Source organism: Bos javanicus, chromosome 21, assembly GCF_032452875.1.
Source record: "Bos javanicus breed banteng chromosome 21, ARS-OSU_banteng_1.0, whole genome shotgun sequence".
In the NCBI taxonomy this organism is placed as follows: Eukaryota; Metazoa; Chordata; class Mammalia; order Artiodactyla; family Bovidae; genus Bos; species Bos javanicus.
The window spans coordinates 10,666,494-10,738,582 of record NC_083888.1 but is presented as its reverse complement, the minus strand read 5'-3'; the positions used below and the strand labels follow the sequence as shown (position 1 = coordinate 10,738,582).

Genomic DNA, 72,089 nt, shown 5'->3' with positions numbered 1-72,089 from the left:
TACAATTATCTCAATAGATGCAGAGAAAGCCTTTGACAAAATTCAACATCCATTTATGATAAAAACTCTCCAGAAAGCAGGAATAGAAGGAACATACCTCAACATAATAAAAGCTATATATGACAAACCCACAGCAAACATTATCCTCAATGGTAAAAAAATTGAAAGCATTTCCCCTAAAGTCAGGAACAAGACAAGGGTGCCCACTTTCACCACTACTATTCAACATAATTTTGGAAGTTTTGGCCACAGCAATCAGAGCAGAAAAAGAAATAAAAGGAATCCAAATTGGAAAAGAAGAAGTAAAACTCTCACTGTTTGCAGATGACATGATCCTTCACATAGAAAACCTTAAAGACTCCACCAGAAAATTATTAGAACTAATCAATGAATATAGTAAAGTTGCAGGATATAAAATCAACACACAGAAATCCCTTGCATTCCTATACACTAATAATGAGAAAATAGAAAGAGAAATTAAGGAAACAATTCCATTCACCTTTGCAACAAAAAGAATAAAATACTTAGGAATATATCTACCTAAAGAAACTAAAGACCTATATATAGAAAACTATAAAACACTGGTGAAAACACTGGTGAAATCAAAGAGGACACTAATAGATGGAGAAATATACCATGTTCAGGGATCAGAAGAATCAATATAGTGAAAATGAGTATACTACCCAAAGCAATTTATAGATTCAATGCAATCCCTATCAAGCTACCAGTGGTATTCTTCACAGAACTAGAACAAATATTTCACAATTTTTATGGAAATACAAAAAACCTCGAATAGCCAAAGCTATCTTGAGAAAGAAGAATGGAACTGGAGGAATCAACCTACCTGACTTCAGGCTCTACTACAAAGCCACAGTCATCAAGACAGTATGGTACTGGCACAAAGACAGAAATACAGATTAATGGAACAAAATAGACAGCCCAGAGATAAATCCACGCACCTATGGACACCTTATCTTTGACGAAGGAGGCAAGAATATACAATGGATTAAAGACAATCTCTTTAACAAGTGGTGCTGGGAAAACTGGTCAACCACTTGTAAAGGAATGAAACTAGAACACTTTCTAACACCATACACAAAAATAAACTCAAAATGGATTAAAGATCTAAATGTAAGACCAGAAACTATAAAATTCCTAGAGGAGAACATAGGCAAAACATTCTCCGACATACATCACAGCAGGATCCTCTATGACCCACCTCCCAGAATATTGGAAATAAAAGCAAAAATAAACAAATGGGATCTAATTAAACTTAAAAGCTTCTGCACAACAAAGGAAACTATAAGCAAGGTGAAAAGACAGCCTTCAGAATGGGAGAAAATAATAGCAAATGAAGCAACTGACAAACAACTAATCTCAAAAATATACAAGCAACTCCTACAGCTCAACTCCAGAAAAATAAATGACCCAATCAAAAAATGGGCCAAAGAACTAAATAGACATTTCTCCAAAGAAGACATACAGATGGCTAACAAACACATGAAAAGATGCTCAACATCACTCATTATCAGAGAAATGCAAATCAAAACCACTATGAGGTACCATTTCACACCAGTCAGAATGGCTGCGATCCAAAAGTCTACAAGCAATAAATGCTGGAGAGCATATGGAGAAAAGGGAACCCTCTTACGCTATTGGTGGGAATGCAAACTAGTACAGCCACTATGAAGAACAGTGTGGAGATTCCTTAAAAGACTGGAAATAGAACTGCCTTATGACCCAGCAATCCCACTGCTGGGCATACACACTGAGGAAACCAGAATTGAAAGAGACACGTGTACCCCATTGTTCATCGCAGCACTGTTTATAATAGTCAGGACATGGAAGCAACGTAGATAGATGTCCATCAGCAGACGAATGGATAAGACAGCTGTGGTACATATACACAATGGAGTATTACTCAGCCATTAAAAAGAATACATTTGAATCAGTTCTATTGAGGTGGATGAAACTGGAGCCTTTTATACAGAGTGAAGTAAGCCAGAAAGAAAAACACCAATACAGTATACTAACGCATATATATGGAATTTAGAAAGATGGTAACAATAACCCTGTGTACAAGACAGCAAAAGAGACACTGATGTATAGAACAGTCTTTTTGACTCTGTGGGAGAGGGAAAGGGTGGGATGATTTGGGAGAATGGCATTGAAACATGTATAATATCATATATGAAACGAGTCGCCCATCCAGGTTCGATGCATGATACTGGATGCTCGGGGTTGGTGCACCGGGACGACCCAGAGGGATAGTATGGGGAGGGAGGAGGGAGTAGGGTTCAGGATGGGGAACACATGTATACCTGTGGCGGATGTATGTTTATATATGGCAAAACCAATACAATATTGTAAAGTTAAAAAAAAAAAAAAGATTAGTGAACTAGAAGGTAGTTTAGAAGAAAATATCCAGACTGGATAACACAGAGAAACATGGGTAGTACAAAAGCAAAAAGTAATGTAAGAAAGCTATGGAGTATAATAAAAAATCTAACACATTTATACTTGAAAGCCAGAATTTGAGGAGAAAGAGAAAATGGGACAAAAACATAAATGAAGAGACTAGCTTAAGAGCTTTTCAAATATGTTTAATACATCAATCCTCAAACAAAATAAATGCAAATAATGTGCTATTTGTGTTTATCAGATCAAAATTTCTGAAAATCAAGAACAAATAAATCACCTTAAAAGAATCTAGACAAAGGATGAAAGTAAAAGTGAAGTCGCTCAGTCATGTCCAACTCTTTTCAACCCCATAGACACCAGGCTCCTCCCTCCATGGGATTCTCCAGGCAAGAATACTGGAGTGGGTGGCCATTTCCTTCTCCAGGGTATCCTCCCAACCCAGGGATCGAACCCTGGTCTCCCGCAATGCAGGCAAACGCTTTAACCTCTGAGCCACCAGGGAAGCCCAGACAAAGGATATACATCTTTAAAAAATGAAAATAAACTTGAGAATAAGCTTCTGAACAGAAGTAGATGTCCAGAAAATAGTGGACTATGATCCTTAGAGTGCTGCAACAAAATTTCTAGCACCAACACAGAATATTATACTCAGTGAACATGTACTTCAAGATTGAAAACAAAATACAGAAAATCTCAGATGAAAACAAAAAATTTAATGCCAGCAGTTCTGCATTAAGAAACTTAAGAGTGCTCTTCAGACAGAAGACAGATGACTGCAGATGGAAACATTGAGATACAGAAAGCAAAGGAATGAAAAAAGGATAATATGTAGGTAAATAGATACAATTATGCATAAATAGGAGAAGGCAATGGCAGCCCACTCCAATACTCTTGCCTGGAAAATCCCATGGACAGAGGAGCATGGTAAGGTACAGTCCATGGGGTGGCTAGGAGTCGGACACGACTGAGCGACTTCACTTTCACTTTTCACTTTCATGCATTGGAGAAGGAAATGGCAACCCACTCCAGTGTTCTTGCCTGGAGAATCCCAGGGACGGGGGAGCCTGGTGGGCTGCCATCTATGGGGTCATACAGAATCGGACACGACTGAAGCAACTTAGCATAACATGCATAAATAATTAAAGTTATATATTTTTGGATTTTAAATATAGATTTAACTAAAATACATGTCACCTATAACACAAATAACATGTACAAGCTGAAAAATCCTAAGGTTCTTGAGTGGTCCAAATGTTGTTAAAAATACTGCTTTTAATAAGAATGTGTGTTGGTAGGTCTAGGTAGTAATAAAATGATATAAAGGAAATAAACTAAGAGATGGAACAGGGAATTCTTTGCAGTTGGAGGGGGAACAGGAAACACAAAGAAGGGCCAAAAATAAAAATAGAGAAAAAAGAGAGTGAAACTAGACTGCTGCTGCTGCTGCTAAGTCACTTCAGGCGTGTCTGACTCTGTGTGACCCCATAGATGGCAGCCCACCAGGTTCCCCTGTCCCTGGGATTCTCCAGGCAAGAACACTGGAGTGGGTTGCCATTTCCTTCTCCAATGCATGAAAGTGAAAAGTGAAAGTGAAGTCGCTCAGTTGTGTCTGACTCCTAGCCACCCCATGGACTGTACCTTACCATGCTCCTCTGTCCATGGGATTTTCCAGGCAGGAGTACTGGAGTGGGGTGCCACTGCCTTCTTCAGAAACCAGACTAATTGAAAGCAAATAATAAAATGAGAAATGAAAGTATAGCATATAAACAGCTAAGTAATTGTAAGTACAATAAATGTCCTAATTAAAAGATAATTTTCTCAAACTGTATAAAGTTCTATATACTGTTTATCAAAATACCTTAAACAGAAGAAAACATAAGAAACCAAAAAACAGTGCAAATAATGGTAGAGATCTTTAAATCATGAAATACATGTATAGATAAATAAAACTATTTCATAATATTAAAAGGGCAATTCTATCAAAAAGATTAAAATATTTAAAAACAAGAATGTAACAAACAGCATGACTGTAAGTACATAAATCTAAGATTGACAGCACTAAAAGAAATAGTAGATTTTAACATATCTCTCTCAATATCTAATAGAGCAATATAGCAAAATTCAGTTAAAATATAGGACATCTGAACATGATTGGCCATTTTGTATACAGATAACACTGTATACAACGAGAGTATTACTTTGAACATTCTTTTCAAGTTTATGCTGCCAAGTTTAGCTAAAATTACCCATATTATTAACAAATCTAAAAAATTTTGAAGTTTTTTGAAATAACATAGAAAAAATGCATCTCTGACAATGTTATAAACTAGAAATTGATTTTGTAAAATGATACTCTAATGTCATTTATTTGTAAACAAAGCATTGCACTTCTTAATAATATCTGAGGCAAAATATCACAATATAATTTAAAAATATTTTGAACAGAATAGCAGTGAGTATATGACATTATTTAATTTGTGGGATGATGCTAATATCATGCTGAGTAGAAAAAATTCAGCCTTGTATATAGACTTGCGAAAGGAAGAAAGGCTGAAAATTTTAAATATCTTTATACTCACATCATGAAAAGTTAAAATATTGAACCTAAAGACTGTAGAACACAAGGAATAATAATGAATATTAATTGAAGACATAAAAAAATAAACTTACAATAGAATCAAATCAGCCAATTGTTATATATCTGAAAACAATATTTAAGCTGTTAAAATTCTTACAAGATTGATCAAGAATAAAAGAGAAAAGACGCAAGAATCAAGATGAGAAATAAAAATGGGAAATGCAATACAACCATGTACAAAAAGGCATGTTTCAGAAGGTCATCGAGACATTTCTCATAAAAGTCCCAAACTCTGAAACTGTCCACAAGTCCATCAATGGGAAAAATAAAAAAGCTATGGAATATTTCTACAATGGAATACTACATAGTAATGAGACTGAAATACTACTACACAATTTGTTATGTGGATAAATTCAATCTTGTCCAGTTTATCTTCATCATCTAGATAGCCCCTGGGTGTTTAGATTGTGGTGTGTGTGTGTGTGAATATATATTTATAGATGGTATGTGTATATTTATATTTGTATATATCCTAGATTTTTGTGTTTTTTCAAGACAATTAGCTTAAACTACCCCCTTAAATCCAGACACATACTCAAAATCTTTTATTATTATTTATTTATTCTTGGCTGCATTGGGTCTCCCTTGCTGCCTGTGGGCCTTCTCTAGTTGCGGAGTTGCAGAGAGTGGCGGGGCGGGGAGGCGGGGTCGCGGGTGGGGAAGGGGGCCGCTCCCTAGTGGTGAAGCCTGAGCTTCTCCTGTAGAGAACGGGCTCTAGGCACACACGGGCTTCAGTAGTTGTGGTGACAGGCTTAGTTGCTCAAGGCACGTGCAATCTTCCAGGACCAGGGATTGAACCTGTGTCCCCTGCGTTGGCAGGCAGACTTTTAATCCCTGGACCACCAAGGAAGTCTGATATTCAGAATCTTTTTAATCAATACCATGTGTACATATATTTTTATAAAGAATTTTAAAATAAAATTTTATTTTAATCTAAAATAAAAATTCCCTTTACTTGTGGAACTCTAAATATATGGCTTATGACAAATAATGTTGTCATAACATAATGGGTAAAAAAAAATCAGAAATCAAAGAATACCTACTGTATGACTCAATTATATACATTTTATACAAAGGGAAAACTAATATACAGCTCTAAAGTTTTATTATCTTTGTGATTGGGACAGGGAGAACACTTCTGTGAAGATGGGGAAATTCTATTTCTCAATCTTGGTGACAGTTAACTTGTGAAAATCTTGTACAAATTTATTGATGTGATCACTTATGAGTTGAGGACTTTCCTGAATTTATGGTATTCTTAAATAAAAATTCTTTTAAAAAAATGTCCAGAGTATCATATTTCCTTTAGCACTGTGAAATTATACATTTAGTTATAAAAATAAGAAAAAGTATGTAAAACTTATTTGACAAAATTCCACTTCTGATTCACATTCAAACTATCATTCACATTATTTCTAAAGAGCATTATAAATAAGTATGATTTTAAAATCAATAAAAAATAACATCACGAAGACTATTATAGAGAGCAATACTCTCTAAATATGAAGAAATGTCATATTTGCCACTTTATTATTTTTAAAGAAATATAATATAGAGTCCCCTGGAGAAGGAAATGGCCACCCACTCCAGTATTCTTGCCTGGAGAATCCCATGGACAGAGGAGCCTGGCAGGCCATGGTCTATAGGGTCACAGAGTTGGACACAACTGAAGTGACATGAGAAACACTGGGCTGGAAGAAGCACAAGCTGGAATCAAGATTGCCAGGAGAAATATCAATAACCTCAGATATGCAGATGACACCACTCTTATGGCAGAAAGTGAAGACGAACTAGAGAGCCTCTTGATGAAAGTGAAAGTGGAGAGTGAAAAAGTTGGCTTAAAGCTCACATTCAGAAAACTAAGATCATGGCATCTGGTCACATCACTTTATGGGAAATAGATGGGGAAACAGTGGAAACAGTGTCAGACTTTATTTTTCTGGGCTCCAAAATCACTGCAGATGGTGACTGCAGCCATGAAATTAAAAGACGCTTACTCCTTGGAAGGAAAGTTATGACCAACCTAGATAGCATATTCAAAAGCAGAGACATTATTTTGCCAACATAGGGTCCGTCTAGTCAAGGCTATGGTTTTTCCAGTGGTCATGTATGGATGTGAGAGTTGGACTGTGAAGAAGGCTGAGCACCTAAGAATTGATGCTTTTGAACTGTGGTGTTGGAGAAGACTCTTGAGAGTCCCTTGGACTGCAAGGAGATCCAACCAGTCCATTCTTAAGGAGATCAGTCCTGGGTGTTCTTTGGAAGGACTGATGCTAAAGCTGAAACTCCAATACTTTGGCCACCTCATGCGAAGAGTTGACTTATTGGAAAAGACTCTGATGCTAGGAGGGATTGGGGGCAGGAGGAGAAGGGGACAACAGAGGATGAGATGGCTGGATGGCATCACCGACTCGATGGACGTGAGTTTGAGTGCACTCCGGGAGTTGGTGATGGACAGGCAAGCCTGGCGTGCTGCAATTCATGGGGTCGCAAAAGTCAGACACGACTGAGCGACTGAACTGAACTGAACTGAAGCGACTAAGCATGCATGCATGCAATATAGAGTCATGACAAATATTTATATTATCCAAAAGTTTAGATAGATGTAATAAATGTATATGTGTATATTTGTATACATACACATTATATGTTTGTATACTTGTATATGTGTATCTGTGATAGATGTGTGTATGCATATGTATATATGAACAGATATATATGTGTATGTATGTGTGTATGTGTGTATGTACGCACATAAAATACTCACAAATGGTTATACATATGGTACAGAAACATGTCTTACTTTTTTCGAAAACTTATAAGATTCACTAAAATCTCTTAAACATTCTTTATGTCCTCTGAGTTCCCCTTCATTTTCCCTTGTACTGATTTTCTTACTTATCTGTGGCAATGGTACTTTTAACTTCTTAAGGACCTGGCATACTGCTGCTGCTGCTGCTGCTGCTAAGTCGCTTCAGTCGTGTCTGACTCTGCGACCCCATAGACAGCAGCCCACCAGGCTCCTCCGTCCATGGGATTTTCCAGGCAAGAGTACTGGCATACTACTACCAGTGATCAAATTAGTATAATAGTACTGTATGACAACTGTACAGTGGTATAATACTATTGTTACACTATTCAACTGCTTACTTTTTCCTCCTCAGTACTTGTTTTGCATCCATATTTCTGCATGTTATCGCTTCTGTTTCTGTCTCCCTGCCACATGGCACTTCACAGTGTACACCCACTGATTCTAGCCACTCAGACTCCCAATGACAAGCCTTTTGATATGGCTCAGTGGTAAAGAATCTGCCTGCAATACAGGAGACCTGGGTTAAAGCCCTGGGTTGGAAAGATCCCCTGAAGGAGGGCATGGCAACCCACTCCAGTATTCTTGCCTGGAGAATCCATGGACAGAAGAACCTGGCGGGCTACAGTCTGTGGGGTTGCAAAGAGCTGGACACAACTAAGTGACTAATACTTTATACTTTCCAATTTCTCACACCACAAATAATGCTGGGGAGAAAAAACAACAAAAAAAAAGTTCGTGCATGCCCACATATGGACCTGAACGAGAATTTTCTTAGTATATATTCATAAAAGCAGAAGTGCTGATTTATCTGGAATGCACATATTTATTTTTTCTAAATACCACCAAGTAGCTCTCCAGAGCGGCTACGTGTATCTGTATTCTCACCAGCAGAGCAGAGAGCCACCACACCCTCACATTACCTGCTACCACTGAGCTTCCTAGACTTTTGGTGGTTTATAGATAAATTGATGTTTAATTGTTGTTTTAATTTGAATTTCATTAACTTATAAATAGTTATATATCCACTTAAGTACACTGCCTATTTAGATCTTTGCCTATTTTTTTCTTGGGGTTGAAGCAGCTTTCCTGTTGATTTAAAAGAGTTTCCTTGTACCATATTTCCAAGATTTTCTTGAGAATTTTTGACATTGCAAATATCTCCGTCCATACTCTCTTATCTCTCCCTTAACTTTATGCATATTACTGTTTCTTAATATTAATTTCAGATTCTAAGTATAACCAAATCCATCGTTTCTTACATATTTGTCATTTGATTAGTGTTTCCATGCTAAGTCACAAAGATTATCCCATTTTCTTTCATTAATTTTAATTTTACCTTTCACATGTTTTTCACATGGTTTTGCCTTTTCTTATTAACCTATGTGGTATAAAAATATAATAATTTTCAGTTGGTCATTCTTTATTCTTCTCTATGGCTACATAATATCACATTATATGACTACAGTGTATTTAAGCAGTATGCAGATGATTTTTTTAGGCTTTTCTAGTATACTCACTTATATAAACAATATCTTTCTGGAGTTGCTAGGTCAATATGTTTATATGTTTTTGGTGTTTTTTGTTCTGATTATTGTCAAACTGCCCTCTAAACTACTGTTCTATCTGTGTGTTCAATAATAGTACCCTTCATATTTCATGCATATACATTTATAGATAATTCATATGAGAATTCTCATATCTAATCCTAACCCTAACCCTAATTGGAAATTTCTACAATTGGAAATCAATCAAGATAGCAGAGTGAATGGACCTGAAGCTCATTTCCCCCATAAACACTTCAAAAATACACCTACATGTGGAACAATTCTCACTGAAAACTAACTGGAAACTGGCAGGATTCCTGTACATCCAAGTTCAGTTCAGTTCAGTCGCTCAGTCATGTGCAACTCTTTGTGACTCCTTGGACTGCCGCATGCCAGGCTTCCCTGTTCATCACCAACTCCTGGAGCTTGTTCAAACTCATGTCCATTGAGTTAGTGATGCCATGCAAACATCTCATCCTCTGTCATCCCCTTCTCCTCCTGCCTTCAACCTTTCCCAGCATCAGTGTCTGTTCCAATGAGTCAGCTCTTCACATCAGGTGGCCAAAGTATTAGAACTTCAGCTTCAGCATCAGCCCTTCCAATAAGTATTCAGGACTGATTTCCTTTAGGATTTATGGTTTTGATCTCCTTGCAGTCCAAGGGACTCTCAAGAGTCTTCTCCAACACCACAGTTCAAAAGCATCAGTTCTTCAGTGCTCAGCTTTCTTTATAGTCTCTCACATCCATACATGACTACTGGAAAAACCATAGCTTTGATTAGATGGACCTTTGTTGGCAAAGTAATGTCTCAGCTTTTTAATATGCTGTCTAGGTTGGTCAAAGCTTTTATTCCAAGGAGCAAGGGTCTTTTAATTTCATGGCTCCAGTCACCATCTGCAGTAATTTTGGAGCCCAAAAATAAAGTCTCTGTTTCCATTGTTTCCCCATCTATTTGCCATGAAGTGATGGGGCCAAATACCATGATCTTAGTTTTCTGATTGTTGAGTTTTAAGCCAACTTTTTCACTCTCCTCTTTCACTTATATCAAGAGGCTCTTTAGTTCCTCTTCACTTTCTGTCATAAGGATGATGTCATCTGTGTATCTGAGATTATTAATATTTCTCCCAGCAATCTTGATTCCAGCTTGTGCTTCATCCAGACAGGCCTTTGGCATGATATACTCTGCATATAAGTTAAATAAGCAGGACAACTATATACAACCTTGCCTTACTCCTTTCCCTATTTGGAACCAGTCGTTATTCCATGTCCAGTTCCAACTGTTGTTTCTTTACCTGCATACAGATTTCTCAGGAGGCAGGTAAGGTGGTCTTGTATCTCATCTCTTCAGGAATTTTCCACGGTTTGCTATACATCCAAAGCTGTAAGAAAGATAAACATTAAATCTGGTAGGAAGAGAAGAAAGCAAGCAGGTCAGGATCTGTGCCCCTGGGAGAGGACCCAGAGGAAAAGGGAGATGACACGGGTAGACACCTGCCCTGGGGAGTGAGCAGTGAGAGCCACAGGCTGGGTGCCCAGTCCTGGGGTCCTACACCAAGGAGACAAGCTCCCCTGGAGGGTTGGAGGATGACTGGGACTAACAGGAGAGCTGTGGCAAGCCTGGACTCCACTCATGAGGAGCTTGTACTGACTTGCCCTCAAGGAAGAATCAAGCCCAGGACACAGAGGTCACCCAGTCCTGGGGTTGAGCCTGATTGGTAGGTGCTTGTCAGTGTTGGCACTTCACTCAAGCACTGCAGCCCAGATTTCTGACAGCAGTTACAGCTCCTCCTGATACATGCCAAAGGGCCACTCGAGCCCACCCACCCTGTAGTGTGGTCCACAGCATGGGGTGCGTGTGGAGCCTGGGGACAGGGAGAGGGCTGGGAGGGACAAAGGGGACTTGCACCTGAGGCTGCGTTTGAGTGGAGCGAGGGAAACAAATACCGGCACCTGCATAGGCAGTATGGAGGGGACGGGTCAGACCTTTGTCTCTGGTCAGCATAAGCCGAGAACTCACATGGACCCCAATTGCTTCAGCACTCACACCTGGCTCTACCCTTAGCCCCTCCACCACCAGCCCTCCCCTCTACCACACTGACAACTGCCAGCATCAAATCCAGCTTTCTCACCGGAGACACTGGGAATACACAGTATAGGCAAGCATCCACTTAAGGACACACTTTCAAGACCATAATAGGTAAGTGTTTCACCTAAATTCATGGAAGAAGAGAAAGTTAAGCAAAATGAAAGAGCAAGAGAAAACTCCTGGAAAAAATTAGGAAATTATCAGATAAGGAATTCAAAGTGTTGATTGTAAAAATGTTAACTGAATTAGGGGAAAGAATAGAACTACACATTGATAATTTTAACAAGGAATTAGGAAATATACAAAGACTCAATCAGAAATGAACAAGTCAATAGCCAGCATAAAAAGACATCAGAAAGATTAACAAGATTGTAAATGGAATTATTTTATTTTATTGAACTAATTTCTGAAAAAAAAAAAAAGGTACATCAGAAGAAATGAATAACAGACTAAGTGATACAGAAGAATGAAAAAATGATCCAGATGATAGAATAAAATGGAAATTGCTCAATCAGAATAGCAAAAAGCAAAGCAAATTTTAAAAAATGAAAACAGTCTAAGAGATTTCTGGGTGGGATAGCATTAAATGCACCAACATTGACATAGTAGGAGCCCTAGAAAGAGGAGAGAGAGAGAATGGGATCGAAATGTATTTGAAGAAACCATGGTTGAAAACTTTCCAAACCTGAAAAAGGAAATAGATAGAAAATACAGAGGATTCCAAACAGAATGAATCCAAACAAACCCACGCCAAGACATATCATAATTAAAACAGCAAAAGTTAAAGAGAATACTAAAGTTGGCAAGAGAAAAACAGAGTCATATATAAAGGAATCACCATGTCTGTCAGCTGATTTCTCTGCAGAAACTTTGCAGACCAGAAGGGAGTGTCATGATATATTCAAAGTGCTTAAAGGGGAAAACCTGAAACCTAAGATACTCTGCCTAGAAAGATTACTATTAAGAATAGAAAGATAAAGGACTTCTCAAATAAGCAAAAACTAAAAAAAAAATCATACTCTAGCTTCTCTAAAAGAAATGCTAAAGGATCTTCTTTAAATGGAAAAGAAATAAGAATCTAATAGGAAAGGGAAAACCTCACTAGGAAAGCCAAATATATAGTAAGCACTGGGGATTTACCATTTAAATAAGACAGTATGAAAATTAACAGACAATTATAAAAGCAACAGTAACTACAAATAACAGCTAAGGAATAAACATGTAAAATATGATTTCAAAACCACAGAATGGAGGGGAGAGAACAGGAGTACAAAGTATAGATCTTTTAGAATTTGTTTGAATTTAGATGACAATCTGTTTGAAAGTTCAGTTCAATCGCTCAGTCGTGTCCAGCTGTTTGCGACTCCATGGACAGCAGCACGCCAGGCTTCCCTGTCCATCAACTCCCGGAGCATATTCAAACTCATGTCCATCAAGTTGGTGATGCCATCCAACCATTTCATCCTCTGTCTTCCCCTTCTCCTCTTGTCTTCAGTCTTTCCCAGCATCAGGGTCTTTTCAAATGAGCCAGTTCTTCTCATCAGGTGGCCAAAGTATTGGAGCTTCAGCTTCAACATAGTCCTTCTAATGAATATTCAGGGTTGATTTCCTTTAGGATTGACTGTTTTGATCTCCTTGCAGTCCAAGAGACTCTCAAGAGTCTTCTCCAACACCACAGTTCAAAAGCATCAATTCTTTGGCACTCAGCTTTCTTTATAGTCCAACTCTCACATCTATACACGACTACTGGAAAAACCATAGCTTTGACTAGATGGACCTTTGTCATCAAAGTAATGTCTTTGCTTTTATTTTTAATTAATTTATTTATTTAATTGGAGGATAATTACTTTACAATATTATGGTGGTTTTGGCCATACATCAACATGTCTCTGCTTTTTAATATGCCATCTAGGTTGGTCATAGCTTTTCTTCCAAGGAGCAAGCGTCTTTTAATTGAAACAAGTAGATGTAGTTACAGGTCAGTGTCAACTCCATGTAACCACAAACCAAAAACCTACAATAGATACCCAAAAAGAAAGGAACTAAAAGGAAGAAATACAGACGTACTACTAAAGAACATATTTGCAAATGATAGGGCCTACAAAGGGTTAATATCCAAAACCCTTTGGACATTTGGATATATTAATGGCTCATACAACTCAGTATTGAAACAAACAAACAGCCCAATCAGAAAATGGACAGTAGACCTAAACAGAAATTTTCCAAAGAAGATATGCAAATGACTAACAGGAACTTGAAAACATGCTCAACATCACTAATTATTAGAGAAATGTAAATCAAAACCAAAGTGAGTTATCACCTCACACCTGTCAGAGTGGCCATCATCAAAAAATCTACAAATAATAAATGCTAGAGGGATGGACCTGAGAAGGCAATGGCACCCCACTCCAGGACTCTTGCCTGGAAAATCCCGTGGATGGAGGAGCCTGGTGAGCTGCAGTCCATGGGGTCGCTAAGAGTCAGACACGACTGAGCGACTTCACTTTCACTTTTCACTTTCATGCATTGGAGAAGGAAATGGCAACCCACTCCAGTGTTCTTGCCTGGAGAATCCCAGGGACAGGGGAGCCTGGTGGGCTGCCGTCTATGGGGTCGCACAGAGTCGGACATGACTGAAGCAACTTAGCAGAGGGATGGACAGAAAAGGGAACACTGCTACACTGTTGGTGGGAATGTAAATTAATGCAGCGACTGTGGAGAGTAATATGGAGGTTTCCCAAAAGTTAAAACTAGAACTTACATATGATCCAGCAATTGTACTCCTGAATATATATATATATGAAAACACTAATTTAAAAAGATGCATGCACCCCAATGTTCATAGCAACACTATTCACAATAGCCAAGATATGGAAATAACCCAAGTGCCCATCAACAGACGATTGACTTAAGAAGATGTGATATATATATATAATGGAATGTTACTCAACTATAAAAAAGAATGAAATAATGCCATTTATAGCGTGAATGCCTATCAACAGATGATTGACTTAAGAAGTCAATTGACTTAAAAAGTCAAATAATGCCATTTATAGCGTGAATGCACCTATATTCTCAGTGAAGTAAGACAGAGAAAGGCAAATACTGTAGGATATCACTTATATGTAGAATCTAAAAAAATAAAACATGTATAAAGATATAAACAGACTCTCAGGTATGGGGGGGAGGGAAACCTAGAGGTTATAACGAGAAAAAAGAAGGGGGAGATGGAAGATGGGGTATGAGATTAAGAGATGCAAACTACTTAAATAAAATAGATATGCATAAAGTAGATATGCAACAAAAATATGTTGTCTAGCTCAGGGAATTACAGACCTTATCTTGCAATAACTTTTAATGGAATATAATCTATAAAAATATTGAATTGCTATGCTGTGTACTTGAAACTAATGTAATATTATAAATCAATTTTACTTCAATTTAAAAAGTTATCTGGCATTCTATTGTGGTATTAACATTAAAGATTTTAAACTAAAAATATTGTATTCCACTACCCATATTATTGCTTGATTTTATCTTTATTTGAGAGCCTTAATTTTTTTCTTTACATTCTTTGTTGTGTCATATCTTGTTGTTTTACAGTAGCTCAGTTGCTAAGTCATGTCCTAATCTTTGCGACCCCATGGACTGCAGCACGTCAGGCTTCCCTGTCCTTTACTATCTCCCAGAGTTTGCTCAAACTCATGTCCATTAAGTCAGTGATGCCATCCAACCATCTCATTTTCTGTCACCCCTTCTCTTCTTGCCCTCAATGTTTCCAGAGTCAGGGTCTTTTCCAATGAGTTGGCTTTTCACATCAGATGGCCAAAGTATTGGAGCTTCAGCATCAGTCCTTCCAGTGAATGTTTGGGGTTGATTTCCTTTAAGATGGACTGGTTTGGTCTCCTTGCTGTCCAAGGGACTCTCAAGAGTTTTATCCAACACCACAGTTCGAAAGCATCAGTTCTTCGGCACTCAGCCTTCTTATGTGTTTTTATATTTTCCCTGAAAAAGAAAAGACTATGGTAGGATGATAGCAGACACATTAAAAGAAAAAAGATCTCTAGGAAACATAATAATTCCTGATTTTATTTCTCCCTGTAAGCAGGTACAAATAAAAACAGACTTCTGAAAACTTGCAGCCTAATATATTCTACTTATACTTAATAGACCACACTAAAATCAGAAATATCACTTGCAAAGTGATTATCTACCTTAACCACATTCACAATTATTTTTGTAAGTATTTTCACCAAAGATCTCTTGTCTTATCAAACAAAATTATATTAATTATTACCAAATATTTTGAAGGTACTTGACAGTAATTTTGGCCAGAAACCACATTTGCTAAAATGAGAAAATGTTTAGCATTTGGTCTATTTTGAAAGACACATTTTAAATTATTTGTGGGGAAAAATACACTCAGCATATAAGTATATTGCTAACTCGTTTTTAAGCAAAATTAAATTTTTATTTCAAGTCAAGAAAAATCTCCTATATGAATGAAATATTTAGTGGCTGAGCTAAAATGCGACAGTATTGGTACATTTTTCTTGTAACAGCATGTTAGCTAGCATATAGGTGACAGGCCTTTTTAGTCATTGTTAGTGGGACTGTAAAATGATATAAACTGGTTGGAATAAAGTTTGACAACACATTCAGTACATTAAATATAAGATGTAAGTTAAAATACTAAAGTGAAAGTGAAGTCGCTCAGTCGTGTCCGGCTCTTTGCAATCCCATGGACTGGAGCCTATCAGGCTCCTCCATCCATGGGATTTTCCAGGCAAGAGTGCTGGAGTGGGTTGCCATTTCCTTATCCAGGGGATCTTCCCGACCCAGGAATCGAACACGGATCTCCTGCATTGCAGGCAGACACTTTACCATCTGAGCCACCAGGGAAGCCATGAGAGTGTTAAATAGAATGTTCTGTGGTGTTATTGAAGAAAATATTTAAAGTCAGAAAAATCCCTAAAATTTATTAAGGAAAAATAAGTTTTTTAATAAACACTTTACACATTTTACTCTTTCCTTTACTTTCCAGTGATTAAAAAGTTATATATTCTGTCTCAGTTCAGTTCAGTTCAGTCGCTCAGTCGTGTCAGACTCTTTGTGACCCCATGAATCGTAGCACGCCAGGCCTCCCTGTCCATCACCAACTCCCGGAGTTCACCCAGACTCACGTCCATTGAGTCAGTGTTGCATATCTAAAGTATGTTGACTCAACTTTCTTACTCCCAATTTCCTATATATTTCACAATAATTTCAAATTTGAAATTTAGATTATTACTGACAAACTGCTTTTACTTTATTAATCTCCCTTTTCAAGAATAATTTTGACATGTGTATTATATTCCTTGACTATATTTTATGGTCAATATTTGAAAAAAAAAAGCCTTAGGGTTTATGAATTTAATTTTTCATCACTCTTTTTATTTACATCATATTCTTTCAGTTCTTTCATCTGTTATTTTGATTCATTTCTCATTTGGTTAGAATATGTCCTCAATTTTTTCACAAAAGTTTAAATGATCTGTTTTCTGGGATTCTTTGAGTCTGAGAACATTTTTTCTATCTCATTTGTGAATGAATCATAGCTTCTCCTTATTTAGAAACCTTGAATTACAATTTTTCATTCTCAAAGCATATGCAGATGTGGTTCCCTTGTGTGAAGCATTTATGAAAAGAAGAAATGTAGACAAATTTGTTTCTCCTCCTTTTCTCTGTTACCTGTGGTCTCTGTGCTATAGTTCATAACATTATTTTCAAATGCTGATTTTTTATTACAAGAAGACTGGATGTAATTCTCTTTCGTTTGATATATTTTGTAGGCATTTGGTGAGTCTTAATCCAAACTCACTTTTGCTTCATGTCAGGAAAATTTTCTTCTATTGTTTCCTATTATTATTTTTCCATTTGCTCTATTATTTTTCTGTCTGTAATTCCCTGCCATGTTTTCTTGTACTCACATACTGAAATGACCTATTTGTATACCATTTTGGCTCTTTTTTCTTCCCCCTTTAACTGGAAAAAAAAATCAGAGAATATAGGGGTATAGTAGTGTTTATAGTCAGTGATTTCTTAGTGGTAGGATTAAAGGTAATGTAAAATTTTTAAACATTTTAAATTTCATGTGTCCAAGTTTTAAAGACATCTACAAATAATATATGTATTACTTCTGCAATAATAAAAAATGTTTTCAAAAATAAAGAAATAACTTGAAGAGGAAACATAAAAATTACAGGGAAAGAATTTCATTGCAATGCTTAGTGACCAACTCTGGCCATACTATTATAGATTCTTGTGTTTTAAAATCTGAGGGGGATTTAAGATTCAATAAATGATTTAGTGATGCTAATAATTATCACTATAATATCAGACAACAGGGGCTTCCCTGGTGGCTCAGTTGATAAAGTATCCACCTACAATGCGGGAGACACAGATTTAATCCCTGAGTTGGGAAGATGCCCTGGAGAAGGGCATGGCAACCCACTCCCATATCTGCCTGGAGAACCCCATGGACTGAGGAACCTGTTGGGCTACTGTCCATAGAGTCACAGAGTCGGACGTGACTGAAGTGACTGAGCACGCACACATGCATCAGATAACAAACATACGGGTAAAATTAGAGAAGAAGAGAGATTACATTGCTTGAAAAGGTAACATTAAGATGAACTTAAAATTATTTTTCCAGAGTGTGACAGGCTTTCATACTGTAGTCACATATTTTCAACCCATGATCTGAACTCCAGTGGAAAGTTTAAGATACTGTAGCTTTTCCCCAACAACAAGGAGATGATTTTAGGAAACTTCCACAGTGGAAAACTTGGCAATTAAGGAATTTATGATTCAGTGTGAGAAATAAAACTAGAATAAATTCCTGAAATCCCTCAAAAATCTATTTAGTTACAATAAAATAATAATGAATGGTGCAGAAATAATTCCAGTTGATATCTAAGCCTTACATTTATAAGGATATACATTGAGCTTTTAATTTTTATTTATTCTTCCAAACAGTCCAGAAATATTTTTGAATCTCCTCTAATGCTCCAAGTATTTTAAAGTGTTTTTGATCTGTTTTGCACTAATAGACAAATTAGTTATGCAGTGTTTGTAGTGATGGATTGCTTTGTATTTATGTTCTTGCCTATGTCTGGGTCTTCAAAGAATGATGCCTTCTGGATTCTAATATTTGGAATTTTGTGACCCCCCCACCTACCCCACTCTGAGTCCTGTCTTCATCAACATTTACTGGGTTAGTTTCACCCTTTACCTTCTTACAGATGATTCCAGAATGTGGCTGTAAGTGCTTCCTTGGCATTCCTTCTGTTTTTCTTACCTCTTTTTCTCTGATCTCTCAGTCTTTTTTCTTACATGCATGGAGCATCTAAGCCAGGAAATTTGATACTACCCACAATTCTACACATATTCTCAGTTCAGGCCACTTTTCCTGCCACAAAAAAGTGGCTGACCAGGTAAATTACTCAAAGCTCTGCTCACTGGGAAGAGCTTATCTTACTAATGGTTTTCAAGCCACCTTTGCCTATGACTATGACGCAGCCCATCATCCTTTAATGGCTTGCCCCTTGTAAGATGATCCCTGATAATTGTCTTTGAGATCTGGTTCCCCCATCAGCTTGTCTTACAGAAGATCCCATGAAGTCATTGATGAGAGTTGAGATGGGGCCACTGGGCCCTCCTGCAGCATATTTTGTACCTAGGAAAACCATCCCTATTTCATGCAATTAATCCCCACATTTCTCAGTGAGTCAAAGCACCATCTGATTCTACTTGGGCTCTATCTTACATGTTCCTTTTCCATGTAATGTTAGATTCCTGTGCTGCCTGCCTGATCAATATATAACTAAAAGAAACCAGTTCATGATGAAAGTTCTAGATCCATGGTCACTTGTTCTTAAACTTTCTGTCTCTTTCAGCACATAGAAGGATGCTGATGTTTAATTCTTCATTGAAAATGTCATTCCCTTGTTTCAGAATCCTGGGGTCTTGCACTGTGACCCTCCCTCTGAAATTTGTCATGCACTCCTCTCAGCAGCGCTTGTCACCACTGACATGTGACTGTGTGACCCAAGTAGTGGGATGCAAACCCTGTAGCCTGCTCCCAAGATAGATCCTTTTCCTACTCCAGGTTCCACTCAAAGATCATAGGATTTAGGTCAAAGTAAAGTTCCTAGTTGTGTGGGCTTTATTAAATTGATTATACGCATTAGGTACAACCCTCAATGACTGCCCATTTATTTTGTCCCTAGGAAAAATGGGCCCTATTTCATCCAATTAATAATCTCTTCAGTTCTCTGTGAGGCAAGGCCCCTTGGGTACCACCCTGCTCTCACTCATTGCACAGCTGTCCCAGAGTACTGGTGGTTAGTGCCACCACCTGGTATCTATTGCTTTGGGACTCCGGCATCCCCACTGCTCTCAATGAACAAGCTCTGTGTCAGCCTGCAGAGGAGAGTTAATGATGCAGGTGCCTTTCTCACTGGCACATTTACAGCAGCCTTGTGAATACTGAGTCCTCTGGGCCCTGACTTAGAACATAATCTTCCATCCTCTCCAGCACGGGCTGCTTTACTGAACTTTTTAGTTCCTTCCTTAACCACCTGCCATAGTCATTCAGCTTTTCAACTTCACTCAGTGGGGCCATCTTGCTTTCCAGGCTTCCAGAGCCAGCCTCCCAACAAGTTTGCATCATCCCCTGGTGTCAAGTCCTACATCCTGACAGACCGACCCATTCTCTTCACATTTGGCTGTATTCTAATCACCTTGATCAAGCACCCTCCAAATCCAGTCTGTAGGTGCCCCCCTGGTTTTTGCCTGTATATACTGATTTTCTTATTACCCCTTTGGCACAAAGCTCTCACCAGGCTCAGGACATCTTCAGTAAGCTATGACTTAACCTCAGTTTTTGGTTTGGCAGGCAGCAGAGGAGGTAGTGGACCCAGTGGACTTAGTGGTGAGAACTCCTGGCCTCTTCCCATACAGGGAGAATACTAACTCTCAGTAGGGAGAGAGAAGCCATCTCTCCAGGCTCTGAGAGCTTGGAGCGAGGGGGTCAAATATCTAGGGTGCATGAGATTGACTAGGGGTTAATGCACATGAAAAATTAAAAGGAAAAAGGCAAAATTTGACAGGAGAGCCTCTGACTGCAATAAAAATCTGACTGAGAACATCCACACCAACAAGGAACTCCAGTGCAAAAAGACTACCTTATTGAAGGACCCTGGTACTTTGTGCCACACTTAGGCATTGGCTGGGGCTGCCTGGGAGGAGAGTGGTCTCAGCTGGAAAGCTGAAGTGGTCCCTGGAGTTGTAATAACTGCAGGTTGTCAGCTGATTGTGTTCCTTGCCTCTTAATGGCAAGGTCTTCTATGAAAGAAAGATCTCCAAGGCAGAGTCCATGGCTGCCGCAGCCAGCAAGGTCCTCCCACAATGAGAACTTAGGGAGGAGGCATCAGTTTTGTAGGTTTCATCTCTCATTTTCTCCAGGGCACAAGCTCATGGAGAGACACAGAGACCAAAATAGCCCAAAACCACACATTGTTCTTTCTCAGGGATCCATCATCCAATTCTTTTGCAAGTTAAAAATATGCTCACAAGATTCAATTGCAAAATAAATACAAAAACTAAAATTATTTTCTTTAATATTATCCATTCACCATCTGTTGTTTTTTACTTTAGGCATAGCTTGTTTTATTATGTTGCTTTACTGTAATTTGCAGATATTGCATCTTTTGCAAATTGAAGTTGATAGCAATGCTGCACTGAGCAAGTCTTTTAGCGCCATTTTTCCATCAGCATTTGCCCACTTCATGTCTCTATGTCACATTTTGGTAATTGTCTCAGTATTTCAAACTTTTGCATTATTATTACATTTTTCTGTTGATTTGTGGTCAGTGAACTTTGGTGTTACTACTATGACTCAGTGAAGGCTCAGATGATGGCTAACATTCTTTAGCAGTAAACTGTCAGGGGCCTCCCTGGTGGCTCAGACAGTAAAGAATCTAACTGCAATGTAGGACACCCGGCTTTGATCCCTGGGTTGGGAAGATCCCCTGAAGAAGGGAATGGCAACTCACTCCAGTATTCTTGCCTGGAGAATCCCACGGACAGAGGAGCCTGGTGGGCTACAGTCCATGGGGTCACAAAGAGTTGAACACAACTGAGTGACTAACATTTTCACTTTTCAGAGTTCCATGTGCTATAACAGTAGGTTCTAAAACACTAGGTTATTGGAACACACACACACACACACACACACACTGGGATTTCCCTGGTAGTTCCGTGGCAAAAACTCCATGCTCCCAATACACGGGGCCCCGGTTTGATTGCTGGCCAAAGAGCTAGATCCACATGCTGCAACTAAGAGTTATCATCCTGCAACTAAAGAACTCATTTGCCACCATTAAGACAGTGTAGTCAAATAAATATATACATGGTTAAAAGTAATAATAATTTTTTTTTTAATTTAAAAACATGCAAGATGTGCCTTGCTAGGTGCCAGGCCTGTGCTTCCCCTACTCCAGGCCATGACTTATTAGTGGAATGAGAAATCAGTTCAGTGGGTTGTGACCCACTTTATTTTTTTTTAATAGAATGAGATAGGCTAGAACAGAAAATACCATTCTGTCTTTTACACAGTAAGGGTAAGTATCTTGTGAGAATTTTGTTTCTATTAGCTATTGTGTATGTGTGTGTGTGTGTGTGTGTGTGTGTGTGTGTGTGTGCACGCGTGCACTGGGTCACACTATTCTAGGCCCACTGAGTGCTGGCAACAGAAAGTTCATCTAAAATCAGCCACAGGAACTGATTCTTGCTCCTTCTTCAAATTAATTTCCACATGATTTCTAAGCCTAGGGAAGACTGACTGATACAGCACCATACTACATTCTACTGTCTATCCCCATCAGAGAGGAAAAGGAGCTCTATGTAAAGGCACAAAGAGGTTTATGACAAGTAGGCATAACCATGAGATTTTAAAACACTCTTAAATAACAGGCAATTTACCCCCAAGCATCATAGTTAAGAGCCATTCGACTATGAAGATCAGAGAAAGTCAGGGAGGAACTTGGCAACTATTAGAATGACATCACGTGTCCACCAAACTTCCACGTTAACTACAAGCACTTCTACCGTGAGCACATTATCAGTTCCTCTGTGCTACAGTTTTTAAACATGCAGTCTTTGAAAAAGCTCCTTTGGAATTCTGTGCTTTTATATAGTTAAAGCTGTTTAAGTTTCAAAATAAGTTTTAATTTCCCTGCCAAGAGATAGCAAAATAGGACTTCTTGCTAATGACATACTAAAAGAGTATGCTGATTATAAAAAGTGGATTTATTTTCCTTAAGACAGTGACATTTTCAGGAGGACTATGGTTATTTATAAAACGGAAACCATATCAGGGAATGGAAAAAGTTTGCAATTATGACTTAGCTGGCACAATCTTCCTTGGAACCTTGGCTCTTCCTGTACCCTTGACCTGTGAGTGAGATTGACTTTTCTAGCTCACATGGTTACCCAGCAGGATAAGAAAAGCTGACACTTATTTTTCTGTAATGTTTTCTCCTCAACTATGTTGAGGTTTTCTAGTTGTGAAAAGTGTCAAGGGACTTCGCTGGTGGCTCAGTGGTAAAGAATCTGCCTGTCAATGCAGGAGACATAAGTTCAATCCCTGGTCCAGGAAGATCCCTCACGCTGTGGAGCAACTAAGCCCATGCACCACAACTACTGAGCCAGTGTTCTAGAGACTGGAACCGCAGCTACTACTGAGCTGACACGTGCCCTAGAGACTGCTCTGCAACAAGAGGAGCTGCCGCAACAAGAAGCCCAGGCACTGCAACTAGAGAGCAACCCCTGCTCATCACAGCTAGAGAAAAGCCACGTGTCAACAAAGACCGTGAACGGCCATAAATAAACAAATATTTTTTAAGTGATCAAATCACAACTTAAGCTTTTAACCCAAATCTACCACATCGATTTCAGTTCAGTTCAGTCGCTCAGTCATGTCTGACTCTTTGCGACCCCATGAATCACAGCACGCCAGGCCTCCCTGTCCATCACCAACTCCCGGAGTTCACCCAAATTCATGTCCATGGAGTCGGTGATGCCATCCAGCCATCTCATCCTCTGTTGTTCCCTTCTCCTCCTGCCCCCAGTCCCTCCCAGCATCAGAGTCTTTTCAAATGAGTCAACTCTTCGCATGAGGTGGACAAAGTACTGGAGTTTCAGCTTCAGCATCAGTCCTTCCAATGAACACCCAGGACTGATCTCCTTCAGAATGGACTGGTTGGATCTCCTTGCAGTCCAAGGGACTCTCAACAGTCTTCTCCAACACCACAGTTCAAAAGCATCAATTCTTCAGCGCTCAGCTTTCTTCACAGTTCAACTCTCACATCCATACATGACCTCAGGAAAAACCATAGTCTTGAATAGATGGACCTTTGTTGGCAAAGTAATGTCTCTGCTTTTCAATATGCTATCTAGGATGGTCATAACTTTCCTTCCAAGGAGTAAGCGTCTTTTAATTTCATGGCTGCAGTCACCATCTGCAGTGATTTTGGAGCCCAGAAAAATAAAGTCAGCCACTGTTTCCCCATCTATTTGCCATGAAGTGATGGGACCAGATGCCATGATGTTAGTTTTCTGAATGTTGAGCTTTAAGCCAACTTTTTCACTCCTCTTTCACTTTGATCAAGAGGCTTTTTAGTTCCTCTTCACTTTCTGCCATAAGAGTGGTGTCATCTGCATATCTGAGGTTATTAATGGTAACCACTCCATGGTAGACTGTAGCCTACCAGGCTCCTCCGTCCATGGGATTTTCCAGGCAAGAGTACTGGAGTGGGTTGCCATTTCCTTCTCCAGAGGATCTTCCTGACCCAGGGATCGAACCCAGGTCTCCCACATTGTAGGCAGACACTTTACCATCTGAGCCACCAGGGAAGTCCTAATTTATCAAATTGCATCTGGACACAGCACCTTATATTTGTTCTTTTATTATTGATGTCACTCGTTTGTTTGCTTTTGCTGTTTTTAATCCCAAAGTTGCAGCTGCCTCAGAGAAAAATAACTTCATTCCACGTGGTTATCCTATCCAATCCAAAAAAAATAAATTTAAAAATATCTCTGAATTAGGTATTATATCAACTAACTTGAAACATGTATGCCTGTTTTATTTAAAGCACTAGCAAATTGAAATATTATAAAGGAGCATAATGATCTATATTAACAGGAAATAAAATATTAGACTCTGCCATCTATATCTGTAAACACTCTACACAATAGAATAAAAGGGTCAAAAGAGTGGTACTTGGGACTAGCCCTTAATCTATAATGTCTTTGGGACACATCTTGACCTTTTAAAATGGCTCTTCTTCTTTTTAAGGGGGCAGAGTTAGCATCCGCAGTTGAATCAGGAAAAAGAAGAGCTCCACTCTAACATCTTTAAGCTTACCTTTAGAACTGAGCATTTTTATAGAGGGCAACTTCCCATTTGCTGAGGAAATAACATCCTGGAAAATGAGTCAGAAATAAATATCCTCAGTTTAATGCTATATAAATACATTTGCCATAGGTTTCATTAAATATTCATGGTACACACATGTACAGGTCAAATTACCTTTAAATATTACATTTCTTTCCAGTGGTAGAAAATTTCAGATTTATTCCATGTTTGGAAGGAGCAGCGATGGGACACATGCGTTAGTATCTGCCAGCAAATTCAGCTGCTGGTTTCACTTAACTCACCAAAATGTGAAGTAGCCTCAAGTGTCTTGTCTATCTCCTAGAAATCACAGATGGAACTTAAAGCCATCCTAAAATCCTAAGTATTTTACACATACTTTAAAGAAGAAATGGATTGTTTGGTGCCTCCTGTATAATATGCCTCAGGCATGTTATACAAATCTCAGTTAATACAACCAAATCCATGAAGTAGGACTGATCATCCTTCCACATAATGCAATTGATTAAAAAAAAAAAAAAAATGGCTCAGACCGATACGTTGCACGTGATTGTAGGAAATGGCAGGATCTGCCTGGAAACAGATCCTGTTTCTGACAAACCATGGTTTGTCAGGGTCCCACAGTTCCAGTGCATCTCTGGTAAGATCAGTTGTCACGTGTGGCCCTGTAGATTACAACGCGGGCCGAGCATTAGCAACTTGAACTAATCAAGCCTCTTCTAACTTCCCCCTCCTGCACAGCAGCACGGAAACACTCTGGATTCAAGTCCGAAGGATTTTTTGGTCTGAACCCTGTTCTTTCCCTGACTGATGTGCTGTGCTTAGTCGCTCAGTCGTGTCCAATTATATGTGACCCCATGAACTGTACCCGCCAGGCTCTTCTCTCCATGGGATTCTCCAGGAAATAATACTGGAGTGGGTTGCCATGCCCTCCTCCAGGGATCTTCCTAACCCAGGAATTGAACCCATATCTCTCGCATTGCAGGTAGATTCTTTAACATCTGAGTCATCTTGAGTTACTTGTGCATTTCACATTCTTCTGATTTTTTTTTTTTTTCCATCAAGGGTAAATCAGGAATAATATTACAAGTACTGCCAATCTCATAGTAGAATCAGAGGATCGGCTGAGATGGTATATGGGGTCACTGTATGGAAAATGCCAAGCCCAAAACTGATGTAGGGCTTATGTAGATCTCATCACACACCCATCTCTGGTAGCAGACTGGTCCGCATCTTATCCAGCATCTGGCCACAGAAAGTTCATATGAAATCAGCCACAAGAACTGACCCTCTCCTTCCTCATAAATCCATTCCCATAGGGTTTCAAACTCTAGGGTCAGTCTACCTGATACAACAAGACACTATATCCCTCTGCCCGCTGCTCAGAGAAAGAATAAAGGGCTCCATGTAAAGGCACTAAAAGGTTTATGACAAAGCATAACCATGACATTTTGGCAGTCTTTGCTGTCTTTGAAAAAGACCTCAACTTCACCACCTCAACTTATGGCATCACCTCTGTGGAGATGACCCCCATATTCATTTCCAAAGCCTATTATTCTCAAAGTGCCTCCAACTGAGAATGTTGATGTTTCTATAAATAGGCTTTACAGAGAGTTACTGAGCCATGTGGGGACCGTGGAAAGAAGGCATTCAGCATAGGGGTTTAAACATATTGCTAAGTTGATTAAACAATTTATCATCCAAACTGGGAGACTCTTTGAATGCTATTAATAATTATGCTGAGACAAAGGGTTTACACCAGGACTGTCCCAGGCACAGCAAGAGGAAGAATCACCCCATATATACCCCAATAAAAAACCATCCTATTTAGAGAAACACTAGTGGATGTTAACTGTCTCCCATCCTGTATTTATGGGTGTTAGTTCAACTGCTTTGCTAGTAACAGAGTCAAATTATCAGAGTAAACTGCATGGTAACTAAAAAGTAGGAATAAAATCATTTCTTATAAAAAAATAAAAATAAAACCATTTTAATTAATCCTCCATGCTTATATATATTTTAGGAACTCCATCTTAATTTTCTTTAAAAAGGCAGCTGGATTATATCTAATGAAGGTGTTATTTTGATACATGTAAAAAATGTTAAATATGCCACAAAGTTTCTATTTGTTCTCTCTCTTTTTTTTCTTAATATGTCAGTTATATTAAAAAAAAAATCAGAAATGGTTCAGAAGTCTTTGAACCTCAGAGAGGCTCTAGACACCCCTAGGCCTGACCTTCCCTCTGGTTCTGTCAGTGGAGTTTAAACTAGCTCCTGCTACTGCTGCTGCTAAGTCGCTTCAGTCGTGTCCGACTCTGTGTGACCCCATAGATGGCAGCCCACCAGGCTCCCCTGTCTCTGGAATTCTCCAGCCAAGAACACTGGAGTAGGTTGACATTTCCTCCTCCAATGCATGAAAGGGAAAAGTGAAAGTGAAGTCGCTCAGTCGTGTCTGACTCTTCGCGACCCCATGGACTGCAGCCTTCCAGGCTCCTCTGTCCATGGGATTTTCCAGGCAAGAGTACTGGAGTGGGGTGCCATCACCTTCTCCGTTAAACTAGCTGGACATTCACAATTCTGCATCTTCTCAAACTCAGGATGTGTGCATGTGCTCAGTCACTCCAGTAGTGTCCAACTCTTTGTGACCCCATGGACTGTGGCCACCAGGCTCCTCTTTCCATGGAATTCTCCAGGCAAGGATACTGGAGTGGGTAGCCATGCCCTCCTCCAGGATATCCTCCCAACCCAGGGGTCAAACTCACCTCTCCTGCATCTCCTGCATTGCAGGTGGATTCTTTACCTGCTAAGCCACCTGTGAAGCCCAAATTCAATATAGGTGAAACCAAACTCCTCTAGGTTCATCTATCATGTGACTATGATAAGGACTATAAGATCGACTGCGTCTGGGTCCACTGTCTTTAGGGCCAACACTGGCCCCAAATATCATAGAGTGACACTGCAAATCTGAGCCACAAGGGGAGCAGAAAAGAGGAGAGATGTAAATGAGAGCCAAGGCCAGAATCCCTGTTTGGTGTCACTTCCAATGGCTTCTGTTGCCTTTGATTTCTCATCCTCCAAGGGGCAGGGTGCACAAGCTGCAATGTCAAGGCGAACTCCAGGAGCAGGGCAGGGAGCCAGACACCTGAGCCTTGGCTGACAGTGGAGAGCGGCTCAGGCAAGTGGCTTCTGGGGAAGGCAAGGTGACAAAGACGCATGCTGCTTCCCCATCTGACACTTACCTGCAGCACCATCTGTGGCACCTACTCAGAGCCGGGAAGTCTTCTGGCCTCTGGGGGAAAAGAGGGCTCTCAACTGCAACCCTGTGGACCCCGAGTCGGTGGATGCCTGCTCTGAAATAGCAGTGGCAATTCCTATTCGTAAAAATCCCACCAGGATTCTAGCGACACATTTTGAGGATTGCCCAGCAGGTTCTCATCCTGGTGTAACAGGCCTCCCATACACAACTGCCCCCTTTCGCCTGGTTGAATGAATCACTTTACACACCCATCTCAACACACACCTGCTCATTTCACGCCCCACATGTGCTGTCTTTACATCTTCAAGGCTGAGTTTCATAATATTGTAAGGTGACCTTTAGCATAAAAAGTGCCATCATGGAAGGAAAATCACTATCAGCCAAATTTTAATTAGTCCTGTAAGGATAATGCTGTAAGTACCCTGAAGGATGCTGGATGAGGGGACCCACAGGGCAATGTCACAGTGCCCATTTCTTGGAGGTGATCATTTCCCTGAGGATTCTCTGGCCATTGGGCAGACAGAGGTCCCTGGGTGCACCAGTTCCCTGGACCAGATCCTCAAGTCACTAAGCAGTGTCCCTCGTCTGTCTAGTTTATCTGACCTGCTGGCATCCATGGTGGAAGTGGAGTTCTTTCAACCCATGAGGAAGGCATGATCAGTCACCCGGGTGGATATAAAGAAAGAAACTTCTATTCCTTCAAACTACCAAACCTGAGCTGCATCTAATTACTACAAGTGCTCTATGCATATTTTTATGTTTCATTTTTAAAATGGGACATTTTTCTCCCACTTACATGTCAGAACACTGAATTTCCAAAAGTTCAGTTTTTAATTCACATAACTAATAAACAGAATGCTTCCCAGGTGGCTCAGTGGTAAAGAATCCACCTGCTAATGCAGGAGATGCAAGAGATAGGGATTCGATCCTTGGGTCCACCCACTCCAGTATTCTTGCCTGGAAAATTCCATGGATAGAGGAAGGTGCCTAGCAGCTATGTTCCGCGGGGTTACAAAGAGTCAGACACAATGGAGGGATTGAGCACATGCACACTCGTTAAACAAAACAGCCAATTGATATATAAGCAAACTTGTTTTTGATAAGCCTACATTTGGAAGTTTTGCCTTAACAATTGAATATTTGCTGTTAATAATAAAATATTCTCAATTATTATTTAAAAATCTTTTTGGTTTCTATAAAAATACAGAGACAAGTAGCCTGGATTCAGTGTCCATCAATAAATTTCCAAAATGCTGTGAAAGTAGGAAATTATTTAAATTAAATAAAATACATTCACTTTTATTTAATTCACTATTAAATAAAAGTGAATAATTTATTATGTTTAGAGGAAGCTTATCTTAAAATAAGAGCTATTGCTGGTTACATAGGTTATTGCAAAATCAGACCAAGGAACACAGAGAATCACAATGTTAATGGCCTTGCCTGGCAAACAGATTACTTTATAGAAAATTTTCAGACAACTCAGTGGCTAAATTTGTGTCTTTTCCATGATTAAATTATTTTCTTCTCATAGACTCAAACTTTCTTGAGTATAGAAACTCTGTCAATTTAGTCCTTTTATCTACAAAACACCTCACGTATTTCTGAGCATGCAATAGATGCTTAAAATATGCTTATATTTAACTTATATAACATTCCAGTCCTAACCTCTGAGAATCAAAAGTATTTGCATCGTACTTTACAGTTTACAAATCACTTTTATAAATGGTACAATTAGGAGGATTATCTTCAATGTAAATAAGCCATAGAAGCTAGAACTGAGAAAAATGTAAAGAGTTTCCCAAGATGACATGGTTTTTAAAACCTGTGTGTTGATGAACCCAACTTATATCATTTGACTTGAGCGCCTACAATCTTGGTTTGTATGTAAGGGAAGACTTTGCTGAATTAATGGATACCTCAATCAATAATGAAATCATTGAAAAGTAAGCACTGAAATCAGATTGTGAAGCAACAAGCTAGTTGATGATAAGTACCAAGGTTATTACTTATGTGATCTTCATTATTTTTTCTAAAGAAGAGTGAGGTAGATGAAACACAGAACAAACAAAATGATACCTCGCAAAACAATAGTCCCACAGTCATCAAGGGGCATGTATGTTTCTTTACACTCAGAGAAGTACCCAAGAGCTTGCTTGATGGAAAAGACTCACAAAGAACCGAATAGTTTGGCATCACAGACCAAGTGGTTCCTCGCTGGCGATGACCACTGTCACAAGACTGGATTTAGCTTCAGACGTATTGCGTGCCATCTGGCTCCAAAGAGCAAACCTATTTTTATAATATCATATTTGCAATAAGAGAAAACGACACACATGCTCAGAGTTGGATGGGCTTCCATTTTTAACACGACTGACTTTCATCTTCCTGGGGGCCCCAAACTGGGTGGGCTCTCTTTCTCTGCTCTGAGTCTTATCTCTGTTAAGTTGCATGATTAGGATCCCAAAGTCACTGAACAAACAGGGTAGAATTCTCCATAACAGACCTCTTGTTCATATGCATTTCACTGGCTTTTGTTCGAGAAGTCCGAAAATGGCTATCATCTCCACACTAATAATATCCTTCAGTAAATGATAAAGCCAAGTCCAAAGTAAACCAATAAGCTTTATCGGCATGTCAAAGTGATCCCCTTACAGCTCTGTACTTGCCAAGTGTGCATCCTTTTCCTAGACACAGCCTCGATGCACATTAAAAGGCACTTACTAGAGTGGGTGTTTGTTTGCCAAAGGAGGGCAGGCTACACTCTGATTCCAGTCACCCCGGTCGTCACTCTCATCACAGGAAGATAGGTGTACTTTACAGCCAGACTCCTTCCTTGATGACCTCTTGACTCAGAGTCTGGGGGAAATTCAGAGCTTCCTGCCAAGTGGTTCTTGCTCTTTCTGCTTGTTAATATTAACTGATGGACTTCTTGGAGGGAGGGTGAATTTCTTACCATGAATCCAGAGAATGCCGTGGTCCACCAGCTACTCTTCCATCCCTGTTGTCAGAGAAGATGAGTCAAGAAGGATTTATACATGCTGTTCATCCTAACAGATGGCCTTTCCCCTGTATTCTAAGAGAAGCTGAAAAATCAATCCACGTTCTCTCTAATTCCAAATTAGGCAAATGAGTGTGCTGGCCTTGATTGCTGGGAGTGGATTTAGCAAAATGGACACAGTGAAAAAGGTGAAAGATGTAAAATGTTTAGAAAAGCCTGTATCTCACCTCATTTAGAATTCTGTGCCCCTCTTCTCACTTCTTTTACTTTAATTAATTTTGATAGGAGTATAATTGCTTTACAATGTTGTGCTGGTTTCTATCACCACCTCGCCAACTTTTGGCATAAAAAATGAGGCTTATTTATGAAGGAGTGAAAACAATAATATTCTTTCCTTTCCTTTTGTGTTCTGTGTGTGTGTGTGTGTGACTTTGCCACTCTATGTCCAAGAAAGGTTGCTGTATACAGCATATGCTTGTATAATTGGTATAAGTGAATGTGTAACTATAAAAACATGTCCGTTGTATGTACATCACACACTGAAATAGCATGTGGGTCTGTGTAGCTAATATCAGGAACAATGGAGGCTGCTTATGTTAGGTAATAGCAATATGTTGCAGGTTTTCTTAGAATTTTGGTTTTTTTATGATTGTAGATAAATATTCCCCCAGGAATGAATGGCTCGGGGAAGGTGTGATGGGATATGAAGCCTTTCGTCATAAAATCCCCATATAAAAATCCTGGCAAGATTGATAGGGACTGAAGTGTGTCTAACACTGTTGCTGCGTTGGTTTCATTCCAAACACAGCATGCTCCTGAATGGTCTGTCATTACCATCAGACCTGAAGGAAAGAAGAGCTGGAGAGAGAAACCTCTCATTGCCACCTATAGGCTGCGAGAGGAAGGTCCAGGGGACAGCCATGTTGCTCTGGGGAGCAGCAGAGAAGGAGAGAGATTCTAGAGGCCTCCAGTTTGCATTCACATTGACTTTGCCTCACTCCTTTTTCCAAAGAGCACTTCTTGTGCCAACATCTGGCCCAGATGCAGTAGAGGATACAAAGGTACAAAAGAAATATTGTCCTCATCTTTGGCTACAAATATGAAAAATAAATCTATCTCTCATGGTCTAGGCACTGGAGAGAAGCCACAGTGAGCTGAGAACTTGATTGATGGTGGTGACAGAGAGGTCTTCCTGGAGGAGGTAATATTCAAATCCTGCTAAGTGCTCTACAAGGCCAACACCCAGGTAGAGGGGAGGGGTCGTATTCTGGGTCACAGAGCATGGCATAAGCAAGGGGGTCGGAGTACAGATGACATGCTTCCTGTTTAGGGAACTACAATAAGTTCTATATCTGACTTTGTTCTAAGGGTGAATTTTTTACAGTATGTGGGAGGGGAATAGTATTGCCTAAGATGGGGCTAAAAAAAAACTGAAGAAAGATGAACTATGAAAGGCTCAAGGACTCTGCTACTGTTGTTATTTAGTCACTAATCATGCCCAACTCTTTGCGACTCCATGGACCAAAGCCCTCAAGGCTCCTCTGTCCATGGGATTTCCCAAGCAAGAATACTGAAGTGGGTTGCCATTTCCTTCTCCAGGGAATTTTCCTGACACAGAGACTGAACCTGCATCTCCTGCATTGGCAAGCAGGTACTTTTACCACTGAGCCACCGGGGAAACCCCATGCTATGGTACCTGTAGTTTATTCTAGACTCAGAGTCGCTGTCTCTCAAATGAGATCACTATTTGCTGAAAACAAAAACCTTTGTTATTTTACCATTATAATTGACATGTTTGGTGGTGTCTCTCCAACTCACACTTTTCCCTTTCTTCTGACTCTCCCGCTACTCCACAGAAAGGCCCCTTAGTGGTGGGTCATGTGCAAGTTTTACAACCCTGCTTCTCCGACTACCATATGCAGAGTAATTAGATCTCTGGCCCAAGCTGGGCCAATCAGCTTCCTTCTTACATGAGTTTATTGTAACAGAGAATTCCTGGGAACTGAGTTCACTAATGATAGATCTCAAGAAGGAAGATCCGGACCTCAATATCAATGTTTCCATGCTTTCTAACACCACTTAATTCAGCCCTTTCATGACAACTTCAGTATCCTTCACATGAATACCCTTTTTTGAATAAGCTAGCTCAAGTTATTTTCTGCTGATTTGCAAAGCAAAGACCACTAATACAGTCGATTTCATTTGTAGTGTTTTATTATTTATCTGGGAGATTTTCCCTTGACAGACAGCGATCTGTTCCCAAGGTGGTGGGGGGAGGGGGGCGGTAATTGTTCCAGGTATTGCACTCACACAATTCCCCAGAATGGTAACTAACTAGTTATGTCCATAATTCACCAACCCACTGAATCAAAGGCTAATTTTTTTCATTAAAATTATTTCACTCAGTAACCCACTAGAAGGAAGATCCAAATACCAAATCCTACTTAAGAATTAGAGAGCTATATCCATTTCTGTGTTTAAGTCCATTTATATGGAGCTGGTTTTATCTGTTCATTCATGTGTTAAAGAATTCATGTGTTTGAAATGCATTTTGCATCTACTTAACAGCTGAAAGGAAATTCTGAGCCGCCATATTTACCATTGTCAGGATCTCTGTAAATTAGCCTAGCTATGAGAGATCACTTGTACCCAGGGAAGACATTCAGTAGCTCTCACTGTGGCTCAGCATTTCAAATGAAAAGCTTTTTCCATCAATATGATTCCTTCTGCCCTCTCACCTTCCCTCTTCCTGAGCTACCATCTGGGTAGAGATGTATGAAGGCATTGCCAAAAATTGCTGTATCAAACAATAGGTGTCACTGTGTGACAGCATGCAAAAATTAAGCTGTTACCTTGGTGACCAGACCAGAATAAAAGAGTCCCATAGACTTAGATTTAGTATAGAGAGACCTGGCAGTTGGGTTGGGTGTGGTTTGTGCTCCGGCCAAACTCACACATATCATAATGTCTGCTGTCCACTGAGCCCCTGTGACAGGGAACAGTCAACAGGGAACATCTTGCTAGTGTCCAGGAGCCTGAGATAATGAACTTGGAAAGCCTTTGTCTATTAGGCAATCCTAAAATTCTTCAAATCAAAATGCAAATTTCAATTCTATATTCTCTCCAAGGAAAAAATATTACTAGCTTTCATCTATAACACCATCATCTCACTTTAAAAAGGTTTGGTTCTGAACCTCCTTTCTGTCTATGAGATAGAGTCGGAGCTATGTTGAAATGAGATTGTTAAGAGCCCAGACTGTAGAATTTTCTCTGGCCATCCGAGTCACTCAGAAAGCCCCAAGCACTCTCTTTTTCCATGTATTATAATAAAACAAATTATTCTGGTGTCACAGACCTTGAATACCTACTAACCTTGATAAGCACTTACGTCTAAACAAAAAGGGAATCAATTTGCATTTTCCTTTCTACTGGCTAACATAATGCTTCATTTTACAGTCGCCATTAAGGGTTATTGCTATCTTTACATACCACATTAGGCAGTGTGTGTCCATTGTTCGTGCACAGGTCCATCAGAATGTTTCAGGTTGAAGGCATTTTTACAATGAAGTGGCTTTTGTCCTGTCCCAGCGCTATTATCTTGAATGTGTTTATCCCAACAGGTCTCTTCAAAACTGGAAAACTGTCCCCTGTAAGAACATGTCAGTGATCACCTTGCTTCACAATCAGAATTAACAAAGCTCACACTACTGTACATAAAATAGATAACTAAAAAGGACCTACTGTATAGCACAGGGAACTCTATTCATTATTCTTTAATAACCCATATGGGAAAAGAATCTGAAAAACAATGGATATATGTATATGTATATGTTCAACTGATCTACTTTGCGTACACCTGAAATTAAAGCAACTTTGTAAATCAACTATACTCTAATACAAAATTTTTTAAAAAAAGAATTAACAATATTTAAAGTCTCACCAAGCCTCAGTGAGCATGCATACACACACACACAGAGCTTACCTGGATGGGCAGTTAGATCAAATATTCTTGGACTGACCTTAATGAATTGAAAACTGCATAGACTCAAGAAATTCTTTGAAGGACTCATAGCATTCTAAACCATGTGAAGCTTTCAACCATGCCATGCCTGGCCTTTAAATTAGCGTTTTTTCCTCTGATCTATGGCCTCTTAATTTTCTGGAGAAGAGGAAATAAACCACAGGCATTCATGAAACAAGCATCCGTGTATGGGAAGAAATGGGAAGCATACTTCTACTGGAAACCACAAATAGTTGAGTTAGAATAATTGAGAAATGGCCACTGGCAGGTAGGGTAACACAATTATTATAGATGTAACCTTTGGGGAAGTAAAAGCCGAAAATCTTAACTGAGAAAGACAGATGCACTCCATGAAAAAGAATGATTACCAAAGACCCATTTCACAATGAAAAGCATGTAAGTAGTGGTTGCAGAACACTATTCCAACAATGACAAATAGCTTGGTCAGAGGTCAAAAATTAAAGCATAAAATATTGATATTTTAAAATTGAGCTTTCATAATAAAAAACACCAAAGAACCATTTTCTCTTGGTATGTTTGGCAATCATATTTTAATGTATATTCAGCTATTCCTTATTTTATATTAGTCCTGTAACTTTTTCCTGCCCTGATTCCATTTCAAATCAAGAAAGTATAGGTCTGGAATATTTTGCCATTGTGAGAAAGTCTGAATGAATCTTGAATGTCCAATTCTTAATATCTTTATTACTGAATAATCATATTGTGCAATGAAGAAACTAGATTCTAAGATTCTAACAGACAGGTAAAATATCTTTAAATTTTGTTCAGGGCCTTGTGTGAAGTAGTTAACAATGATGGAAGAGATACTGATAAATAAAACTAACAGAAGCTCTGGCAGAACTAGTGATCCTTGGAATATATGGGCATCTTCCAAGGAGTTTAAAATACAATCACATTCCACTCAGAAACTACTCCTTTATGTGTCAGTCCAGTGAAAAGGAAAAAAAAAAAAAACAACACAAATTTATAAAACAAGGACTCTGTGACAGGGTCTGGAGTAAGCTCTGGGGAAGGAGAAGGGAAGGAGACTTTGCACCTGCTCTGTAGAATTTTCCAGCCCAGAATAGAGTCTGACAAGAAAGCAATCAAAACGCATATAATGTGGTAAGTGCTTGATTTCCCCGTGCAAGACTGAAAATCATTTCCACGTCACCCTTGCCTTAATCTTCTTGATTATCCTATGGACCAGGTGCTAATTATCATCTCAGTTCACACTGGGACATTCTGAGACATCGGGAGATGACCTAGAGTCAGGTAGGAGGTCTGGGGGTGGACCTCCGTTTCCCCAGTCCTGGCGGCAGGGAGTGGTGGTGATTTTCCACAGTGTTTCCATGGGAGTACTGAGCCTGTGGGTATGTCTAAGTTCCTCCCAGAAGGATGTAAAGTCCTGGCGAAGCTGCTTAATTTCACTTGTGCTGGCTACTTCACCTCTCAGCTCCACACCAGATTGGGAATGCCCATCAAAATGTTGGCAGATTCCATAAATGCAAATTCAAAGAATCTGAAGAGCAGACACTGTCATTCAGAAGCTCTCCACATCCTCAGCCCATCCTCTTATTATAGAGCCAAATCCAAGTTTACTAAAGAAGTTGGGGAAACAAGAACTCAGATAAAAAAAGGGAGTGATTGTTGTTGGTTTTTTTTCTGAAATAAAAATACTCATGATGACTGGAAGCTCCACCTAAAGGATTTTAAAATAAATGTTAAAACCAATAAAAGTTATTTAGGAGTAAATATTTGTATTATTCAAAGACTTTCTCTCCACGAAAGGGTTCCCTGAAGATTTCCTCTTAATGGTGTACTTACTCCCTTGGTGCTTCTTAAATGGTATTTACAGACTATTAACTACTCGCAAAAAAGCAGGTAGAGAAAAACTGCCAAAGTATGAGAATCTCTTATTGATTAGTCAAAATTAAGAAAAGCCTCCCTGAGAGATGAAATTCAGTCTGCCAGAAGTGAATTTTCACAATGAATTTTGAAATAAATCCCTGATGGCAAGATTTCTTCCTTGAATGCAAACAGAACTCAGATTTTAAGCACATCATTTTTAATGCTACAGTGTTTGGGGATGAAAATATTAAAACTTTACAAACTATTACCAGGGTATTGATAATTAGGAGATTTTTAAAAACTAAATAAATAACATTATAATTGAAATCCAAATGCACAAAATTTTGCCACATTTCTGCTTGATCCCTTAGCATTGACTTGTAGAAGTAATAGATGAAATGCACACATTTTAAAAAAAATATTTCTGACCTAAATTATTCAAACACTTTTCAGAAATATCTTTCTGACTCAAATTAGCATCACCACAAAGACCTTTCCGAAACTTCCCAAGAAGTGGGCATGAACATTTTAAAAGGCTTCCTAATATTAGTTGAAAATAGTACTTCTTGTTATTTATTTTAAAAGAGTTTGATTGCAAATTAAGTTGAACATATTTTTTATTTTAATTAGCAATTTGTATTTTCTGCTGTAAGCTATCTGTAAACTATTTGTATTTTATGCTGTAAACAGATACTTTACATTGTGGTATGTTCCTATTGAGTCTCAGTATTTCCTTATTGATTTGTGTGAGTTCTTCACATATCAAGATGGACAGTTCCTTTCATACTGGTTACAAACAATTTCTTCAGTTAGATGTGTGTACTTTTATTTCGTTTGTGAAATTTGTAACATGTGCTTTTGACTTTTTTCACCAATTTTTACCTAGAAAATGTTTTCTCCATAAATTACATAAAGAAGTTATTTATGTTTTCATCTGTTGTTTTCAATGTTTTTTTCCTATTGTTTTCAAATTTTTCTTTTTAAATGTTTTTACCAGTGGATGAGTCAGGCTGCTCTCCTAATCTCTTTGAAACTGTTTTTTGCTTCATAATGCAGAAATTATAATAACTATTTTGTAAAATTTGGGGAATTCTGTGAAGTCGTATTTGAAAGCTCTTTTTTGCCCTCAGAAGCTGAAAAATCTGAAATTTCAATAGTATTTATTATTATGGCTGACCAGACTCTGATATGCCAAAAAGTTCCGACAATCTTAACCAAGCAAAGCAAAGCAAAACAAAGTGCATCTTTCATAGCTTTGAATGACACAGAAGTCAGTATGCTTTGGCCAGATGTAAAATAATTAAACTTCATACGAGCATCTTTGAACCAAATCTTATGATGACTTTTTTACCCTTTTCTTCCTGTGTTTATTTTTTTTTTTTTCCTCTTTAAAAATCATCTCCAAGTAACGCACAAGAAGAGATTGCCCCGCCCCCTTGCCTCACTGCCCGGTTTAATATGGCTTGGACTGTCTTCTCGTATCCCCAGCTCCTATATGAATCATTTTCAGCACTGAGTTCTGATCATTATATACAAGGTCACTTTTTAATTAGAACAATATAGTAAAACATATGCTCACAAGATAAATGAGGTACAAAGCTAGCTGTGCTACAGTGAACCCTTTTATTGGAAAGCCCTTAAAAATAATAAGCGTCATGTATAGTCCAGGGGCCTTTGCAACATATTTCAGTACAGCAAAGTGCCTGCCACAGTGAATGAATACCCTGTTATAGTGAACAATCATTTGGCAGCATAGGTTATTTTAATGGACACATCACTTTAAACGAAGCCTTCGCCATCTGTTCTGCCCTCTAATTACAGATGCAAAAGGAACATAATTCACAATTGCATCATAAAAAAGTAAGATATAAGTGATTTAAATGCATGTGGATCTTCCTTATTCAATGCAGTATGCAGCTGTTATGTTGTTTTCATGTTTCAAACACAAATGAGGATAGAAATCGTTCTTCTCTGATGGAGTGAATTCCTTGATACAGAACATTTTGGGGTGTGAATAAATGCAAAAGTGCTTCCTCTTCCAGCACCTTCCTATCACATGAGAGACAAGGCTCTTCTGTAATGCATTCTGCGTTCTGTTACCATGTGTGATGGAGGGCACGTTTGTGTTAAAATCTAATGTTCGGTTGATTCTTTATTAGGCTTTCTCATCTCAATGACTGCTCAAGTACTTGTACTTTTGTGATAACCGAACGGTTGGCTGTAGGTTGATGTGTTATAACAAAGAAATCCTCCTTCAGAGTAAGATGAGGACACGGTTACCCCAATAAGCACGTTGGTATATCTTACACAAATCCCTTTTGATTTTTCAAGACTAACTCTTTGGAGTTACAAGCAGAAAGATGGAGCTCCTTCCCTTTTCCCTAATTTTTCAAAAATACTTCAAAACTCCCTCATGAATTCACAAGTTAAGGATTACTTATTTGGGGAAGGATATTTTAATATACAACTTGAAGGTGATGCCTTATTGTAAAACTTCCAGTGTAATTTAGTACTGACACAATCACAATGAATCAGAATATAATTTTGTTTTCTAAAGACAAAATTTGTTAAATTCATCCTAGAGATGCTCAATTTGTTTTCAAACAATGAAGCTGGATAGTCAAATGAAATGTTAATAAGGTAAAATATTTCATTCTTAGAACTAATTGCTGGGGGAATGGTGCTAAAAAATGGAATTAATTGGTGAAGAGTGCAAACAGCTTAAAAAGTTAAGAATATTATTTAAAATCCATGCTGTACCCCTGAGAATGACAAGAAAAATGTCCCCTGCAAAAGTTTATACTTCAGATTCTCTGTGGTTCTACAGTGAATGAGATGCAGTTCCATAGTCATTGCTAATAAACAGGTGCTTTGAAGGTGTTAAGTCATTTAAAAATCCATCTTCCCCCAAAATAAAGTTTATATTTCTAATTTATCTAACAACTATTTTTTACAGATCAATCAAACAATATTTAGATAATCTAAATATCAACACTACAATTATTGTATTCAAATTCATGTCCATTGGGTTGGTGATGCCATCCAACCATCTCATTCTCTGTCGTCCCCATCTCCTTCTGCCTTCTATCTTTCCCAGAATCAGGGTCTTCTCCAGTAAGTCGGCTCTTCACATCAGGTGGCCAAAGTATTGGAGCTTCAGCTTCAGCATCAGCCCTTCCAATGAATATTCAGGACTGATTTCCTTTGGGATTGACTGGTTTGATCTCCTTGTAGTCCAAGGCACTCTCAAGAGTCTTTTCCAACACCACAGTTCAAAAGCATCAATTCTTTGATGTTCAGCTTTCTTTATGGTCCAGCTCTCACATCCATACATGACTACTGGAAAAAACATAGCTTTGACTAGATGGACCTTTGTTGGCAAAGTAATGTCTCTGCTTTTTAATATGCTGTCTAGGTTGGCCATAGCTTTCCTTCCAAGGAGCAAGTATCTTTTAATTTCATGGCTGCAGTTATCATCTACAGTGATTTTAGAGCCCAAGAAAATAAAGTCTGTCACTGTTTCCATTGTTTCCCCATCTATTTGCCATGAAGTGATGGGACCAGATCACATGATCTTTGTTTTTTGAGTGTTGAGTTTTAAGCCAGCTTTTCCACTCTCCTCTTTCACTTTCTCCTCTCACACTAGTTTGGTGTTGACTTTATTTATGATTCCTCCATGTGTCATGTAAGACTTGATCATACATTGAAATTAGAAATAACCAAACAATTCATATCAATTAATCTATAAATAGCTTGATAATTACCATTATTCATTTAAAAAATTATCACCTTTTTTTTAGAAAAATAGCACACAATCAGAAATTTCCATCAAATTCACCTGAATATTCTTTCACATTTCAATGACATTATTTCTCAGAAAGTATACTAAAGGGACGCTTACTTCCCACAGGTAAGAAGTAAGCTTCCCAAACCAGTTAGCAGCAAAATGAAAGATGTAAAGATAATGAATCTAAAATAAAATGTACTTAATAAGTTTAAAGTTTATATTATATTTCTTCTAATTTTCTAATTTTTTGGTATTTTATGTTAATTTTTATTTTTAATTTTATTGAAATCTAGTTGATTCGCAATGGTTGATTCACAATGTTGTGTTAGTTTCAAGTGCCCACCAAAGTGATTCAGTTTTATATGTATACATATATATATTCTTTTTTTACATCCTCTTTTATAGGTTATTACACGATATGGAGGTATTTACCTGTGCTATACAGTAGGTCCTTATTCATTCAGTTCAGTTCAGTTTAGTTGCTCAGTCATGTCCAACTCTGAGACCCCATGGACTGCAGCATGGCAGGCTTCCCTGTTCATCACCAACTCTCTGAGCTTACTCAAACTCATGTCCATTCAGTCAGTGACTCTATCTGACATCCCATCCTCTATCATCCCCTTCACCTCCTGCCTTCAATCTTTCCCAGCATAAGGGTCTTTTCAGATGAGTCAGCTCTTCGCATCAGGTGGCCGAAGTATTGGAGCTTCAGCTTCAGCATCAGCCCTTCCAATGAATATTCAGGACTGATTTCCTTTAGGATTGACTGGTTGGATCTTCTTGAAGTCCAAGGGACTCTCAAGAGTCTTCTCCAACACCACAGTTCAAAAGCATCAATTCTTCTGTGCTCAGCTTTCTTTATGGTCCAACTCTCACATCACAATGCTCACAGGACTATTGGAAAAACCATAGCTTTGACTAGATGGACCTTTGTCGGGAAAGTAATGTTGCTGCTTTTTAATATGCTGTCTAGGATTTGAAATAGCTCCACTGGAATTCCATCATTTCCATTAGCTTTGTTCACAGTAATGTTTCTTAAGGCCCACTTGACTTCATATTCCAGGATGTCTGGTTCTAGGTGAGTGATCACACTATCGTGGTTATCTGGGTCATGAAGACCTTTTTTATATAGCTCTTCTGTGTATTCTTGCCACCTCTTCTTAATACCTTCTGTTTCTGTTAGGTCCATACCATTTTCGTCTTTTATTGTGCCCAACTTTGCATGAAATGTTCCCTTGGTATCTCTAATTTTCTTGAAGAGATCTCTAATCTTTCCCATTCTATTGTTTTCCTCTGTTTTTCTGCATTGATTACTTTGGAAGGCTTTCTTATCTCTCCTTGCTATTCTTTGGAACTCTGCATTCAAATAGATATATCTTTCCTTTTCCCCTTTTCCTTTTGCTTCTCTTCTTTTCTCAGCTATTTGCAAGGCCTCCTCATACAACCATTTTGCCTTTTGCATTTCTTTTTCTTGGGGATGGTTTTCATCACCATCTCCTGTACAATGTTATAAACTATTATGGTATATATATTTTATTCAAAAATTCCTAATTTAATTAAATTTTTATGATGAATGATGGACTAGGAAAACTTCTGTTACTTGTCATACTGATTTTTAATTCTTTGTAAACTTCAAAGTCTTTTTAGGATTTTTTAAACTATAGCTTGAGAGGAGGTAAGTGGGAGAAATTAGGAAGGTAAAAAAAAAAAATCTGTTAAACATTTTTACTTTTCTCTGTTAACCAGCTATGTGGACGTATCTTATAATTACAGGTTATATACTAAGTAATTCTGTAACTGTAGAATGTCAGGATGGATCAAATACAAAAAACAACAAATTCAGTGTTAGCAATCCATACATTTGGACATACATTTAAATTTTCTCTTTATTTTTTATGTTATTTTTATGGTAGCCAATAATTTAACTAGTAATAAATACGAATTTCAAGGAAGTCAAGATGAAAGGATTGTGTCCTTGGTAATAGTGTCTATATCTAAAACTCTCTACATTATTTTTATTTTAGATGATTTCAGAAAAGAAAGTCAAATTAATATTTCTGAACATGTAACTTTCTGGACAAGACTGTTTTCAATAGATATCATTTAACAGATCACTTCTTTTATTTAAATATGTATTAGTTGCCCTTGGAAAGGACAAATGAATCAGCAGCAAAATAGATCTTCAGATCAGATCAGATCAGTCGCTCAGTCATGTCCAACTCTTTGCGACCCCATGAATCACAGCACGCCAGGCCTCCCTGTCCATCACCAACTCCCAGAGTTCACTCAGACTCACGTCCATCGAGTCAGTGATGCCATCCAGCCATCTCATCCTCTGTTGTCCCCTTCTCCTCCTGCCCCCAATCCCTCCCAGCATCAGAGTCTTTTCCAATGAGTCAACTCTTCGCATGAGGTGGCCAAAGTACTGGAGTTTCAGCTTTAGTATCATTCCTTCCAAAGAAATCCCAGGGCTGATCTCCTTCAGGATGGACTGGTTGGATCTCCTTGCAGTCCAAGGGACTCTCAAGAGTCTTCTCCAACACCACAGTTCAAAAGCATCAATTCTTCGGCACTCAGCTTTCTTCACAGTCCAACTCTCACATCCATACACGACCACAGGAAAAACCATAGCCTTGACTAAACGGACCTTTTGGCAAAGTAATGTCTCTGCTTTTCAATATGCTATCTAGGTTGGTCATAACTTTCCTTCCAAGGAGTAAGCGTCTTTTAATTTCTTGGCTGCAGTCACCATCTGTAGTGATTTTGGAGCCCAGAAAAATAAAGTCTGACACTGTTTCCACTGTTTCCCCATCTATTTCCCTTGAAGTGGTGGGACCAGATGCCATGATCTTCATTTTCTGAATGTTGAGCTTTAAGCCAACTTTTTCACTCTCCACTTTCACTTTCATCAAGAGGCTTTTGAGTTCCTCTTCACTTTCTGCCATAAGGGTGGTGTCATCTGCATATCTGAGGTTATTGATATTTCTCCCGGCAATCTTAATTTCAGCTTGTGTTTCTTCCAGTCCAGTGTTTCTCATGATGTACTCTGCATATAAGTTAAATAAGCAGGGTGACAATATACAGCCTTGACGAACTCCTTTTCCTATTTGGAACCAGTCTGTTGTTCCATGTCCAGTTCTAACTTTTGCTTCCTGACCTGCATACAAATTTCTTACCTTACCTCTATTTTTCAGTTAAATTACAAATAATTTCCTTTTTTTGCATAGTTTTCAGTTGCATTTAGTGTAAAGGATATGTGATTTGTTTAACAAAAATATTTGCTGGCTAGACATAAATTCAGCTTCATTTTAGAAATTTCAAAGCTATCAATTGCTAGTAAACTTTAAAAGGACTTTAAACATAAATGTATTTATTTGTTGAATGGCCTGTAAGTGAATCCATTTGGGGATGAAGGACACTAATAAGGGTCCACTTGGAAGTGAGAGTGTGCAGGGAGTCATAGCTAATTTCATCAAGCAGAAGACACTGCAGCTCACCCTCCCACAGAAGAAAGCCATATGTGATACATGAGAAGCAACGATTCCTAGTTGTATACTAATGAAGTACAAAAAGTCTTTGCTCTGGGAAAATCACCGGAGTCTAGTATTGTAAGTCCTTTACTAAGACCACTCAGCCCAACATAGTATCACATTAATGTTAGAACCATGTTGTAATTTTGGTCACTGAGAGTCAATGACATTGACAGATCATGTATATGAGTGGTGATGATGGATGATGCTGCTGATGGTGACACTGATGATGAGGATGATGTGATGAAGACGATGAAGTTGATAAAGCACTGAAGATAATACTGCTGCTGCTGATGATGACATTTAACAAATATGAAATGACTATATGTTAAACACTTTTCTTTTCTGATTAACTTTTTGTTACATTTAATCCTCTCAACAACCCTGTGAGAAAGTCACCGGAACATTAGAAAGGACATACCACCAGAATGAGAAGCTCTAGGGAACATCACTGGTTCTGTGAAAAGTCTTTACTAACTTATGTTGGCCCATAGGAGGGACTGATGCTGAAGCTGAAGCTCCAATACTTTGGCCACTGATGTGAAGAGCCAATCCATTGGGAAAAACCCTGATGCTGGGAAAGACTCAGGGCAGGATGAGAAGGGGGCAACAGAGGATGAGATGGTTGGATGGCCTAACTGACTCAATGGACATGATTTTGAGCAAACTCCGGGAGATAGTGAAGGACAGGAAGGCTGGTGTGCTGCAGTCCATGAGATCACAAAGGGTTGAACGCAACTCAGCACCTGAACAACATTGGCTCACTTATACCAGCCTTAATTCCTTATGTTGTAAGTCCATTCTTACTTGGCAAAAATTGATTAGGGTGATTGAAGGAAAACTGCTTCAAAAGTATTCTATCTTGAAATTAATCAAAAATTTAAAAGTCATTGCTATTTAACCTATATAGGCATATAGTCATCCGGTCCCATCACTTCATGGGAAATAGATGGGGAAACAGTGGAAACAGTGTCAGACTTTATTTTTCTGGGCTCCAAAATCACTGCAGATGGTGACTGCAGCCATGAAATTAAAAGACGCTTACTCCTTGGAAGGAAAGTTATGACCAACCTAGATAGCATATTCAAAAGCAGAGACATTACTTTGCCAACAAAGGTTCGTCTAGTCAAGGCTATGGTTTTTCCTGTGGTCATGTATGGATGTGAGAGTTGGACTGTGAAGAAGGCTGAGCGCCGAAGAATTGATGCTTTTGAGCTGTGGTGTTGGAGAAGACTCTTGAGAGTCCCTTGGACTGCAAGGAGATCCAACCAGTCCATCCTGAAGGAGATCAGCCCTGGGATTTCTTTGGAAGGAATGATACTAAAGCAGAAACTCCAGTACTTTGGCCACCTCATGCGAAGAGTTGACTCATTGGAAAAGACTGATGCTGGGAGGGATTGGGGGCAGGAGGAGAAGGGGACGACAGAGGATGAGACGGCTGGATGGCATCACTGACTTGATGGACGTGAGTCTCAGTGAACTCCGGGAGTTGGTGATGGACAGGGAGGCCTGGCGTGCTGCAATTCATGGGGTCGCAAAGAGTCAGACATGACTGAGCGAATGAACTGAACTGAACTGAGGCATATAGTATATACACTAAGTAACTTATTTCCCCAAAACCAAAATAAATGACTAAATCAATACATATATCTAGAAATGGTGAGAAAAGAAAACAACAAAAAAAGACCCTGAAATGCAGCATCTCTGTGCTCAAGACAACAAAAGGTAATTAAGCATCTATCAACTACAGCTGCTATATGAAAAACACTGGGTTAGATGCTGTGGAGGGAACAAAGAGAATTAATATTTGTCCTAAGGAGTGACCCATCCAATCAGGAGTGCAAAGATGAACTCATAGAACTACAATAATATAAGACTGAAAGACGGAGCATTTCTAATTAGTTACTTGGAAAATACCAAATCACTTTCCTCTTTCTTTAAACCTCCTTCATAACATTTATTTCAAGTGGACAGGAGTCATCTCTCCTACCAGGCTTTCATAATCCTTTGTCATTCTTATAAAACGTGTTCTTCATTGGGCTGAGCCTGTTTGCACCTCTGTTTTCACATCTATGAAATGGAATCCTGAGTAACGGCCTCATAGGGTTATTGTCAGCACTCTGATCTTTTCCAGTCCTGTGGAAAAGGACACTTATTGTCAATGACATTGACATTTATCGTCAATGACAATAAATGATTAGAATATTTCCTAGCCCGTGAGAGTATCACCGTCTTATTGTTACCACCTACCTCTCTACTGAATTTCTTGACCTGATTTGTAAGCTTCATACCATCTTGTTCACAATTCAAACAGCTTCTAGAAAACTACAATAGGTATTTTATGTGTTTTCTCAAATGAGAATAATGAAGTAGATGATAAAGACTAATGGTGCAATGGGTATCCAGAGGGTGCATGTTCACTCATCTCTAGAGAATTCAAGGCAGACTTGCTGAGGAATGTGAGTTGAAAGGTACAAGGGAACAAAAATGACCTCCTTCTGGGTAGGAAACTAGATTGAGGCACAGGTCACTGGAACATACATAGAAGAGAGGTGACTGGAACGGAGGAGTGTGTTAGGTAAGCGATGAAAAAGAAACTCACCTCGGGTGTCACTGCAGTAATTTAGCAATGAATATCTGAGAGCCTCAACTACACAGGGCCATAGAAATAGGATAGAATCAGGATGTAGAAGCGACAAGACTCAGTAGGAGCACATCGCTGCTGTCACATAGGGAGCAAGAGGAAAAGAGAAGAAGAAGAAAAAAAATCAGAGATGCAGCTCAATTTCTGAGTTTGGATAACAAAAGCAATGATAATTATAGAAATGGGAAAATGAAAGAGAAAGCAGAGCTTGCTTTTCTAAGGGGAGACTGGAAGTGAGTTTAACATAGGTGGAGTTTGAGGTTCACAGGTTATCGAATTGGACATGCTTACTAAGTCTGTCATATGAGGTTGAATCACTGAGGGGAAAGCAAAATTAGAGAGTTAAAAGCAACAATTAACCCTTTAATGTAAGTGACCCATGTCCTTGTAAGTTCAGTATCAAGATTCATAGGTATTCACAGACTCTTAACAGAAGTCCCTTGGGGCCAACATCAAGGAGAAGAGGGACAAAACCAAGGTGGCCATTCTTTTAAAAAAAAATTTATTGGTGTATAATTGCTCTAAAATGCTGTGTTAGTGTCTGCTGTACAGCAAAGTGACTCAGCTATATGAATATATATATCCCTTCTTTTTTGTATTTCCTTCCCTTCTAGGTCACCAGACAACACTGAATAGAGTTCCCAGCACTATACAGTCAGTTCTTATTTGTTATCTATCTTATGCATAGCAGTGTATATATGTCAATCCCAAACTCCCAACCCATCCCATCCTTCCTTTCCCCATTTGGTGTCCATATCTTTGTTCTCTACATCTGTGTTTCTATTTCTGCTTTGCAAATAAGATCATCTGTACTATTTTTCTAGATTCCACACATATGAGTTAATATATATAATATTTGTTTTTCTCTTTATGACTTATTTCACTCTGTTCGTATTTCCTTGGCCTCGGTTCTACAAGGATACTGGGTATGGGAGCCGCACTGTGCTTTACACAGGGAGAGTTCTCTTTCCTTTCCCTGAAGCCACAGTCTAGCTCGAGGAGACAAAGTTAGTGAGAGACAAAGGAAGGCCTCCTGGTTCAACTCAGCTCCCAGTACACACACCAGACAGACAAGGTGGCCCACAGCCTATATCAGCATAAATACAAATGGGCTGAAATAGATCTTTTACCTAAAATAAATGTCAAATAGTATGCAAATAAAAATATATTTTTGTCAGAAAGACCTTGGACAAGGCAGAACACAAATGTTTATTTAAAAGAATTTTTAAACTCTGATTCAGACTAGGAAAGTCAGGCCAGTCGCTGAATCCCATGGGACAAGCACATGCGAAGGTCTCCACCCAGTAAGTTAGCTTTTAATGGTGTCTTTACAAAACCACATGTCCTCAACTAGAACTAAGAAAAACTCCCAAAATATATCAATTCCAAGTGCATGCTGCTACTGCTGCTAAGTCGCTTCAGTCGTGTCCAACTCTGTGCGACCCCATAGACGGCAGCCCACCAGGCTTCCAGTCCCTGGGATTCTCCAGGCAAGAACACTGGAGTGGGTTGCCATTTCCTTCTCCAATGCATGAAAGTGAAAAATGAAAGTGAAGTCGCTCAGTCGTATCCAACTCTTAGTGACCCCATGGACTGCAGCCTACCAGGCTCCTCCGTCCATGGGATTTTCCAGGCAAAAGTACTGGAGTGGGGTGCCATTGCCTTCTCTGCCAAGTGCATGACCCAGGTCTAAATAAAGAAGAGAGGAAATGTTAGGTCATGTATATACATCAAATTCATGGACCTTTCCAGTTGCGATACCAACAATACCTAAAATTGAGATTATATTTTTCAATGTTCACTTATCTGTTTAAACATGCTTATTTCCCATAATTATAATGGGGGAAAAAATGCAGTCCACTGTTAGAACATAAGGGACAAGAAAGAAGGAAAGAAAACAATCATACAGATATGTGTAGTTTGTCCATCTTACAGATAAGAAAACTGAGGGAGATGAAATGAGTGTCCAAGTTCAATGAAGGGAGCACAAGACTGGACAGAATTAGACTAGAACAGAAGCCTTCCCAGCACCCAGTCCATGAGCTTTCCCCACAAAATTGTTGCCTCTCAGGAAGAGGAGACTCAGAAGAAAACTTAAGAGATATTCCCTACCCTAGGGTTTGACAGATAACCTCTGATGGAAAGTTCCTTCTGTGTTTTGAGTCAAGAGGTAGAAATACAATGGATAGCATAGGCAAAGAGGAGAGTCAAGGCTAATCACTTTGCTGCTTTTGAGAAGATCTGCTTAGAATGTTCAATATCTATTTCAGAAATTTCACAATGAAAACCCGTGAAACAATGTATTGTCTGGAAAAGAATGGACTAGAAGAGGCAAAAACGGAAAAGGAAAAGTGAAACAAATTTCCCAGAAGTTCACATCTCATCATCCCATGAAAATCCCCTAGACATAACCTTCACTTTTCTTTCCTACAACTGCAAACTAGCTTTCTGTTTACTTCTGTTCAGCTTTTTTTTTTTTTTTTTCCTGCTATAAGGAGACTTAGCACCTCACATCTGAGAGTTGCCAAATGATGTCCTATGCAGAATGTCAGTTTGAGAGTCTGGAGGGTGAAGGATGAAGAGACCCCAGAGGAATATCCAAGAGCCCAGAGAAATGAAGACCCAATGGCTCTGGGAAGAGGAAGGAGGCATTAGGCAGAGGCAGAAGGACAAAGTTACGCTCAGCTTGCAGTTTGCCCCACAAACCATCGCTGAGATATGAAAATAAAAGTGTCACTTTGAGATAACTTGTAGGTTTCTGGAAATAATCAAAGCTCTATTGAAGTGTAAGTGAACATGACTAGATCCTGGAAATAATGAATTTAGGAACTCCAGAAGTGAAAACAAAAGGCAATGAATGAAATCCACCTCCTTCAAGACATAACGCTTTTATCAATAAGTCAAAATTATTGCCAGACTTCCCGGGTGCCTCAGTGCTAAAGAATCTGCCTGCCAATGCAGGAGACTCAGGTTTGATATCTAGGTCAGGAATATCCCCTGGAAGAGGAAATGGCAACCCACTCCAGTATTCTGGCTGGGAAATCCCATGACAGAGGAGTCTGGTGTGCTATGGTCCGTGGGATCACAAAAGAGTCGGACACAACTGAACACACATGTACAAAACTATTGCCACATAATTGTTCAAAGGCAAATCAAGTTCAAAACAGATATTCTAAGTTCATCAGCTATAGGACTCCCTTAAAGAGGAGGTTAAATGAATGTGAATCGAAGCTAGTCAATATGTCCTCTATTTTCAAGAAACTTGTTTCTCAACTTGAAACTATTAGTTTTTAGAGTAAATATGTTTACTTAAAAGATTCATAGAAAGGAGCTAATCTCAGTTTCCTATCAATGTGATCTCTTTTTATCTTAGCCTCAAGCAGTGTTCTCTAAAATGAAATTATAGCACAGTTTTAGAGAATAGAGTTCTTGAAATGACTTGGATAAAGGATATATTCTCAAATGATGTAAAGTGGCATTGTCAATAGAAGAAGGGGCTAAACTGAGAAATTTTGAAAAGGCAATGGGAAGGGAAGCTCAGCTAGATTTTATAAACCAGCTAATGTGTGATTGATCTGAGTTCCACTGTTAGGGTTTAAATGGAACTCCCCTCTGGCGTTCACATCCTAACTGTAACCTTTCTTCAGCTTGAACATGGGACCTATAGGGATTTGAGCTACCACACCCTTCTCTCTGTGTACATAAAATATTTTTGGAGAGCTCTTTAGAATCTGTCTGCTCTGAGACCCATAAGTCCACTCTAAAGACAAGAGGTTTAACTTGAGATGGACACTTGTCATTGAGGAGGGCTCATAAATCATCGTCCGTTGAGCCTCTTTAGAGGATGAAAAGACATCTGAAATAGCATCCTGCATTCAGAAGGTCTAGAAAGACACCCAGGAAGAGTGATCCTCTCTAAGCTGTTGAACTTGGTCATAAGCCATCAAGAGGTTCCCTGGTGGCTCAGTCAGTAAAAAATCTGCCTGCAATGTGAGAGACCTGGGTTTGATCCCTGGGTTGGGAAGATCCCTTGGACAAGGGCTTGGCAACCCACTTCAGTATTCTTGCCTGGAGAATCCCCATGGACAGAGGAGCCTGGTGGGCTGCAGTCTACAGAGTCACAAAGAGTCAGATACAACTGAGTGACTAAGCACAGCACATAAGCCTTCAAATCCAAATGGGTTCGGTGTTTTGGATTTTAAATCCCTTCTCTTCTAACACAGATAGAAATAATACAAAAAAGTTTACCTATGCAGCTGCAAATAAAAAATAATAATAAAATGCATCAAGTAAAAACTAATGATGAATAAAATAATAATGAAAAAAACTAGCAATTGCAACAATCAAACCCCAACAAATCACACAGCTGTGTCCCTGCCTTCAGCACATATGATTCTTAAATGATTGCGTTCAACTTATGTGCTTGTTTTAAAGTTTTATTGCCAAAATGTTCCCAGAAAAGTATTGTGCTTTCTGGCCTTGTGATAATCAGAGATGCCAATGTGAGTTGTTGCTTTTTTTTTTTCCCCTATCTTTTGGATCATATAAATGTACATGGTTTTCAGTCTTGCTTCCTGCATTTGTTTTTTTCCCTCTAGGACAATTTCTGGGGATCTCAAGAGAATGAAAGAAACCACTGTGACCAAGCTGGAATGCATGAAAACCATACCACCTCCTCACAGAGGACGAGGAACGGATCCCACGACTCTGTACTTGCCCCTGTCTTCTCGCCTTCCCTCCAGCTACATGTCCACTCTGCACCTTCCTTGCTACCCAGGCCAACTCTACCCTAGCTCCCTGGCCAAAGGGAAGATGGCTAGATCTCCTGGGGCCATGATGTGCGGCCTGAGAGGAAGTATTGTCTTTGGGGAAATAGCAAGATTGGGTGACTACCTTAAAGTCAATACTATTTATCTTCACCTCTTGTCCTGTGGGCTGACAAAGGGACACCACTGTTAGGCCCAACCCCCCTGCACAGCTGCAATAGAAAAGGCAGGGACTTGTACTTTCAAGTGTCAGACCCTTTGTGCCTGACTACTAGTTTATGAGGCTGATGTCAAGCATGGCAGTCAATGAAGTCTTTGTCCTAGGTGTACAGGGCAGGACAGTGGAAAAACTGCCCTCTCTTATATCCCAGGCTCATCCATCTTCCCCTCACCCTGGTTCTCAACTTCTCTGTCTCTTGAGCCGACAGAGAGAGGATCCCTCCTGGGTTAATGTACTGGAAAATTGCTCTGCATGTTTATGAGGGGGTCCCTTCCAAATGAAAGAAAAAAGGAAAGGGGAAAAAAACGGGGAAGAAGAGTCGTTTTTTCCCACTGAACTCATTGGCCTTATGCATGTGGGTCTGACCCTGATTAAGAAAATCTCAATGCCCTGCTAGGAGCTTTATTGTCCAGTTTGGCAGAACGCACTTCCGATTGAATTTTTTTTTATTATTTATAATCACAAAGTGGTTTTGAACAGCGACTCCCATCACCCATCCCACCACCACTACACACACACACACACACACACACATACCCACACACATCTAAGCCCTTACCTTTAAAGAGGCCCCATCCACTCACATCCAGTTTTCCTCACAACAATCTATCCTCCTTTTTAAAGCTGGTTTCCCCAAGGGAATTCCTTATAAATAGCAAACATGTTGTTTTCATACAGTTATATGGAAGTTGGACTGTGTGAACTTTGCCATGGACTTGGATCCAAGAGGTGGCTGCCTTCCATGAAATCACATTTGCTTATTTTAACTTTCTTTTTTTTTTTTTTTTTTAGCTAAAAATAATATCCTCTATCTCCAACCTCTTCCTTCACTCCCAAATTTTATTCCTCCATGCAAGGCTTGAGACTAAAACAAAATGTCACATAAGTGGTTAAGGCATCTACTAGGTATCAATTATGTATGCTCCGTCTACAGCAGACCAAGAGATTTTTACAAAACTAAACTGAGACCTTCCAGAAACTTCTGAACAGAAATCATGGAAATTGGAAACACAAGATTATAGAGAGTTGTTTCGTCTAGAAGCCAGCAGGCACACAGCAAGTGTTTTTTTTGTTTGTTTGTTTCAGAAAATGAAGAAAAAAGAACTTAGCAGCTCAGTCCATTTTCTTCTTTCTTTAGCCTGATTTTCAGAAATTGCTTTATGTTTCCATGGATTATTAGTTTGGCCAGAGAAATTGGAGATGGGGAAATATTTGCACATAAAAGCTGAAATTCAGTCCTACTCAGCGTCGGACACCAGGAAACACAGCCCCAGCCCTCAAGGAAAAGAGTTAAAAGGGCAAGGACGGGAAAAGCAGCCCCAATCCATGCCTGCTAAGTCCCTTCAGACGTGTCAGACTCTTTGCTACACTGTGGACTGTAGCCCACCAGCCTCCTCCTTGAATTGTTTCTATGAAACAATTCAAAAGCTGAAATTCATTGGTGACAGAAGGAAAAATTTTTTTAGGGAAATTTGTGGAAAAGTCACAAAACTGACTCAAATTTAAAAAGTTAATCAAAGAGAAGAATTACTATTCCACCCTCAACCCCCACTCCAATGGTGGCTTCTGTCCTTGTTTTGAGTTGATGACACCAACCTTGAGGCAAATCCTACATTAAAGTTGAATTCCCTGGTAAATGAATGACCAAACCACCTTTCCTGTTAGGAAGTTTTTTGCAGAAGCTGACAGAAAACAATTACAACCGATTTTTCAATTCTGTGTATGATGTCCAAAACCGAGAAGTTTCTATGAAACAATTCAATTCCAGCATGTGAGGAATTTCCTGGGTTGTTGATTTTTCTTTTTCTCTTTCTCACTGTATATTTTTCACCAAGATTTCCTTCTGATTGAAACCTAACTTTCTTTTCTGCAATTTCCATTGCTCTACCACTGACAACAAAGGGGCTCATTTAAACATTTCGCAAGACGACAAAAAGAAAAAGGGGAAAGCTGACAAATCAGGCTCAGGAGAGGGGGGAGGCATTAAGTCTAACACAAACATTAATAGGGACCCCTAATCTCTTCTCCCGCCTCCTTTGATAGAAGGAGGTCAGAGCGCCTGGTCCCCACGCCTGCTCCCTCAAGACCGATAACAAGCAGATGTTACTGTAACATGCTCAGGGAATCAAGCATAAATATGACCCCTGACCCCGGCTGTCAGCTGATCCACTGAGCCTCTTAGAAATAGACTCTTCTCGTTGCTGAGTCCCCCCTCTTTCCCACCAGCCCCCTCCCCGGGCCTGGCGCCCCCACCTCGGGTTTCTATGCCAGTGGCTGCCGCCCTGGCCCTTGCACAGTTGCACTCGGTGTAACCTTTCTCTTCACGGAGGTCAAAGGCCCAAGACCTCAGGCCAGCCTCTTTTCTTGCTAAAGGCCAGCTGATGAATCATTCCAACTTGAAGGGAACAGAGGAGAGGGGAGGACTCTGAAGGCCTTTTCAGAGAAACAACTGTGGCCTATACATCAGCATTTACACTGCCTTGACACTTTCAAAACTCACGTCCCTCTCTGGGAACCACAGAAAGAAGTGGGGACTGAGAGGCCTTGCTATCAGGATGGAAGAAATAAGAAGGGAAGAAGGGGAACAAGATACCAGCCTTCAAGACTGTGTAACTGGAGGCTGTCCAAAAAAGAGAGAAATGTAGGCGTGCACATGTGCACGCTTACACACACACACACAATCTTTGCCCAGATTTCAGCTGAATCAGAGTCACTTTTTACAAAGTGAGAGAAAAAGAGAGCATGAACGTGCTTTTCCCCTCTTCCAAGAGAGTTTGGTCACCAGCACTTTGTTGAATGACTCAGAATTCTCTTGCCTATTATTTAGAAAAGTAGCAATCATCTAACTTTGAAAAAAGAAACTCTATATATGCCTCCTTTAAGACAACCCCCCATGAGTAGAGTCAGGAGGGAGGGATGGGGTTGGAAGCTAGGATTGATGGCTAAAACACCTGGAAAGCATTTTGTTTTTCATTGTTTTATTCATCCTACAAAGCTCTAGTTCTAGTTTATACTTTGAATCTGTGAGAAGTGCATCTTTACCCTGAAGTCATTCAGGTGTCTTCAGTAGCCTTACAGTAAGGCTAAGGTTTGGAAATACTTGCAGGGAGCTTAGAAAGGAGTTAATACAGACCCAGTTGTCTGTTCAAGGCCCCCAAAATGAAAGGAAGTATAAGGCGCAGGCCAAGAATGGAGACGCAGATGTAGAGAATGGATCTTCAGACACAAAGGGGGACGGGGGTGGGATGAATTATAAGATTAGAATTCACATTTATCTGCTACTATGTGTAAAACAGACAGCTAGTGGGAAGCTTCTGTACAGCATGGGGAGCTCACCTCAGTACTCTGTTTTGACCCAAAGGGGTGGGATGGGGGGTGGCTTGGAGGGAGACTTAAGAGAGAGGGAATCTGTGTATGCTTATAGCTGATTCACATTGTTGTAAGGCAGAAGCCAACCCAACATTGTAAAGCAATTATCCTCCAGTTAAAAATTGTTTACAAATCAAAGGTAAACTCAAAAAATTAAGTAATTAAAAAAGAGGGAGGATATGTATGTATATATATAGTTTATTCACTTTGGTGTGCAACAGAAAAAACACTACATTGTAAAGCAATTATACTTCAATTTGGGGGGAAAAAAATGCTCCCAAGAGGAGCTCTACAGGAACTCCACTGCTTGGACTAGAACTTGATGTTATCAGTTTTTTCTCTTGTCTTTTCTGTCCTATGTTTTCTCTAAAATCTCCTAATTTAGACAAAACACTGACCCCACTATTACTGACTCCATATGGAAGAGAGAGAACTATCACACTTTAAACTCCGCTCCATTATATGGTGGTTCGTTTATTTTTTCATTCAATAGAAAAGGCACCTGATGTCTTTTAGTTGCTATAGGGGGCACAGAGATAGATAAAACAGAAACTTACCTGATGAGAGTTTGCATCCTACTGGAGTAGATCAGGCAGGAGTCAGATAAACATAGAAAAAGATAACAAGGCAGGGTGTCATAACCGAGGTGCTTACCAACTTCTATGACAGCTTGAAAGATGATATCATTTGAATGGAACCCCAAAAGATATCTGTGTAATGTTCCCATAGAACATAGAAAACAAAAGCATGAAGAAACAAAATGCGTCCAAGGAATGCCACCATGTTTGATCTGACAATTACAATAAGGGACACAGAAGAGAATGGCCAGGGAGAAAAGACAAAAAAAATATGTGATGATCACCTGGAATTGAGGAAACATGAAGCCGAAATATCTCAATGGGTTGCATGTCTTTGGACCTGTCAGGGGTTGGGTGTCTTCCAGTTCCTACTAGCATCCTAGTATTACTGAGATGTTTTTTCCTGAAGTTGAAGAACATTCCAGACTCATAGGCTGAGAAGCAATTCGATCTTTATAGATCAAAAACTTAATTCAAGTCCTTAAACAGAATTTTTGATTAGCTAAACCTATGAGATTTCCCATTCGTAAATGAAAAGAAAAATGAAGATCCGCTCATGGCTTCCCTCCTCTTGATGTCAAAGCATCAGCTCAGAGAGTGTGCCTTGTCATACCTCGGGGCTCTGACTCCTACACCAGGCCAGTGACTTTGACTTCCTATAATGCTTCCCACAGCAAATGTTAGCATAACGATCTACTTGTCTATTATGGCTCTTATTAACATAATTCATGGGCATCATGTTTAACATATCATTTTAAAAAATATGGTAGGTTATTCAAATCTGAGAAGTTGAAACTGAATATATCAATAAAGTAGAAATTCTGGCTTAAAAAAAACTGATGACCTGTATTAACAAATTTAGAAAAATAGAAATTATGCAAAATACATCCTCAGACAACCATGGAATTAGAGTAAAATTAACAGAAATCTGTATTTAGAAATTAAACAATAAAAATTAAATGAAATCCATGGATGTTTAGAAACCCATAATGGGTCAAAAACAAGTCATCAGAAAAACTGAAAAAATGTTTTGAACTGTATGAAAACAAATACATCTTATCAAAACTTGTAGAATATAGTGAAAGCAGAGCAAAAAGGAAGATTTATAACACTAATAGGTATATTTGAAGAGGAGAAATATCTAAAATCTACAAGTAGAGAATGACAAAATACAGTGGAAAAAAAACAAAGAAGATCTAAACAAATGGAAAGATATTTTGAATTTATGAGTTGAAAGATTCAGTGATGTTAACATGTCAGATATACCCAATTTGATCTAGAGATGCTGGACAATCTCAATCAAGAATCCAAATCCTAGCAAACTATTTTGTGCAAATTGACAAACTGTGTCTGAAGTTTATTCGGAAAGGCAAAAGATTTATAATAGTCTATATAATTCTGAAGAAGAAAAGCAAAGTTATAGGACTCAAATTATCTGATTTGATGTTTAATATAATGCTGTGATATTCCTGAAAGCATGATATTTTGTGAATTAGAGAGCCCAGAAATAAGCCCATACAAATATAGACAACTGACTTTTTTTTTTTTTTACAAAAATGCAAAGGAAATCCAATGGTTAAAAGATAGTGATTTCAACTGGTGATGTAAGAATAATTGGCTATCAATATGCAAAAAGTAAATAAGTCAATAAGTAAATAAAAAAGAATAGAAAAGTCTCCCAAGTAGAAGAATTCCAAATAATTCATGTGATACTCCACTCTCAGCGAGGTGGATCATAACTCTCCATTCCTTTAGCGTGTACCATGCATAGTGATTTTCTCTCTAAGAGAGTAATATGAAAAGAGGGAAAAAATAATAACTTTACAGTAAAGAAATCTGATGAGTCACATTGACAGCAGATACCTTTGATAAGATGTGATGAGAAGAGCACTTTTCTGGATTATCTTCTTACCCCAAACCTGTAATTCCAGTTTAACCACAAGAAAAACATCAGACAATCCCAGTTGAGCAGCATTCCATAAAATATACAACCAGAAGAGAAGGTGTGCTCAGTCACTGAGTCCTGTCGGACACTTTGCAGCCCCATGGACTGCAGCCCGCCAGGCTCCTCTGCCCGTGGGTTTTTTCAGACAAAAATATGGGATTGGGTTGCCATTTCCTGCTCCAGGGGAACTTTCTGACCCAGGGATCGAACTTGTGTCTCCATCTCCTATACAAGCAGGTAGATTCTTTACCACTGAGCCACCTGAGAAGCTACCCAAAATACATGGTCAGTACTTCTCAAACTTGGAAGGTCATCGAACAGGGGAAAATCTGCTTTATGAGAGAAAAATGTCACAGCCTGGTATAAAAAGGACAGTGGGTAAAGACTTCCAAAAAATCTGATTTTAAAAAAAAATCTGATAAAGCATAATTTTAGTTAATTATAATGCATAAATATTGATTAATTAATTGTGATAAGTTTATCATACTAAGGTTAGATGTGAATCATAGGGAGAACTGGGTATAAGATTCATAGGAACTCTGCCTCATTTTTTCAGTTTTCTACAAATTTTCAAATTTCTATTCTAATATCAAAATAAAATTTTGATGACTCATTTTCTTCAAGCAAATACATTATATTTGCTTTTCCCTTCACCAATTGTATTAAGCACTGTATTTTTTCTGTGGTGAATGAATGAAAAAGTGAGTAGTTGAATGAGTAAATACTTTAAAAGAAAATTTGAATTTTGAAAAACTTAGCTGATGATTTTAACCTTTATCATGGTGACTCAACCAACATATTGTTCACAAAGGACACTTTCTGAACAGTCAGATAGTCTCTAAATGATATTTGTAACACACAAATGAAAAAAGTAAGTTGTAGCTTCTTATTTCCACCCAGAAAATCTGGCATAAAACCTTTTTAATAGATTCTATTTTCTATTATAATAAAAAATTGTTGCCAAATGTACTATCTTTTTAACAAAAAAATTACTATATTAAGACTATAAAAAGAGAAATTCTATAGACAAATAAGAAAGCATAATTGCAAAGGAGCTAGTCTTTTTCGCGCCACTGTCCCTTTTCAGATTGCTGGGAGGAATATCAATAGCCTAGATATGCAGACAATACCACCTTAATGGCAGAAAGCAAAGAGGAACTAAGAGGTGAATAGGAGAGCGAAAAAGCAGGCTTAAAACAACATTCAAAAAAACTAAGATCATGGCATCTAGTCCCATTACTTCATGGAAAATAGATGGGAAACAATGGAAACAGACTATTTTCTTGGGCTCCAAATCACTGCAGATGGTGACTGTGACCATGAAATCAAAAGATGCTTACTCCTTGGAAGGAAAGCTATGACAAAACCTGACAGCATATTAAAAAGCAGAGGCATTACTTCTCTGACAAAGCTCTGTATAGTCAAAGCTATGGTTTTTCCAGTAGTCACGTACCAATGTGAGAGTTGAAACATAAGAAGGCTAAGTGCCGAAAAACTGATGCTTTCAAATTATGGTGCTAGAGAAGACTCTTGAGAGTCCCTTAGAGAACAAGGAGATCCAACCAGTCAATCCTAGAGGAAATTAAGCCTGAATATTCACTGGAAGGACTGATCCTGAAGCTAAAGCTCCAATACTTTGGCCACGTGATGCAAAAAGCTAACTCATTGGAGAACATCCTGATACTGGGAAAGATTGAGGGTAGGAGGAGAAGGAGGCATCAGAGGGTGAGATGGTTGGATAGTATCACCAACTCAATGCACATTAGTTTGAGCAAACTCTGGGAAACAGTGAAAGATAGGGGATCCTAGAACGGGATTCATGGGGTCGCAAAGAGATGGCCACAACTTAGCGACTGAACAATAACAATCCCTTTTCAGGGATAACTTGAGGTAGAATCAGGAACTGTAGAAGAGGTGAGAAATTTTCATCAACTTGCCCTGGTCATTGAAAATTCTTCAGTGGCTAATAACTCAGAAAATGAATTCGTTCAGTCAACCCAGTTTTCTGAATATTCATGATAATGCAGATATACAGTTTAATCTTGTTATTAAAGAATTTGGCCCTACAAACATATTGATCTCCGTGAGTTCCTGAGTGTAATGTACTGATAATGCTACAATGTGTAACAATAAAGGAGACCAAACTTGGGTCCAAAGGAAGCAAAGGGCTTGAGTGATAGAGACTCTTCGGTCATCTGGGAGCCAAGCAAGGGGTGAGAATAGAAGAGAGGACTTAAAGTGCATTACATCACTCCTAATTCACCTGGTGCTCAGTTACTCCTTATAACTCACGTGTTTGTGTGCCCACTAGTCCTCTGAGGAAGTTTTCTGGCTTTTCCTCTCCTGGCCTTTTCCTCTAGTTTATAATGATCATGTGCAGAGTTCCCTGAAGAAGTTCCAGGTTCTCACACAGCAGTGATGATCAAATATATATATATATTTTTTTTTAATGTGTTATATTTTTTCTACATGTTTCTCTTGTGAATAAAAAATGTTAACCTGTTCAAAACACTATCTGATGAGACTGTTGGCCTATTATGAACTTATTAAATAAAAATGTTCTTAGATGCAACACATACATTAAAAAAAAAATTTATACCCTCTGATACAAAAGTTTAACTATAAAACATTAGCCTCTGGAGTTGACATAAACATTTAAAATAACTAAAAGACATGATAATAGTAAAAAATTTTTTTAAAAAAACTTAATTTGCAACATGAAGAGATCAATTAATTTTATTTTATGTTAAATGATGAAATCATTAAGCATTTTGTTTTCAAAGAATACTTAAGATACAATGATATTTCAAGACATGTTGTTAAATGGAAACAGAAGAACCATGGATACTTTGATTTTATACACACACACACACATATATCCACACTACATAGCAGAAGGAATGCAACAATAATTGAACAAAATGAAATGAGAAAATTTTAGTTCATATTTTCATAGTGATCTTATATTTTCTGAACATTTTCGCTTGAACAGAAACAGTACCTTAAATTTCACCCATAATAAGAGCTTTACATATACCTAAAAAATACATATTTTTTGTGCTTTGAAAAATCACATTTACTCAAAAGAAAATGTGATTTTCCTACGTACTTGTTATTGGAAAGAATTGTTTAGCCAAATCGCAATAAAGAGATCAATGTTTGGGGGAAATACCATTTTCTTTTTTAGTGATCCTTATTCCATTTCATGGGTAGGGTGGATCATGAGGGCCAAATGTAATGAACAAAGCACATTTACTTTGGAAAAGCAAAACAGTACATGTCACTGTTATTATATAAGTGGAAATTCCAATTCATTTCTCCATGTATTTTTAACCAGACTTATATATTTATTATACATTTTAGTTAAAGTACTCAACTCACTTTGATTCCTGTAGATATCCCTGACTTTTTAAAGTTTGCTTTACCATACTCCTGTTTTTAAAAAAAGACTTTTATTAGTTCCTATTTTGGATAACCGAAAGAACTCAAAATGGAATTTACCTTTTACCCTACCCACCCCCAACCCCAACAAAGACAAAAAGCAAAAATAGAGTTCAGTATGTATTTCTTGGTGAACCATTACAGACTTCACACTCCCAAGCATGAGAGGAACACTGCCAAGCTCCTTCCCCAGGAACAGCACTGAGCAGCTCTGTGTCAAGATGCCATAGCTCTGAATTGCATCTGTGAGCATCTGTGCTTTGTCTTGATTTATTTTATGCATCCATTAGCAAGTTTGTCCTAAGGTAATTGCTTCTCAGCTTTACACAATTTCTGCTTACTAAAGGTTTCATAGGAACAATCTACTTTGGCAATCTGTATTTATAGGAAGGAGTAAAATAAAAGTTATCCTGTTTCTATTTTTGATTAGAATTTTTTTTTCCAGGTAGCAGCAGACTTTAATGAATGGAAGGGAAATAAAAGGATGGGCACAGTCTTTCTTCACAAGTCTTCAGCCCTGACAAAATCAGTTTGGAAAATGCATTTCACTTTGTCACCATCCTTCCTTCTTTTGCCTCCTGCCCTGGCCAAAGTTCACACACTGTCTTTGATCTGTTGTTCTGAGCAAATCTGAAGTGAGATGTTATTTAGAAGAAAAAAACTAATGAGAAGCTATTTGGCAGTGAAAACAATTTCCAGGGCATGAAAATCTCACCCAAAAGTCAAGACTCTTGCTAATCAGGAGCCCTTAGGGCAGCAGACTGGAGCTTAGACCTCTCTGAACCACTGGCCTTAACGGCTGCCAGACTCAGCCCACTGAACACTGTTGGCCAGACAGTCACAGCAGAGTCAATAACAGAACTCATAATGTTTCTTTTTCTTTTCTTCAACTTGATCATTACACAAAGGATACTCATTAATAAATGCTTCCATTCTTCCAGAATATACTTTCACATGGACAGTCATTTCATCTCTCAAGGGCTGGATTATCTCCATTTTCCAGTTAAAATGTTTGAATGGACATAACTTGGACATGATGGGAAGTGGGACTCCTCCCCAGGTTTGTCTGACCCCAAAGCCTTTCATCTTTCCTATGTACTTGAGCTTCTTACTGAACCCATCTTCTGTGTAGTGAGGACAGTAATGGATGATCATTTCCAGTTCTCAACCCTTTAGCAGGCTCTATATCCATACTGGAGGAGAAGAAACACAACTTGGGGGCTGGGTGAAAGACAGGAGAGGTATGTGGTACAGTGGAGATATCCATAGAATCAAACAGCCTTGAGAAGTCAAGAGATAAGATGTTGCTTTCATGTATGTTGTAGAATCCAAAGGATTTATCAAATCATGTCTGGAACAATGAGAGTTTCTGAGCTGTATTTTAGGTAGCTGTGTGGAAAATTGCTTAAAGAAGGTAGAGATTTGCAGACTCAGTTAAGAGATTAGTCTAAACAGGAGAGCACTCTTGAAGATCCAAACCCATGTCATCTAGTTGAAAAGGGAAAGTACATGACAAATGAAAACAAGTTACCAACATGTTATTGACAGGAATCAATGACAAAGTAAATATCAGTAGAGTAGAATGTATGTAGGGAACAAAAAGGATCTCTGAGACCACAAACACATGAAGTTAAAGTGAGGATGAAAATACTAGGAGACAAGAAAACTATAATTTTTCAGTGAAGAAGTCATAATTCTGTTTGAAGCTGGAATTGAATGCTTTAAAAAATTACAGCTAAGAAGTGACCTCCTAAAGATCAGTGAGTTGTAGATTCCTTTGATATAATCTTAATCATATTCTACAATGATGCTGATTAATGGGGGTGGGGGAGTGGGGGGTGTATAAAGCCAGTCATTAGAAGAAAATCTGACTATGGCTAAGAATAGTTCTAGACACATGGTGGGATTAAGCAAGAATGGGACACTGTGTACTAAAAAGTTGGATATAGCTTCATGGGAAATGGCAAATACTTGGAAAAGGACATTGAGAAATCCTTGGGGATGTAAAGTAGGATCAATGAAATTCCTTGGTACTACATTTTTTAAACCCCATGAGGAAAGAGGATAGACAGATGGTTCTTTAAAGCTAGGATAATTTTTTTTTCATCCAAGAAAGAAAATCCACAATTGCCCTTAATTTGCCCTCAGTAAATCCATAAATAGACTCATCCTTTACTAAAATAACATAGTAATGTTTAAATTTTGAATATCATTCTAGTACAGCAAATACACCAATCTCTTTGATGTTGCTAATTGATTTGAACAAAAAGTATAACAAATAACTTGGATTGCAAATTTTTTTTTCCGTAACAATGAAGCATGTTCACCCAACAATTCTATGTGCCTGTGCGTATATTTTTCTTAAGAAGAAATACATACAAATGTTGCAGTCTGTCAATATGATATATTGAGAAGTATCCTTGCATAGATTATGGTGACTGATAGAATTGGAATATATAGCATTGCCTCCCCTTCAAGAGCATTAACTTCTGAGGTTGCTGTTGAGTTCATAAGAATTCAACTCAAAAAAAAATTCTAAAACAAATGAAAACTTGAAACCATATCTTCCTAATCCTTGGGGATGCCTAATCCTTAGACAAAGATCTTAGGAGCACTGCATGTACCTCAAAAATGTTGGTGGATTTTATTTCTGTATTTTATTGATATCTGCATTCATGGATTGTGAAATTGATATGTGCATTTGTTCGGCATATGACCATTTATCCCAAGCTTAAGCATGGATATTCAAATGAAGACAACTCATTTGAAAATATCCAGTTGACAACACAGTCACTCTTCCTCATGGAATTTCTGATATTCAGAGACTTACTAGTTTACTCAAATTCATTAACTCAGTAAAAACACTAACTCAACAAATATTTATTAGGCACACATTACGTAAAGCACATCAGACAAATTAATCTCTTATCTGGTTGTTTAACCAAACTCACTGGAGAGATTTGTAAAAATGGTGAAACTAATTATGTGTGTAGAAACAGCAATGTAATCAATATCTGAAAAGACCTAGATGTTTAATGTCAGTAGGCATAACGATCTGGGAGTTTTATCCAGGTGATCAAACAAGTTTCCGATTATTAGATTATTTGTTGTCCTGAAGACGACTGATGCCATGTGTCAATAAATCACCAGTAGCATGAGGACTTGGAAGGGAAGCATTTGCTCTTCTGTGTGCCGTGGGGTACTGGGTGCGCATATATTAGTTCTCTGTTTTGATATGCCCTTCAACCATTCATACAGCATACTCTAATAGAGTTACACGGCCATGTGGCCGGTGAAAGCTGCCTTCAGTACGGAATGCCGCCAAAGCACAAGATTTCTATTATAGAATAAAATATGGAGAACACATAAAACATCTTTTTAGGTAAGATTATAATCACTGCCGGACTCACACTGTTTCTCTTTCTACTGTTCCTTTCCCTTCTAGTTGTTCCTTTCAGTTATTTATTTAAATATTTATAGACTTATACTACATTCTTGGCATCACACTAGGAGCTAGGGATACAGAGGTGAGAAGAAGAGGGGAGAAAATGACACCTAAACAAATATGTAACCAGTGTGCTCCATGTGATGCTGCTGCTGCTGCTAAGCCGCGTCAGTCGAGTCCAACTCTGTGCGACCCCATAGACGGCAGCCCACCAGGCTCCCCGGTCCCTGGGATTCTCCAGGCAAGAACACTGGAGTGGGTTGCCATTTTCTTCTCCAATGCATTAAAGTGAAAAGTGAAAAGTGAAAGTGAAGTCACTCAGTCATGTCCGACTCCTAGCGACCCCATGGACTGCAGCCTACCAGGCTCCTCGGTCCATGGGATTTGCCAGGCAAGAGTACTGGAGTGGGGTGCCATTGCCTTCTCCGCTGGAGCTTCACAAAAGACAACGTGGGAATGCAAGAAGAGCATGCTCATGCCAGGGAGTGCCTGGATGCCTTTGTTTTTCCAGGGCTCCTTTAAGACTTTATGGACACAGAGTTAATGACTGAAGAGGAGGGTGAGAAGTAAAGAGACCCATCCTAGGTATCTCATAGAATAGTTAGTACAAATTGGGACGAGCCATAGGCCTAAAGCCCAGGTATCATTACTTTAGGTCTAACGTCATTGCCACTACATTACATAGATCCACAGCTCCTTAGAGGGCCTAATTTTTTAATCTATCTGACTTCGTACTTCACCAAGGTCTTCAGTGCTTTAGGGCTTCCCTGGTGGCTCAGATGGTAAAGAACTTGCCTGCAATGCAGAAGACCTGGGTTTAATTTCTGGGTCAGGAAGATTCCCCTGGAGAACAGAAGAGCTAACCACTCCAGTATTCTTGCCTGGACAGAGGAGCTTAGCAGGCTACAGTCCATGGAGTCACAGAGACTGAGTGACTAACACTCAGTGCTTTAATCCGGAGCTCTTTGAGATTTGTCTTTCTGTCTTTATGTCTGGTGCTTTGCATAGTACTAGTCATAAAATACATGTTCCATACGTTTTTCTGAATAAGTAAGTAAATGAAGGGACTGAGTACTGTAGATACAAACAAGGGTATAAGCTTCCCTGGTGGCTTAGTGGTGAATCACCTGCCTGCCAATGCAGGAGACACAGGTTTGATCCTTGATCGGAGCAGCTAAGCACATCCACCACAGCTGCAAAGCGTGTGCTCTAGAGTTTGGGAGCCGCAACCACTGAGCCCACATACCTCGACTACTGAGCCCAGGCACCCTAGAGCCTTGCTCTGCCACCGAGAAACCACTGCAGGGAGAAGACTGGGCACCCCCGCACCGCAACCAGAGAAAGCCCGAGCAGTAACGGGGACCAAGCACGGCCAAAAATGAATAAATAAAATTATTTAAAAAGAGAATATAGGTAGATGATAGATAGATAGACAGACAGATAGACACAGATAATAGAGATCAGAAACACTTTTGCATCCCTCAAATTATTCCAGACAAAAACAGTTCTAAAGCTGACACCACTAGAGGTATTGCAAAATATTTTATCTTGTTACTTTCATACAAGATTGTAACATAACAATTTTGGCCATTGTCAATCCTCATTGCCTGACCAAAAAATTAGAAGCTCCTCTCTTGTTAATTAGGTATTAAATTTCAAATTATTAAGAATAATCCAGAAAAGTCTTAGCACTAAAACTCTGGCAGCAGAAAGGCCACAGATACATGAAGCTAAAAATGTGAATGGAAGGGTAGTATTCTAAATGATCATAATTATTGTAAAGAAAAAGTTACTGACATTGACTCTCAAGTTTTGCACTTTTTAATCATGATATTTTGGGGTAATAAACATGAACATTAAATATAATTATATTACAACATTATTAAATTGAACACAAAGTCTCACATACAGCTAATATTATTTCAAAAGAATCATAATATAAGGGTCTAAATTTTATCTACATATGCATTTGAAGGAAGAACAAAACAAATTCTCCAAACTAAGCACAGCAAAGAAAGAGAAACTTCTGTAAGAATCTTGTGCATTTAGTAATCTTACAGATCGGAAATTATGATCACATGAATATTAAAGTATATTTTCCAGGCTGAGGATTATTGGCAGTATATCTAACTTCAATTAAAATTTTGACTGGCCTGTTAAATTTTTACTTTTATAATTTTTTAAAAATTAGATGCTAAAAGAGATCATTACTTTTGTTCACTCTTCACATACATATCATCAATGACATTCTTTCCTTTTACTAAAAAAGAAAAGAAAACTTTGATAATGTTTCCAAAGACCCACAATATTTTTCTTTTCCCTTACTCCAAGGAGGACAAAAAAAAAAAAAGAAAAATGTTTAAATCTACCAGATAGAATTTCTGCAGCTCACTTAAAGAATTCCACCTTCTCAACACCCTTGCATTTAACTTAATGTTTTTCAGATTTCCAAACTCTATTACCACAATGCTAAACAAATAACTATGGTTCAAAGGTCACAGAAAGAAACCTATTGGGTGAAAGGTTGAATAACTTGAAAGAAAAGTGTTACAGCTCTAAGAAAGAGGTTTAGCAGGTTTGGGACCTTTTGCCTGCTGGCAACAGCCCATTCTTTCTTATTTTGGCTATTCACCACTAAGGTGTTAACTTTTTAGCTGCTGTGATTTGAGCTTTATTACGTTTTCTCCTTCCATTTACTTATTAAGTTAGAGGAAAGATTACTTCATGGCCAAAACAATATTTCAGATTTTATGAATTAGCTTGCCTTAGGGAAAACCAAGTTAAATTTGTAGCCTAAATTTGTTCTCATATTTATAACCAAATTAATTCTGTAAACATGGTTCTTCAGGAACACATTGAACCATTCAGGTTAAAACAGATGTTACTCATCCATGTAAAAACCTCAAATGTAATTCTTTCTGTGTCTATCCACTCAGAAGGGGAAAGGAGGCAACCAAACATATCCCAGGGAGACCAAGGGCATATACAAAAGTTTTACTATCATATTTAAAGTCTTTCTTTCCTCTTATTTCCCTCTTTGAGATTTTGGCAAAGAAGAGAAAGAAAATTTTGTAAAAATTGTTTTCAAGGACTAGTTGGCTTACCCATGACTCTGAATGGAAGATAACTGACTAGTAATAATGCTAACTCCTCATAGGGAGCCACAGACTAACGGGGATAAGAGGAAGCTGATGGGTTCTTGCAGAGATGATAACACGGAAATTCAGTGTGGGTGAATCCGTTCACCCTTTCACTCACCTTTCCTTCATCCTGTGCTAAATGAGGTCCCCAAACATGTAAGACACAGGGCCAGATACAAAACGTGACATCCGCTCATAGAAGAGTCCTTGGAGACTGAAAGAGTAAAATGAGAGAATTTATTTCAGATGATTGAATGGAAATAGACCCTCAAGTTCAAAGAATGTTTCCCTTTTTAAGTTGGCTAAAACTGAACTGTAAGACGTATTACACTGTTTCAGATAAGAAAGATTGAGAAAGAGATTTCCCAGGTTCAGCTGTGGCCTAGGTATGTACATATATGGGTTTGAACACCACATGTTCATCAGCTGCGTTAACTTCTTCTTCTGGCTAAACAAAGAATAGCCCATGGCCACTCCACAGCCTCATAGTAATTCATGGAATTAAAGCTAAATTACACACCTAGGTCATTTGCACCGACTCAATATATGTTCATAATCCAGTGTAACAGGGCTATGTGTGCTGAGTTGCTTCTGTCGTGTCCAACTTTTTGTGACCCTATGGACCGTAGCCCAGCAGGCTCCTCTGTCCATGGTTTATCCAGGCAAGAATACTGGAGTGGGTTGCCATGCCATCCTCCAAGGGACCTTCCCGACCCAGGGATCGAACCTGCATCTCGTACGTCTCCTGCATTGTAAGGCGGGTTCTTTACCACTGGAGCCACCTGGGAAGCCCCTAATAGTGGGGAAAGTTTGTTTCTACCCTACAGGTTGAATTTCCCCTTGAGTAATCTGCGGATGCAGGGTAAGGAGGTTTTGTCCATCCTGGCTATATCTCTAGGGTACCTGGACTTTTAAAGAACTTTCTAAGTTATACTTTACACTTTTCTTATTTCATTATCTTATTACAAATACGTTTGCTTATATCTTTCCCCCCTTTAATAAGTCCCATTTAGGTATATGAGCTGGTTGAAAGTGGAAATGTTGCCGCTGGCTTTTAGATTCTTGAATCTTAGCGCATGTTAGTGTGAACGGTTCAACATTTTTACCTGAATATGCCCTGGAGGAAGTGGACCACGATTTTATAACTGACATGGCCATTTATGATAACTTCAGACTGGAGTTGGTCTTTTGAGTATTTTTAGAAGAGAAACAGAGCGTGGTCCATGCCTTTCAAACCGAATCAAGCCAAAAGTCAACATTCACAAAGTTATTTTAGAATTTATCAGTCCCCAGAAGGTTCATGGTCAACTTGTGCTCTGCTGACACTTGCGGGCTATTACTTCAGCCAAGACATGTGTACAATGGTGTCGGTAAAACACTTTTCAGATGGGCCAATCCAGGATCAGACCACAAAGAAGCAGGACAAGAAGAATGCAGCTTTTCCAGCAATATCTCTTCAGAGTGGCCAGAGACCTGCCCAGCAGGAACTTCTAACAGTCCCTCCTTCCAACAGGAGGCATTTAGCAGTTATTCTCTAAAAACCATGCCCACTGTTTTAACCCTCACTGCTGAAAAGGAAGGAGCAGCTCACTAAGTTTACAAGCAGTCCCTGTATTTACCATGAGTTATGTTCCTGGAAAAGGCATTGTAATTCACAGTGATGTAAGGAGAATCTGATTTTCCCATTGAAGTGATGTTGTAACAGGGGACTCTGTGTCTAAGAGCCTGTTGCTTGATGACTTACAGAAATGACAGCAAACACCACCTTTAATTAAATGCACAACATATTTAAGTGCTGTAAGGTGTAAAGCTTTTCAAGGTGTGGGAAAAGCATTTAAACTGGAAGCATGATGACAAGTTCATTTACTTTTATAAAATTGTATTTCTTTAAGGCAATATCTGAAGAGGGAAAGAGACAATGTGGAAATTAAAAGGTTCAAAGCTGACATTGAGAGAGATGATACACAAGACAGGCAAAGAGGAAAATATTTTGTCATGCAGAAAAACCCAACACCGTGATGGGCACAGGCCTGCAGAACGAACCACAAGTGGCAAGATGATGTGATTGAACATGGAGCACCGCACAGGAAAATCTCCGTCTTAAGCTTAAATAAGACATAAATAAAAAATAAGACAGCCCATGAGCAAGACACCTAGCTTGCTAAGGTTGCTAGCTCAATTGCAAAAGTGACTGAGAGAAGGAAGGAAGGAGAGAGGGAGAAACAGAAGGCAAAAGGAAATGAGAAAGAAATAAAGGAAGGAAGAAAGAGAGAGAAAGAAAGAAAGGAAAGAAGGAAGAACGAAAGAAACAGAATGGAGGGAGGGAAGGAGGGAAGACTAATTGATTAAAGGCCCTCTGGCTAAACATATGAGATTTACTATTTCCTAGCAAAGATTCCTTTGCTAATATTTCAAAAGGAAGATGTAAATGAAGTGTGGGCAGAACAGAGACTGCAGATAAGTTTCTGTAATACTATATTTTCAGAGTATTAGATTCAATGTGGTGGGAAGGATGAGACAGAAAAGACTCAGTTACTTGTCAACCAAACTAATTCAAAAAGTAAAAGAAATGTTATGCAAATATGGAGAAGACAATTGAGAGGTATCTCGCATGTTCCTTTATCCTCAATGTGGTTACAGAAGTGACAGAGAAACCAGTGTATGTTTTCCATACACTTTAACAGGATCAGGAATCAGAAAACCCAGGAAAATAGGATTCTTTCTTACAGTCTGATAGAAAAACAAGTTGGTGTTTGTCAAAATTCTTTGAAATAGATGATCTATTTTTTCCATTAAAGAATCACAAAATCTAAACAAATTATATAGAGAGACATCTAGCTTTTAACTTCGTTAAGCTTAACTCAAACATAGATACAAATACCATGATTTTAAACAGTTTGTTTTAAGAAAGCAGTTCCCCTTTACATTTAAACTGTGTGTATGGGCCTGTGTATTGGAGCTCATCCCTCCTTTGCTACTTCTTTTCTAGTTGTTTAAGAAGCAAAGATTCCTGCGGGAACGCAGTTTGGTTTCTGAATCCAGAAGACCCAATCTGTGGAGGACACGTTGACTAATATATAAAGATGAAATCCAGGTGCTTCTGGGGAAACTATGAAAGAGACTGATTTTGTTTCTTCCTTCTGGACACACAGGTCATCAGTGTTTCACTGCCTCCCTCGAAAGTGCCTCTGGACATATGGCTGGGATGACACCAGAGGAATGTCAGTCAGCGCAGGGATGCAAACCACTGTCAGGTCGGCCAAGGGGAAGCCACCCGCAACAGTCCTTCTGTTTTTCTCCTCATTCCACCCTTCAGGAGCAATCGCGGTAGCTGCAGGTTTGATGAAGAGTCACAAGATGGAAAACACCTGGGCCTCTGACTTTCTTCTTGGTGGACACCACCTTGGAATTTATGTGATCTAGAAATAAATTATATTGTATTAAGCCACTGATATGGGGGAGAATCATTGTTTGCAGCAGCCATCGTCAACTTGACCAAGAGATTTATTCCACCGTTTCCTTACCCTTTCCCACTTTTGTGCCATCTGAGGGTCTGAGTCCAGGAACATCTGGATCTAAAGAACTCTGAGCAGTCTCGCCCATGTCATCAGCACTTCCAGGTACTCCCTTTGATGTCTGATACCTGTCACATAGGCATTACATGAAGGGAAATAACGTCTTAAATTCTCTACTCTGTTACTCTGTTCTAGGCACTTTCCTAGTCCTCCTACTATCCTCGTGATTATCATTTTCAGGTCAGTGAGATACGATGAAGAAAGGTTAACGGTTAAGCACTGTGTGGCTCAGATGGTAAAGGATCTGCCTGTAATACAGGAGACCCAGGTTCAATCCCTGAGTCGAGAAGATCCCCTGGAGAAGGGAATGGCTACTTTTTCCAATATTCTTGCCTGGAGAATCCCATGGACAGAGGGGCCTGATGGGCCACAGTCGATGGGGTCGCAGTGTCAGACACCACTGAGCAACTACATCTCTGGGAAACACGATTCACATGCGTTCATGGATGCATGCATGCTTAGTCACTCAGTCGTCCGACTCTTCTGTGACCCCATGGACTGCAGCCCGCCAGGCTCCTCTGTTCATGGGATTCTCCAGACAA

At 38.9% G+C, this 72,089-nt stretch overlaps 1 long non-coding RNA gene across 2 annotated transcripts; it reads right to left on the bottom strand.

The window, feature by feature from the left end:
- Nucleotides 1–15,021: 15,021 nt before the first annotated feature.
- LOC133234110 (uncharacterized) lies at nucleotides 15,022–52,734 on the bottom strand. Of its 2 annotated transcripts, none has more exons than XR_009732019.1 (6): nucleotides 52,614–52,734; nucleotides 34,725–34,882; nucleotides 31,191–31,235; nucleotides 30,438–30,526; nucleotides 24,970–25,027; nucleotides 15,022–15,506 (listed from the first exon to the last, which is right to left on the bottom strand). It is a non-coding gene; the product is annotated as an uncharacterized LOC133234110 (long non-coding RNA). The 2 variants fall into 2 exon arrangements; XR_009732018.1 differs by having other exon boundaries at nucleotides 30,314–30,526; nucleotides 52,614–52,733.
- Nucleotides 52,735–72,089: the final 19,355 nt, after the last annotated feature.